The sequence below is a fragment of the Manihot esculenta genome, chromosome 5, assembly GCF_001659605.2.
Source record: "Manihot esculenta cultivar AM560-2 chromosome 5, M.esculenta_v8, whole genome shotgun sequence".
NCBI lineage: Eukaryota > Viridiplantae > Streptophyta > Magnoliopsida > Malpighiales > Euphorbiaceae > Manihot > Manihot esculenta.
The window spans coordinates 5,388,798-5,459,135 of NC_035165.2; the positions used below are offsets into that span (position 1 = coordinate 5,388,798).

General features: G+C 35.9%; 5 protein-coding genes across 6 annotated transcripts; 4 read left to right on the plus strand and 1 right to left on the minus strand.

Annotated features, from left to right (window-relative positions):
- The first annotated feature begins 6,830 nt into the window (after positions 1–6,830).
- LOC110616141 (cytochrome P450 71A1) lies at positions 6,831–8,604 on the plus strand. Its single transcript, XM_021758470.2, has 2 exons — positions 6,831–7,808; positions 7,878–8,604. Exons 1-2 carry the CDS (start codon positions 6,903–6,905, stop codon positions 8,481–8,483), a joined length of 1,512 nt encoding a protein of 503 aa, XP_021614162.1. The 5' UTR covers positions 6,831–6,902; the 3' UTR covers positions 8,484–8,604.
- A 10,122-nt stretch (positions 8,605–18,726) lies between these two features.
- On the plus strand, positions 18,727–22,895 carry LOC110615001 (wee1-like protein kinase). Its single transcript, XM_021756705.2, has 10 exons — positions 18,727–19,116; positions 19,780–19,840; positions 19,928–19,994; positions 20,182–20,448; positions 20,593–20,660; positions 20,753–20,862; positions 20,943–20,983; positions 21,082–21,230; positions 21,987–22,340; positions 22,483–22,895. The coding sequence occupies exons 1-10, from the start codon at positions 18,824–18,826 to the stop codon at positions 22,579–22,581; spliced, it is 1,509 nt and encodes a 502-aa protein (XP_021612397.1). The 5' UTR covers positions 18,727–18,823; the 3' UTR covers positions 22,582–22,895.
- Positions 22,896–29,653: 6,758 nt separating this feature from the next.
- LOC110614792 (potassium transporter 5) lies at positions 29,654–35,825 on the plus strand. Its single transcript, XM_043957160.1, has 8 exons — positions 29,654–29,979; positions 30,082–30,307; positions 31,571–31,819; positions 32,112–32,162; positions 33,658–33,918; positions 34,006–34,173; positions 34,273–34,527; positions 34,616–35,825. The coding sequence occupies exons 1-8, from the start codon at positions 29,815–29,817 to the stop codon at positions 35,554–35,556; spliced, it is 2,316 nt and encodes a 771-aa protein (XP_043813095.1). The 5' UTR covers positions 29,654–29,814; the 3' UTR covers positions 35,557–35,825.
- A 1,084-nt stretch (positions 35,826–36,909) lies between these two features.
- Positions 36,910–37,780, minus strand: LOC110615139 (nuclear transcription factor Y subunit B-5). The gene has a single exon (XM_021756861.2). It carries the CDS (start codon positions 37,709–37,711, stop codon positions 37,226–37,228), a length of 486 nt encoding a protein of 161 aa, XP_021612553.1. The 5' UTR covers positions 37,712–37,780; the 3' UTR covers positions 36,910–37,225.
- A 14,936-nt stretch (positions 37,781–52,716) lies between these two features.
- Positions 52,717–59,419, plus strand: LOC110614824. 2 transcript variants are annotated; one of them, XM_021756500.2, is made up of 4 exons: positions 52,717–52,884; positions 54,469–55,300; positions 57,200–58,957; positions 59,064–59,419. In XM_021756500.2, exons 1-4 carry the CDS (start codon positions 52,859–52,861, stop codon positions 59,100–59,102), a joined length of 2,655 nt encoding a protein of 884 aa, XP_021612192.1. In that variant the 5' UTR covers positions 52,717–52,858; the 3' UTR covers positions 59,103–59,419. The 2 variants fall into 2 exon arrangements, with proteins under 2 accessions (XP_021612192.1, XP_021612193.1); XM_021756501.2 differs by having other exon boundaries at positions 52,757–52,884; positions 54,391–55,300.
- The last annotated feature ends 10,919 nt before the right edge of the window (positions 59,420–70,338 follow it).

Sequence of the window (70,338 nt, forward strand, 5' to 3'; positions counted from 1 at the left end):
AGATCGGTCTGGTTCCAGGCATTAACTAAATTTCAAACTCTATCTCCCTAGTAGGTAGTAAACCTGGCAACTCGTCTGGGAAGACATCTAAAAACTCTCTGACCACGGACATTGAGGTGGGCTCTCTGACATGACTATCCAGCTCTCTCACATGAGCTAGAAAACCCTGACAACCCCTGTAACGACCCGAAAATCGGACCGCTACCGGCGCTAGGATCCAGGTCGGCTTAAGGCCGCCGGGACCCGTAGCAAGCCTAACATGTAACCTGTAAACCTGTTTAATCCCATACATGATCAACAGAAAACATAAAATTTAAAACTTTTCTTTCATACATTTTGCATATACCAAACTCAACCTGTGCATGCTCTGAACATAATCATAACTATAAACATTACTTCCTCTGTGGGATCTCAACAATGCCCTCAATGGGCGACATAACATGCATTGAGTTGGTCAAACATAGCCATCCATAAACATTAAGATCATGTATCAAAAAGGGATTACAATAATCTATGATCAAGCACATTTCTAACCTCAATATCATTACATTGCAAATCTATATGTATCATAATACAATTTTGTCATGTCCACATTCTAGCTATTACATACTTATGACTTCAATACTCTTGCTGACCTCCTGGTCTACCCTGTACCTGCAAGCCTGGGGGTGAAGGGAGAGGGGTGAGCTACTAGAGCCCAGTGAGCAGAATAATAAAACATTTAAAATCTCATGCCATCATGTAATGCAACACATCACAACAAATCACATCTCGGATGGTATTGTCACCAATAGTCCTCTACATAATCCAACAGTGCCGGGACGTAGAATGGGTACAACCGGTCTTTCTCTTAACATAACATAACATAACATAGCATTCCAATGTGCCAGGGACGTAGAATGGGTACAACCTGGACTTTCTCTTACATAGTGCCAGGGACGTAGAATGGGTACAACCTGGACTTCCATACTATACCATGCCGTAACATCACCATATCATATGAAGACTAAAGGGTCATCCAATAACCAATCCACATCAACATCATAAATGCAATGCGATATATTCGTGAATTCTAATGCAAACAACCTATTTCATCACATGGCATTCATGATGCATAAACATGCTGAAAACTTTATAATTTATTTGCTTTAAATCGTAAAGGTTTATTCTACTCACCTCTGGCTGAAGCTCTACTAACTCAGAAGCAGCTGAACTCACTGCTGGGGTCTTTGGTCCCTCATGTCCTGAGCAGCTTACGAGCCTGTAGGGCTGATATCAAACCTCTAGGTGTACCCCTCCTGTCTCCTTTGAAGACAACCTCTGACCTATCCTGACCTCTGAACCTGACTACCTTGTCTCTGCAGTCCAAGGTAGCACCATGGGTAGATAGCCAATCCATCCCTAGAATGACGTCAAAATCTGTCAAATCTAGAACCACAAGGTCGGCTGAAAGGCATCTCCCCTTAACAAAAACTGGACTACACTGGCAGACTGACTCTGCCACTGACGGGTCACACTTGGGTCCACTGACCCATAGGGAACACTCTAACCCTGAGACCATCAAACCCAACCTCTCGACGGCCCTCGGAGCAATGAAAGAATGAGATGCACCAGGGTCCATTAAGGCATAAACATCTGAACAACCAATGATGAGATTACCTGACACCACGGTATTAGATGTGTTCGCCTCCTGCTAAGTCATCGTGAAGATCCGTGCTGGAGCTGATTGACCTTCACCCTGAAACCCGCTGAAGAAGAGGCTGCCCCTCTCCCTCTGCCTCTGCTACTGGCCTGCGTCGCGGCTGGAGCTACTGGCTGAGCCATACTACCAGAAGCTGTCTGCTGAGACTGTGCCACAAAAGCTACTCTAGGACACTCCCGTGCCATGTGTCCCTCCTGCCCACATCTGAAGTAGGCTGTCGTCCCAAACCGACATACTCTCTTGTGCGGCTTCCCACACTTCATGCATACTGCATTATCTGCATCTGAGCTCGAGCCACTTCCTAATCCCAGACCCGACTTGATCTTGTTCCAGAACTTGTTCTTCTTGGACTTCCTGTGGCCTCTGTCCCACTTCTTACTGCCTGAAGCTGCTAAACTCAAGGAAGAATGATCCAACTTTCCCCCACCTGGGGTCTTGGAACCAGAAGGCTGTGCCACTGACTGTTTAACTTTTTCCTCGATTATTGCACTAGCCTCCATCCTCCGGGCCATATCCACTATGGCATGGAAACTCTCCCTTTCTGCTGACTGGATCAAGGAGGAATACCTGGAATGAAACTTCATGATATACCTCCTTGACTTCTTCTGATCTGTGTCAATATTCTGCCCAGCAAACGGCAACAGCTCCAAGAACCTGTCTGTGTACTCATCCACACTCATCTCCTCTGTCTGCCTCAACTGCTCAAATTCAATCATCTTCAACTCTCTTGAACTGTTAGGGAAAGCCCATCCAGCAAATTCATTAGCAAACTCCTCCCATGAAAGACCATCCACCCTCGGGCTCACATAATTTTTAAACCACTCTCGGGCCTTCTTGCACTTCAGTGTGAACCCAGCCATCTGAATGGCTCTATTGTCATCAGCTCCTATCTCATCTGTAATCATCTTGACCCTTTCAAGGTACACAAACGGGTCATCACCTATTTCATACTGGGGAGCACCCAGCTTCATGTAATTGGTCATATTGACCTTGCTCCCTCCAGATGAGCTAGGTTTAGGTACTTGGGTTTCTGGGACAGTCGGTTCTACTGGTGGTGGAGGAGGTGTAGCATCCCCTAGGTTAGGGTTTGTTGTACCTGGGTAGAAAGATGGGGGTGGGTACATAGGGTACTGTGGGTATGGCATGTGAGAAGGGTAAGGATTAAAGCTGGGGTAATCCGATGTACCTCCCATCGAATACCCGAGATTTTGTGAAAAAGGTGGGTACTGGGGTGGCTGAACAAATCCCGAGGCCTGAGTGCCTCCTTGAGACTCTCCCATACCCTCTTCCGACATTCCACCTTGCACTGTTCCCCTTCTGCTCATATCAAAAGACCTTCTAGGGTCCCTTGATGTTCTCTCCCTGCTAGACCTGCAGGACATTGCCCTAGGCAATGCTGGAGGACGGGCATCTGTGCCCTCGTTCTGGGGTGGTACTCCAGTCAATCGTGCAGATCGACGAGTTCCTCTTATCTTGCTTACTGAAAAACAACACACATCACATAAAACATTAGCATCAAATGGTTTATGTTCAAACACATGAACCGCATCACATACATAGCATATCATCAATGCACATGCATATAATCATGGCATTTCACATCAACATTCAAGACAGGACTCTACATCCTATCCTAATGGACATGATTTTCCTATTGTGCTTGACCTTCTAGAACATCTATGAGCCCGACACTCTAGGTCCGACCATATGAACCTAGGGCTCTGATACCAATCTGTAATGACCTGGAAATTGGACCGCTACCGGTGCTAGGATCCAGATCGGCTTAAGGCCGCCGGGACCTGTAGCAAGCCTAACATACAACCTGTACATCTGTTTAATCCCATACATGATCAACATATGCATAAAAATTTTGAACTTTTCTCATTCATTTACTAAACTCAACCTGTGCATGCACAACTCATAGGCATAGCCACCAACCCCACATTGGAGTTCTCATCAATGCTCCAATGGGATGACATAACATAATAAAAGTTTGGTTAAACTTAAACATCATAAAAAAAAACATTTCATAGATCATGTATCAAAGGGGATAACCATACACATAGGGTCAAGCACAATTCTAATCCTCAATATCATTATTACATGACTACTCAATACTTTACAATTCATCATGTCCACATCTAACTATTACATAAAACATAACTTTACTCTTCTTGACCTCCTGACCTATCCCGTACCTGCATACCTGGGGGATTAGGGAAATGGGGTAAGCTATTAGAGCCCAGTGAGCAGAATAGTAAAACATTATATTTAAAATTCATGCTTTCATGGAATGCATCACATTACAGACAAATCACATCAAGAATGAACTTGTCACCATTTAGCCCTCTATACAGTCTAATCATGCCAGGGGCGTAATGCAAGCACGCCTGGACTTCCATATCATATCATACATATCCAATCGTGCCGGGGGCGTAGTGCTGGCACGCCCGGACTTTCTCTTACATAGTGCTAGGGGCGTAGTGCAGGCACGCCTGGACTTCCATATCATATCATAACATATGAGGGCTAATGGATCATTCAACATTCATCCACATCAACAACTTAATCTGCAATGCAACATATTCGTGAGTTCTAATGCAAGCACCCTAATATATCTCATGTCATTCATGATGCGTGAATCATGCTAAAACTCTCATTATTTACTATGAAACATAAAGAGTCATTCTACTCACCTTAGGCTAGCTCTGACAAGACTCTGAAGTAGCTGACTCACTGCTGGGGTCCTCGGTTCCTCGGGTCTGAACCTACACAGGTGGACTCAAATGAGGGACCAAACATACATGAATAAGACTCTAAAATGCTCCCCAAAAACCCCCTAAAACACCTTAAAATAATCATAAAAATCATGCAAAAGAAGGCTGAACATGGCACTTTCGGCGGCAGGTTCGACGACCGAAGGTTCCTTCCAGAGACGAAACTCATGCATGTTCGGCGGCACCTTCGGCGGCACCTTCGGCGGCCGAAACTCCCTTCCAGAGCCGAAAGTCCACTTTCGGGGGCAGGGTTCGGCAGCCAAAGGCTTGCCTCCACCTTCGGCTGCTGAACCTGAGTTCTTCCAAAGGGCAGAACTCAGCCTCCAACATGCACATTTGCCTCCCAAACCATTCAATCATGCATTTACCTATTCTATAACAAGTAAACTCAAGCCAACAAGCATATAGGGGTCTCAAACTAACCTAAACCCCAACCAAAACACATCAAATATACATAAACAACCCACATTGCTCAAAAACTCAACATAAACCCATAAACTCAAAAATAACCTAAATATGCATTTCTACCCCATAAACTTTCATAAAATTTGTTTAAAACATAGAATGAGCTAAAGATCTACTCTTACCTCTTGAAAATCAAGAGGAGAAGCGATCTAACTCGGAGATGAGAGAAATCTAACTCCTTGGGTCTCCAAGCTTCAAAACTTGCTCTTTTTGCTCAAATATCTTCAAACCAAGAGAAAACTTGTTAAAACTCGAAAGATTGGAGGAAAATATCAAAAGTCAACCGTGGGAGAGCATGGACTCACCGTTGGCCGAAAAGGGGGGAGAAAACTTGCCCGTTTCAGCCATGGAGCCCTTTTATAGGAGCTGGCCAGACCACCTTTCGGCAGCCTAAAGTGCTTCCAAAACTCATGCAAGTTCGATGGCTGAACATGACGTTCGGCGGCCGAACCTGAGCCACTTTCGGAAGCCTAACTTGTCCCCCTAAACTATCCAATGTTCGGCGGCCGAACTTGAGGTTCAGCGGCCGAACTTGGAAATGCCTCCATGGTCTTTTTCATTCAAAACTCAACTTAAAATCATAAAACACATCAAAACATTTTATGAAAACATGATTTTACCCTTCTAGAGGTTTCCGACATCCGAGGTTCCACCGGACGGTATGAATTCCGATACCGGAGTCTAGCCGGGTATTACAACACCCCTGCGAATGTTAATTTGACAGGCAACAGTGAAGCTGCTCATCCCGTCAAATGTCGGAATAGCCGAAATCAATGATCGTCCTGTGTTGGAACTGCCGAGGATTCGGCAATCCTCGGTCAGTTAATGCATTGAAGGATTTGGTCACTAGTTACAAGTTGGATATTTTATTTTTGATGGAAACAAAAACTTTTAGTTTTCATATGGAATTTTTTTCATAATTTTTTACATTTTGATGGTTGCTTCTCAATCAATAAACAAGGATTAGGAGGAGACATTTCGTTAATATGAAAGAGTCATGTGTCCGTTTCTGAGATTGGCTTTCCTTCAAATTTTATTGATTCAGTTGTTTCAGAAGGTAATGTTCAATGGAGGTTTACTGGTTATTATGGATTTCCGGAATCGCAATGATGACGTTAGTCTTAAAACCTTTTTCGGGCTTTATCTCGTAGGAATTCTCTTTCGTGACTTTATTCGGGAGACTTTAATGATTTATGCTCGAGAGATGAGAAAGAAGGAGGAACATCTTTGCCAAATTATCTTATGCAAGGGTTTAGACAGACACTTGAGAAGTATTTTTGCCAAATTATCTTACGCAGGATTTGATTTTAAATGAGTGTAAATCTTTGTTAGATTCTAGAACCGTTAGATGGGTTCGTCGCAATACTACTCTAACTGCTCATACTTTGGTTAGAGAATTTATTAGGTATAATTGTCTCTCTGTTTCGAATGATATCTCTCTTTATTTACCAAATTATCTTATGCAGAGTTTGATTTTAAATAAGTATAAATCTTTGTTTGACTCTAAAACTGATAATTCTGTTAGATGGGTTCGTCGCAATACTACTCTAACTGCTTATACTTTGGTTAAAAAATGTATCAGATATAATCATTTCTGTTTCGAATGATATAATTTTTTATTTGATGAAATTTTATTAATATAAACAGTAATTTTGCTTAAAAAAAAATGCGAGGTCTCAGCCACGCTTTTAACTTGGAAAGGCAAAATTTCCTGACGATGATCGAGCAAGTAGAAGATAAAAACTTCTATCTAGTATAAAGTTATAATTGTCATTTAAATCGACCCAATTATTAATTAATTGCATTTTAAATATGTTCTGACCTGCTAATTAATATTGTTAAGTTCAAGTGCACTAAATAATAATTCACCATTTTTAATGTAGCAGGTATGTTTCATTATCATTTCATAGCCGCCCTTTCTTCTCTAAAGATCAAGCTTCTACACCTGAAAAGAGAAAATGGATTCCCTGAATTTTCTCCAGGAATGGTGTCAAGGAAAAACAATCATCCTCTATTTTCTTGTCTTATTTTCTCTTCTGCTGCTATTCCAGCGCACAAGAAGCAGCAAACTCAATCTACCACCATCACCACCAAAGCTACCCATAATCGGAAACCTTCACCAGCTAAGTACACTCCCATATGAGTCCTTCAGAAACCTTTCGAACAAGTACGGCCCTCTGATGCTCCTGCACCTAGGCAGTGTTCCAACTCTCGTGGTTTCATCCTTAGAGACGGCTGAAGAAATCACCAAAAAACATGATATTATTTTTGCAGACAGACCTTCCTTGACTAGTGTAGCTATCGTGTTCAAGGATTGCCTTGACATGGCATTTGGCCCATACTGCGAGTACTGGAGGGGAGCAAGGAAGCTGTGTGCTCTTCAACTCTTGAGCCAGAGAAGGGTCCAAGCGTTTCACTTCGTAAGGGAAGAAGAAGTTGCGAAGATGGTTGAGAAGATCCGGCTTTTGAGCATCAATGGAGCTGCAATTAACATCAGTGATCATTTCATGTCTCTATCACATAACGTATTATCAAAATCAGCTTTTGGTTGCCTATATGATGGCGAAGGTGGCAAGTATAAGAGTTTCGGAGAAATGGCGAGGAGGACAATGGACCTTCTAGCATCCTTCTGCTTCCGTGATTTGTTTCCATACTTGAGTTGGATCGATCATTTAACCGGCTTGGTTGGGAATTTGGAGGAAATCTCCAGAGAATTAAACGATTTCTTCGATCGAGTGATCAGAGAACGCCAGGCGTTAATGAATGATGATAATGAGCAGTACTTGGTCGATATTCTTCTACGTCTACGAATGGAGGGGACTGAGCTTGATCTGTCTCGGAACAACGTTAAAGCAATTCTAATGGTAATGATTTTAATTTCCATCTACCATTTTGAGTACAGATGCTAAGTTTAAGATTGATGTTAATTTCAGGACATGTTCATTGTGGGGACAGACACTACAGCGGCAACCATGGATTGGATGATGTCGGAGCTGATGAAAAATCCAAGAATAATGAATAAAGCTCAAGAAGAGGTAAGAAGAGTGGTCAGAAACAAATCAAACATAACTGAATCTGATATAAACCAGATGGAATACTTGAAATGTGTTATGAAAGAGACTGTGAGATTTCATGCTTCAGCAATGATGCGCCGACAAACATCAGCAAGTATTAAGCTCCAAGGCTATGATATTCCGAAGAAAACAAGGGTGTTCATAAATACATGGGCAATTCAGAGGGACTCCAAATTGTGGGACAGGCCAGAGGAGTTTCTTCCGGAGAGATTTCTCAACTGTTCACAAGATTCTAAGGAACACAAACAGCTCTTGTTTTCATTTGGTACTGGGAGAAGATTTTGCCCTGGAATGTCTTATGCGTATGCAGAAACAGAATATGCAATAGCTAACTTGCTGTACTGGTTTGATTGGGAGTTGCCTCATGGGACAAGAGCAGAGGATCTGGACATGAGCGACAAATATACACTTATTATTCGCAGGAAGACACCCCTTTGTGTTGTGGCACATGCACATAGTCCATAGGCCGGGAGGAAACTATTATAAAAGTTGTCTGAAAGAAAAATCTTTGCTTGTTTAATGTGATGTGTGTGATTATATCTAATTTCTTATTTCTAGTATGCAAATCACTGGATCTTGTCCTTCATTATGAGTAGTTTTTTTTTCTACCTAAGACGACAGGCATTGAGGAGAAAATGAACAAATAAACATAAAAAAGAAAAGAAAAGACTAGTGTGAGCTTGTGAGAAAGGAATCATTCATGTCCTCTAAGTTTACATTGATAAATTGTATTACTATATTATTGAAAGATGAGGCCTACTTTAACCTATATGAGTATGACAGGCCAGGAAAAAAAGCTAGAAAACAAAATGGCAGTTTATTGATAATTAAATTAAATTCAGACCAAATCAATTATCATATTGGGTTTTATTTTTAAAATTTTTAAACCCTTTAAGTAAGCTAATACAATACTAATCTTCATTGAATTTTAGCAGCCACGAACTGTTGCGTCTTCATCAGCAGAAAATTCATGGAAAAATGTAATGATAACTTTCAGATCTTTCCTAGCCCAGGAATAAGGTCGGGTCTAAAAAAAGGCCACAGGTCCAAAACTCATCAGATCATACACTCGAGAGGCGGCTCGACTTCACGAGCCTGGGCCGACAACCCAAGATGATCCGAATCAGATATGAGCACAAGCCCCATAAGGGAGTAGGCTCAATCACTCACCAGCCCTACCCGCATGCGCTCTGGAGAGCATTAAATGGCCGTTACGCATGGAGCAGGTGCCTGACACATCCGTACGTACGGGCCTGAGTGACAAGGGGGTCTTCTCTTGCAAGGGGGTATCTTCTTCTTTTTTCTCTCCTGCCTGGACTCCATTTTTATATTCTCCGCAACTCTTGCCTGAATACACTCTTCTAATTCATGAAACCTGACTTCAACATCGGAGGGTCTCCACCGGGGCATCCCCGGTAGACCCCTGACTTTCTCCCCTTATTTTGCAGGTCCTTTCATCAAATAGAACATGGAGACCCATTTGATAGACCCATCAGGGAGCCCAAAAAGGAATCAAATCCAGATACCAGGGGACGAGGGAGAACCAGATCTATCAAATAGGGAGCCCAGGGAGATTCAGAGTTATCAAGTGGAGCCGTCTGTGGGAACGAAGTAGATCTTTTCGTCACTGGAGTTCTTAAATCCACCCATTGAGATCCACATAGAGATATGAAAGCTTATGCGAAAAGAAAGCTGGAGATTTACAATAACCCAGCTGAACAGCCTAGCTGAAAAGAAAGACCCAGCTGGCTCAAGAATATCTTGACAGTCTTTTAATCTTCATTTTCCTGCCCTCGTTGTTTATTTTAACATTTATTAAATTTTATTATTACTAACCTTTTCTTTGAGATCTGATGAGATGAAACTTCAGATCAAAATGTTTGTCTATGAGTACAGATTTTAATCTTTTCTATAAAAAGAAAAAAAAAAAAGAATCAATGATATATATATTTTGTGAGTTGGCTGTGTATATATTGTCAAGGTGAGAGGAGCAGATCGACTGTGAAATCTCAGGTTAGGTTAGAAAGAAGATTAATAAATAAAAAATAGGCGAGGTCGAACTAATATTTCAGGTCGAATAAAAATGATCGTTGCGTCCAGTCGCCACTCTCTATTGTGGTTCGCGTAAAGCCGTCGGTCTTAGCAAATCCATCGTTGCTGGTTTTCTGCGTTTAAACTAAAGAAGCACTAAGGCGGGCCTCAAATCCCCCACCACCGATCTCTACGATGGTACCGTCATGCACCGCTGGGTCCCCAAAATTCACAAAATTCAATCTCTATGTCCCTGACCTCCTCTTCTTCGGCGATTCCCATACGACCCGACCCGAGCGGATCGAAGCGTTTCAGGCCCACTGTGTCATGGCTCTTATGGATGCACTTAATGCTAGGAATATGGATCTTGTCGCCTACAGTATGGTGACGCAATTCAAGGAGCACGTCGAGCGAAGTGGTGCTGGAACGCACGGGAGTGTGCTTCTGTCTCGTTTCCTAAACGATTTTATCGAGGTCAAATTAATTCATTTGACCACCTAAATTGCCTGTTATTTTAAAATTGATTTCTTGTGTGATTGGACAAATAACCCTTTTTATGATAGTTTTTATTAGGCAGAATAAAATATCTTGCATTCAATTGCAATTAATGCCTTCATATTAATTATCGAAAAATAAATTTGCGACCATTTAAAACATGAAACTAAATGGCATGTGTGACATATTATTTATTAATGAATTGAATTAACAACGAGCATCTTCGTTATATACGCTCTGTGCAAGTTCTTATTTTGCAGAAAAATCCTGAATCCTTTAGAAGACCCTGAGCCATAGATACCTCAGAGGTAAAAGACCGGGATCCCCTAGAACTCCCGGGAAAATAAAATAAAAACGGCCGGTGAGGATCTTAAAAGACCTCCCGGAGCACGAAGACCGGGATCCCCTAGAACTCCCGGAAAAACAAAGAAGACCGGGATCCCCTAGAACTCCTGGGAAAACAAAATAAAAACGGCCGGTGAGGATCTTAAAACACCTCCCGGAGCATGAAGACCGGAATCTCATAGAACTCCCGGAAAAATAAAATAAAAACGGCCGGTGAGAATCTTAAAAGACCTCCCGGAGTACGAAGACCGGGATCCCCTAGAACTCTCAGGAAAACAAAATAAAAACGGTCGGTGAGGATCTTAAAAGACCTCCCGGAGCACGAAGAACGGGATCCCCTAGAACTCCCGGAAAAACAAAATAAAAATGGCCAGTGAGGATCTTAAAAGACCTCCCGGAGCACGAAGACCGGGATCCCCTAGAACTCCCGGAAAAACAAAGAAGACTGGGATCCCCTAGAACTCCCGGAAAAACAAAACAAAAACGGCCGGCGAAGATCTCCAAGATCTCCTGGAGCAACAAAGACCAGGATCCCCAAGATCTCCTGGCAAAAGAAGACCTCAGTGAGGTCCTGGCAAAAAAAGACCTCACTGAGCCATAGAAGACCTCAGTGATGATACGGATCCAATAGGACAAATTTCTAACTATGGTGTGGAGCAAACTTATATCATTCCAATGGATCCAAGAGTAGTTCAAAATCATATTCATATAATCCATATATATTTGGGGCGTGCTTTAATTCATATGGGACAGATTTGGTGCAACACTTGCAATCATAGGCTGAGGGAGCCTAATCAAACCTATGGGCTAAAACTACATAAAGGAAAGCCTAAAGTGAAGATCAAGTAAGGGTTTTGTGAAGATTCAACTTTGTTAGGATGGGCTTGCTAGTTTTATTATTTAAACACTTGTTTTATTTTAGTTTTGTTTGGGCTTGTATTCTGGCCATATTTTATCTTTTAAGTTTTAGAGTGTTGGGCCATGTTTTGGGCTTATGTTTTAATACTTATGTGTTATTTTAGTATATGATTGGGCTTGGGCCTTATGTGTTTAAGTCAGGCCCAAGAAGAGTGTCTTAGGGTTTTAATTGTTTTTCTCCTTACTATATAAGGATAAGAAACAATTGTAAGAGACAGCTTTTGAAATCAAATTATCAGAATTATTTTCATGCCTTTGGCGTGTATTGCTTTGAGTGAGAGTGAGGATTTGCTTTCATCAATTGCACCAGGAATCTCGATTAACTTATCAACTATTTGTTGTGGCGTTTGTCAGATTCTCATCTAAATCCTTCAATCATTGGTGTTTCAGCTTCTCTAAGTGTGGGGTGCCATAGGAGGTGGGTTTATCAGATCTTTGGATTCCATATCTACTTGTGCGTGTGGGTTTGAGGCTTGTGCCATAGGGTTCCGCGTCAGTTGGTATCAGAGCCAAAGTGAGGTAAATTCTTATTTATCTCAGGATCTAGAGTTTTTTTTCTGAGTTTTCCTTTTCTTCGTTATTGATTTCTGTGAGTTTCCTTTCCTTCGTTATTGAGTTTTCCTTTTTTTCTGAGTTTTTTTTTTCTGAGTTTTCCTTTTCTTCGTGCATCACAAAAAAAAAATCACAATACAAAAAAAAAAAAAAAAAACGAAAAAAAAAAATCCCTTTGCCTTATCTTGTTCTGGCAGAAATTGTGATTGTATCTATATTTCCGTACCTATCTCAATTGATTGCTGTAGTTTGTGGGAATCAATTTGGAAATTTGAAATTTGAATTGGGTTGAATCCAGATTAGAGACAAAAGAAATCTGCCTATTGAATTTTATTTGATTTTTTTTTCTGTCTCTATTTGTGGGTCTTGATACTTGCCTTTTTGGGTAGATTTTAATAGATCCATATTTAATTTACTTTGAAGTGAATTAAATTCAAAATTTTCCAGATTCGTTTTTATTTGAATTCTAAGTTTCCTTTTTGGTTTAAGCTTGTTTTATTTCCTTGACATTGCTGGAGTATTATTTGCTTGTGTCTATACTCTAGGTGATATTTTCAAGTAGCACAAAACCTAGTTCGTGTGTTACTTTCCAAATTGTCAGTGTCTTCTTTCTAGTTTTTGCGCTCTTCGTTCTTTCTTTAGGTTTTCTTTTTTTTGTTTCATTAAACGCACCTTGTGGTTAGTTGGTTGACCTTAGTTTCTGAAGTGCAATTGAAGAATCAGCAAAAGAGTGGTAAGTGTGCAAACACTTGAGTTCTTTCTTTTCTAACACAATATTTGCTAGTTCTCTTTGTTCTTTGTTGATTAAAGGTAGGATGAGTAAAGATCAGAATGTCTCACCAGCGTCCACTTCTACAAGAATACCTCAAAGAACTCATAATTGCAATAATGACTGTGATGATTCGGATGTGTTTGTTAATAATGTGTTGCTTGCTGCACATTGTGAGATGCTTGTTGCTAGGCGTGCTCTGAATATGCAGGTTAAGGAAGAAAGCCTGAAACAGCGGGAAAACATATTTCACACTAGGTGTTTGGTTAATGGAAAAGTGTGTACTGTCATTATTGATGGAGGTAGTTGTGCAAATGTGGCTAGTGTGTATATGGTGGAGAAATTGGGCTTGACTTCTATTAAACACCCTAAGCCATACAGATTGCAATGGTTGAACGACTGTGGTGAGGTCAAAGTTACACGCCAGGTGGTTATACCATTTTCTATTGGTAGGTATAAGGATGAGATCTTGTGCGATGTGGTACCTATGCAGGCAAGCCATATATTGTTGGGTAGGCCGTGGCAATATGATAGAAAGGTGCAACATGATGGGCTCAATAACAAGTACTCCTTCACTCATGAAGGACAGAAGCTTATACTCGCTCCTTTATCACCTCAAGAGGTATATGCCGATCACATAAAAATGCTGGAGAGGGAGAGGGAGGCTTCGGCCTTGGCTACAAAGGTGAGTGAGAGCTTGAGTTCTGTGGAAAAAATGAGAGAAAAGAGTGAGTTTGAGGGTAACGAGGCTGGAAAAGAATCAAGACTAGTTCAAGGAGGGAAGATAGAGAAAGAAAAGGAGAAAGAAGAGGCTAAAGTTGCAATGTCAACTTCCATACAGATTCAAATTGAAGAGGAAGTTGTAATGCAATCATCTAATGTAGTTGTTCTTGAAAATTCCATTAATGAGCTTATAGAAGAGGTTGTGAATGATGGTGGACATGGGGAGCACAGGATTGATGAGGTGGAGGAGGTGAATAAGACTGTTTTGGAAGTTGTAGAGGAGAATGGGTCACATCCACATGATATTTCTATGACTAATATTTTTATGTCTAGTTCATTTGTTCTTGATGTGCAGGTTGTTGATGAAAACATCCATGATGAAAGTTTTATACTATTTCCACCTATTCAAAAGGAGGTCTTTGAAGATACATGGGTGCCTAAAGCTTTCCTTCTTGACATAAATATCAGCAAGATTCGAGGACGAATCTTTTCTAAAGAAAGAGGGAATGATACGGATCCAATAGGACAAATTTCTAACTATGGTGTGGAGCAAACTTATATCATTCCAATGGATCCAAGAGTAGTTCAAAATCATATTCATATAATCCATATATATTTGGGGCGTGCTTTAATTCATATGGGACAGATTTGGTGCAACACTTGCAATCATAGGCTGAGGGAGCCTAATCAAACCTATGGGCTAAAACTACATAAAGGAAAGCCTAAAGTGAAGATCAAGTAAGGGTTTTGTGAAGATTCAACTTTGTTAGGATGGGCTTGCTAGTTTTATTATTTAAACACTTGTTTTATTTTAGTTTTGTTTGGGCTTGTATTCTGGCCATATTTTATCTTTTAAGTTTTAGAGTGTTGGGCCATGTTTTGGGCTTATGTTTTAATACTTATGTGTTATTTTAGTATATGATTGGGCTTGGGCCTTATGTGTTTAAGTCAGGCCCAAGAAGAGTGTCTTAGGGTTTTAATTGTTTTTCTCCTTACTATATAAGGATAAGAAACAATTGTAAGAGACAGCTTTTGAAATCAAATTATCAGAATTATTTTCATGCCTTTGGCGTGTATTGCTTTGAGTGAGAGTGAGGATTTGCTTTCATCAATTGCACCAGGAATCTCGATTAACTTATCAACTATTTGTTGTGGCGTTTGTCAGATTCTCATCTAAATCCTTCAATCATTGGTGTTTCAGCTTCTCTAAGTGTGGGGTGCCATAGGAGGTGGGTTTATCAGATCTTTGGATTCCATATCTACTTGTGCGTGTGGGTTTGAGGCTTGTGCCATAGGGTTCCGCGTCAAGTGAGGTCCTGACAAAAGAAGACCTCACTGAGCCATAGAAGACCTCAGTGAGGTCCTGACAAAAGAAGACCTCACTGAGCCATAGAAGACCTCACTGAGTCATAGAAGACCTCACTGAGGTCCTGGCAAAAGAAGACCTCACTGAGCCATAAAAGACCTCAGTGAGGTCCTGGCAAAAAAAGACCTCACCGAGACATAGAAGACCTCAGTGAGGTCCTGGCAAAAGAAGACCTCACTGAGCCATAGAAGACCTCAGTGAGGTCCTGGCAAAAGAAGACCTCACTGAGACATAGAAGACCTCAGTAAGGTCCTGACAAAAAAAGACCTCAGTGAGGTCCTGGCAAAAGAAGACCTCACTGAGCCATAGAAGACCTCAGTAAGGTCCTAGCAAAAGAAGACCTCACTGAGCCATAGAAGACAACAATGAGGTCCTGGCAAAAGAAGACCTCAATGAGGTCCTGGCAAAAGAAGACCTCACTGAGCTATAGAAGACCTCAGTGAGGTCCTGGCAAAAGAAGACCTCATTGAGCCATAGAAGACCTCAGTGAGGTCCTGGCAAAAGAAGACCTCACTGAGACATAGAAGACCTCACTGCAAAAGAAGACCTCACTGAGACATAGAAGACCTCACTGCAAAAGAAGACCTCACTGAGACATAGAAGACCTCAGTGAGGTCCTGGCAAAAGAAGACCTCACTGAGCCATAGAAGACCTTAACTGCATACCAAAATACAAAGCCAAACAGAGAATCAGGGGCAATCATAAGAGGCACCGACCTCGAGAATTGACTGCTAGCACTAAACCAACTCAGCTGGCCTAGAGAGAGGTCCAGGTAACAAAGAGCCCGTAAAACGCTCGAGAGCAGACAGCCCATAAATACTCGGGGGCAAAAAACATACACGAGAGTCCAACGCTCAGATAAAAAATCAAGAAGGCAAGACGGTCAAATCCAAAACAGATAGTTCGACCTCTGCAATCCAGGGTCGATCTCCCCAGAAGCTTGGAGGGGCTCTAGGTCTGCACCAACAGGGCTGTAAGCCTATAAAAGAAAAAGTTAAAGCCGAACAAACAAGCAGTCAGACTGAAACACAGCCCGTATAAGGCTCGACAAGAAAGCAAGAAATCAAGTCTGACTTTACAAAAGAGCTCGGGGCATCAAATGTGTGGAAGGCAAAATTTTGAACTCCTGAGCCCGTAGCACAGGCAGTATCACAAGTTATAGGCGTAAATGCCTAAGCAAAGAACAAAAATCCGAGCTCCTTAATCCGCAGTATGAACGGACTCACAATAAGTTAACAGCCAAGCTGAATAAAGCTGAATATAGAAGACATACCAGAGAGCCGAGCACCCTACGTGAAAAGGCCTGCAAATACAGAAAAAACACAAAAGGATAAACGAAAACAAGAGACCCTGCTCACAGCTCGGATTAGCTCACAGTAAACAAATACTTAGCAAAGATGCCCCTGGGAGAGGAAGACGACAAAAGGCCGAGCTCCATATCCTAGTGGAGCACACAGCTCAGACCGCACTAATCGCCAAAAGTTTACATCCAGAGGGATAAGACGTCCGAGCTCATATAAGTAAAGTTGACAAAATCAGAAGACAGTGTGAGTAGAAAATAATGATGAGACATAGGCCGAGGTGAAATATCATTCATCATCAAATACACATCTCCAGATCGCCATACATTTAAACACCAAAGTAAAGAGAAAAAAATAATAAGGCAAGCAAAGGACGTTTTGACAAGAGCCGTTCTCGAGCTGCACGGTCATTGGTGGAGCCTAAGTATTTACCCCCTCACCAGTCATGGAATAACTGCTGAGGAGGTAAATGGGCAATTGATAACCTCCAGATCTTTCCTAGCCCAGCAAATAAGGTCGGGTCCAAAAGAAGGCCACAGGTCCAAAGCAAGGCCACAGGTCCAAAGCCCATCAAATCATACACTCGAGAGGCGGCTCGACTTCACGAGCCTGGGCCGGCAACCCAGGATGATCCGGATCAGATATGAGCACAAGCCCCATAAGGGAGTAGGCCCAATCACTCACCAGCCCTACCCGCATGCGCTCTGGAGAGCATTAAATGGCCGTTACGCATGGAGCAGGTGCCTGACACGCCCGTACGTACGGGTCTGAGTGACAAGGACAGGAAGCACTATATACCGGGGGGTCTTCTCTTGCAAGGGGGGTATCTTCTTCTTTTTCCTCTCCTGCCTGGACTCCATTTTTATATTCTCCGCAACTCTTGCCTGAATACACTCTTCCAATTCATGAAACCTGACTTGAACGTCGGAGGGTCTCCGCCGGGGCATCCCCGGTAGACCCCTGACTGTCTCCCCTTATTTTGCAGGTCCTTTCATCAAATAGAACATGGAGACCCATTTGATAGACCCATCAGGGAGTCCAAAAAGGCATCAGATCCAGATACCAGGGGACGAGGGAGAACCAGATCTATCAAATAGGGAGTCCAGGGAGACTCAGAGTTATCAGGTAAAATTTAACTTTCATTAAAAGTCAAAACAATTATTCATTTACTAAATAAAATAAAAAATTATAAGCATTATGAAATTCAAATTTCTCTACTTTACAAGCTTAGCTTTAAACAAGAGAGTTGTGAGATTTATTAGATTTATTCTTTATTTAAAAGTCATTAAAAAGTGATAACTATTTTTACCACAAAGCTTACTATTTTGCGTCCAGCCCACATGACGCAATGCTAAGACCCAAAGAAAAGAACCCTAAAACCCTAAAACGCAATATATTTTATTCTAATACAAAATATATAATTTAATCGAATTCACAAAATTTTATGAATTGAAATTCAACCATTACTCCGTTGAGTTGTCTATGAAAATGAAATAAAAAACAATAGAGATTAAAGTAATCCTTAACTATAAAAATTCAAAATCACAGTAAGAAAAAGGGCATCGTAAACACCTGATCGCCAACTCGTATGAAAGCTGGCTACTCGCAAGGGGCAAGTGCAATAACAAGAAAACTTAAAAAGCTCTGTTTTTAGATTTAAAATCCAAAATAGTGCTTCAACAGGTAGTCATGGTTATCAAAGAGCCTAAACTTCAACGAAAACCAAAATATAATGAAGAATTTCGCCGTAAACGAATTCTGCTGCCACATTTGGTATCCCTGCACCGCAAGCGCGGCCGCCGAGGAACCCGAAAAAATCCACGAAACAAACCGATTGTCTTTTTATATTCTTTTGGGCCTCTGTGCCTTCCACGATCGTTAGGCCACGGCCCATTTAGTTTACTGCACAACAACCAAGAATATTCTGAAAAGGCGCGCCTTTTGTGTCCGCCACCACCAGAGAGAAGAAAGCTCACATAGTACTCGGTACATATTAGCCTATCATACATCGGTTTGATGCACCACAGTGATTGGCTAAATCAACGTGGTTGAGTACTGTACGGAGAGGATTTGATGTTAGAGTAGGGTTCACGGTAGTCAATGTATCCATGATTCTTGCTAAAGAAGATTTGCGAACCCGCGTAATTTTGAATTGTAAAAAAAGAAATTAAAAAAATTGTTATAAATAATTATGCTATACAGAGAAGAAGACGAAGAGTTATAAATAAATAGATTATATAATAAGAAGAGGAAAAATAGTGGGTGTGGTGTTGTCTGGCGCTCGCTAGGGTGGTGCTGGTGATTGATGAAGAGGAAAACGCTGAAGGGAAGCAAAAGGAAGAGGAGAGAGAGCAGTAAAATGAAGAGCACATTAGCAAGGCACTTGCAGGTTCAGCTGGGACAAATCTCTGTGATTCCTCTCCAGTACCAGCAATCGTCTTCTTCCACCGCGCTAGTGTCTAATTCATCTTCTCGCTTCCAGAACCTTCTCGATTCTGAAGCGTTCGACTCACAGCTCTTTTCCTCAACGGAAAACCCGAGCATTGGCGATGTCGATGTTGATGAGAAAGACTTCATTCTTAGTCAGGACTTCTTCTGGTTAGTCATTCTTAATTTTATATAAGATTTCATTACGTTTTTTTTTTTTTTTTGGTTTAAATTTCGGTGCTTTACCTGATTTTTGATAATATGAATCGGTATTCAATTATATATTTTATAGGATTGATTAACTTTGCTCCCTGAGTTGGGGAACCAGATGTAATTGATTGCTAAGTTTCATCAGACCCTTACTCCTGATGCTCCAATCCCCGAATTCAATTGCAAAGCAGAGATTTATGTTAAGATCTATTCAATGCAATCAAATCAAACCTAACTATGTTTAACGATGCTGTTACTGTTGATTTTTCAAATCAAAGGTTACGATGCTGCTACTGTTGATTTTTCAAATCAAAGGTTATCTTTTATCAACCTAATAATCTAACTATGTTTAACGATGCTGCTACTGTTGATTTTTCAAATCAAATGTGATCTTTTATAAACCTAATACTGCTAATGCTCGTTGATAAGCATGCATAAGCTTGAAATCAGAAATTAGTTTGCTTATTTGGAAAAAAGATGTGCCTCACTTTGTCTTTGTGGGTAGACATATTATTCCAACTAAAGTCCATGTACATTGATTGCAACACGGAATATAATGATGCGTTTTGGATTTTGAATTTTTAATCTCCTTTTTCCCCTTTCCCTATATGTTTTGCAATGCAGCACTCCAGATTACATAACACCAGTGGATCAAAATTTACTGAACAGCTCCGATTACAACAAGGTGATGTTAATAATGGATGGAACATTATACAGAGTTTGATATATGCAAAAGTACCAAAACTGAATGTCTCCACTTTGATTGTCACAGGAGAACATGTTGTGCCCTGAATCCCCAGAGAAGCTAAACACTACTAAAACCAAAAAACTTCGACAGGGTAAGATTGGTTGCTCCGTTGAGCTTGTCTTTTTATCCATTCCTTGATGAACATAAATGCTTTATGCTTTTTAGATTACAAAATTGTACTCACATGATCTCATTTATTCATAATTTACCAAACATTGCTAAGTTCTCTCTTCATACTACCTTCTCTTTTTCATATTAAATATATAAACTGCTCCCAGATGTTATCTTAGCCAATCCTCTCAGCCCTACCTTGTCTGACCAGCAACAAATTTTGGAGATTGGCAAAGCTACTTTTGATACAGATGAAGGAAATATCGAGAAAACAACTGTAACTGGCACTCAAAGGTGCCATAATTATGTATCACAATCTGCTGTTGCCTTGCGCTGTCGGGTTATGCCCCCTCCTTGCATTAAGAACCCATATTTAATGGATGCCTCAGAAGTAGATGTAGATCCATATGGCAATCAAAGGTCAAAATGTGCAGGTACGGTTGTCAATAAAAAGTTGCTGTGCTTGCAAGGTTCTTACAATATCTTTCCATTTAGTTCTTTCTTCCTTGAATGGCAAAGTTGTTGCACCATGCAGGTTCTGGAGATTTGTTTTAATTAATCAATGCTTCAATCTACAGGTTTTTTCTCTGCAATCGGTTGTGGAGATGGCCTTTCACGCTATCAAACAGATTTTCATGAGATGCAGGTACCTCTCCTGGATCTAAGAATTCTCAACTCCTTCCAAATCATCATCTTTTGGTGGTTGTGTAAATTATTGAACTTTGTGCACCTTTCTAGCAAATTGGCACTGGAAACTTCAGCCGTGTTTTCAAAGTATTAAAGAGAATTGATGGTTACTTGTATGCTGTGAAACATAGCACAAGGCAGTTATATCAAGATGCAGAGAAGTAGCTTCTATATGCCTTTTTAGATACTTCCATTGCTTATTCAATCAACTAGCTTGGACTGAACTATTTGCATTTGTCAGGAGGAAAGCTTTGATGGAAGTTCAGGCATTGGCAGCTTTAGGTTTGTATATCATTATTATAATAAATTTGCTTATTTTGCTTCATATATTTGACACCAAAGCCATTTTTTCTCAATTGGTTTTACAATGATCTCTGTAGGATGTCATGAAAATATTGTTGGATATTACTCCTCTTGGTTTGAAAATGAGCAACTCTACATTCAGATGGAGCTCTGTGATTGCAGCTTATCCATAAATAAATCTTCCAAATCATTCACAGAGAACAAAGTGTTGGAAGTCTTATATCAGGTTAACATTTCTTAGAGCATTTTTCAACTTATAAATGCTTTTTTATGAACCTTTGAATTCTCATTCATAGAACACATATAGGAGATCGATGCATTTCTTCTGAGAATATCTAATATGAAGGAACTTATTCTGTATAAGATTTTTATTTTTCAATTTATTTCTTTTTGATGCACAGCATTGCAAAAGGTGATCTTCATATTGCCTTCCCTTCTAATGTAATATCTGGAGTGCTTGGAAAAAGACTGAGTGCTCAGACTTACACGCAAGACTTTAAATTTTTATTTGACAATTTAGGCGTCTTGAATAACTTTTAGGAGAAGACATACATACTTATATATATAAAATTTTATTTAGTGGAATTGAGAATTGTGGTTATTTTGATTTAATTTTAAATGGAATTATGTCTTCTTGTAGTATATGTGTGATTATTGGTATTAAAGGACTCTACTAATAAAAATGGGAGGGATAAGACACGCATGATACTGTTTTCGTTCATGTTCCATTGCCTTTACAATTAGGCATGTAGTCTTCTGTTTTTAAGCTTGTTTTGTTAAATTTTACTTCTTCAACTATGGAGTCCCGCATTGTTAACACGTTTTAAATTAGAATCCCCCCACAAACCATTTGACAGAAATATTTTACATGATTTAAAAACCAGCTTAACTTTTATATTGTTCGAACCAATTTCAAAATGCTCTTAACTCTTCATATTTCATGTTTATCTAGTTCGTTCTTTTGACATTGGATTTCTTACAGATTGCAAAGGCATTACGTTTTATCCATGGACGAGGAATTGCTCACTTAGATGTAAAACCTGATAATATTTATGTGAAGAATGGTGTTTATAAACTTGGTGATTTTGGATGTGCAACTCTCCTTAATCAGAGCTTGCCAATTGAAGAGGGTGATGCACGTTATATGCCTCAAGAAATCTTGAATGAGAATTATGATCACCTTGACAAAGTTGATATATTTTCCTTGGGGGCTGCTATGTATGAGCTTGTGAGAGGTTCCACTTTGCCACAATCAGGATCTCAGTTTTTCAACCTTAGGGAGGGAAAAATGCCACTTCTTCCTGGCCATTCGTTGCATTTTCAAAACTTACTCAAGGTATCATGCATATTTTTAATACTCTAGTGCAATTATTGGAAACAAGGAAGTTGAACCTTTCTAGACGTGCTAACAGCAGCATATTTTGGAGAGATTGCAACTTTGTTGTTTATGGAATCTGATGATTTGGTAATTTGATCAGGTAATGCTAGATCCAGATCCAGTTCAAAGGCCTTCGGCTAAAGAATTACTTGAAAATCCAATATTTAACAAGCGTCAAAGAAATCTCAGTGAGGCCTAGTTGGATTGTTAGGACAGGAATTTTTGTATATGTGGCCAATAATTGATCAGCTACCCTTTACCGCGAGACGATTGGTGACATACAGAATGGCCATTTTTGCAACTACAGTTCCTTCAGTGCATATACCAGTTTTCCCCCCCAGCAAAGCGCAGGTATTGTAAAGATAGGGGGAAGGCTGTCCACAAAAGAAAATCTATATTATGGAATGGAGGTATGCAACTCAAATGAAAATGCCCTATTCATTTTTAGTAAGCAAAAATATGGAAATGGAATGTGAATCAGACTGCCATCAATATCAAATTAAAATTGTTCTAGATGGCCATTGGGTTACAACAGAATCTCAGTTCTCCGACTTTGATAAATTCTCGAGTGTAATGTGCAAAACCGTAAAAAGCTTTTTGATCAATCTAAACATGTTCAAGGTAAAAAATCAAATTCTTGCGATTAAGCATTCATTTAATTCTAACAGTCATTATTGATGGGGAGAAATGGAAAGGAAAAAATATTTAATTATAATATGAAAGAAAGTATGTTTAACTTATGCAGGGTAAAAAAATTATTTCTTGGGTCATTATTGCCAATAAAAAAATTAGGAAGAGACTATGGGTGATCTCTTTGTTGTATTTGAGGTATGTGTCACAATGAGCATCTTCCAGAGCATTATGCTAAATTCTTAAACTACGACATAAAGAGAAAAAAAATTAAGTAAAGTTTTTTGATATTAGGAAAGGATGGTGCGTGGATTGATGTAAATCCACGACTTCCTTTATCCTTACGTGGATTGGACGGAGGCAACCATTGCCAGCCGATCAATATGGTCACTCCTTCATCCAAAGTTCCCATTGCCATTGCCATAGCCATATCGTATCTTTTGTCATGATCATCAGTATGGCAATTCTATCTTTATCTTATGGCCCACAATCTGTGTGGGTTTGTTGAATTAGGTGTTAATTAAGTGATAATGAGAATTATTATTATTATTTTACAATTCAATAAATTCTTTGATTGCAATTTAATATAAATTATTAATAAGTTTTATTAAAATTAAGTTTAAATATTTTTAACCTGATAATTGATCAGAATCAAATCCTTATCATCAATTTAATATTATTGATTATTGTTTATAAAGCACATATTAGAGATGGGATACTGTAAGCATTGAAATTATTTCTTAAAAAATGACTCTTGTTTTCTTTTTTATTTTTTAATGCAATTCTACATGATGCTTGCCTTATCTGCATTTTGCGATACAAAGAGAGAGGAGGTGTACTTAGGGTTAGGGATTATTAATTTGTTATGAGGGAAAATTACAAAAAGTCAGAGATTCGGAGTATATAATGGAAATTTTACCTAAAATAGTTTCACTATACTTAATTTGATAAAACCATAAATTAACCTTTGTTGAGACTGATAGACTCTTTAAATTGTTGTATTTCAACAAGTTTAAAATTAGAAATTAGAATTGATCGGGTCAGCTGTTGATGCTTCAAGATAAAGGAAAAATTAATGTCATATAAAATTTTATTTATTATTTTCTAGATATCAAAATCTTATTTATTGTTATAAAAAATAATTTATGAGAAATAGGTAAAAGAATCCGAGTGTCTGTCTATATACAAACACACACTGGGCATTGTGGTTATTAATTAGATTTCTGTTGCGACCAAATTTAGAACTAAATCTAGCTGAGATACGTTTAATAGCGTTCTTTTACAGTGGACCAATTTTGCAAAAATTCTTCTGGGGGAAATCTATTCAATTGATTAGAGAAGTTATTGCCTTCAAAATTATTATTTTAATTTTTTTGATATGTACATTTATTAATATAATAAATTTAAGAAACTAAATTGACAAATAAAATTTTTAATTGAACATTAAACTTAATTATCCCAACTTCAATTTGAGAACATTTGTTTTATAAATTTAAATATTTATTTATATAATTAAAAATTATCAAAATTCATCATATTTATTTATTTTAAAAAATCTACCAACATTAGTTTAGCCTCCCCAAGATGTGAATCTATGACAAAATTAGAAGAAGCACAAAGCTTTTCCCATTTAATCATCATAAAAGATTAAGATTAGATAACACCTCCCTATGTTTGGATTTGTAATTAAGATTAGAGGTTAAATTAAATTGGTTTGAACTAATACGTGTCTTTGTTTTAGCCTTAATGATGAAAACAAAGGATAAAAGACGACTATCCTTAATTGTTGATCATAAAAGAATATGAAAGGCTGTCCCAAATTTCCAAATTTGGAATTCCACCAATATCAATTTCGATAATAGGATACCCATCAATATAATTTTAATTGATTATTAACCAAATTTTGATTTATTTTTTTAAATTAATTCTAATTAGGGTTCAAAGTCGAGATTCGTAATTTATAATAGTAAATTTTAAAATAATAAAAAAACAATAAACAAAATTATAAAGAACGAGTGAATCATTGTTTACAAAAACTTACTTTTTCCTTAAAAAATCAATGTGATGGATGGAAATAAAAATTAGGTTAGGGTGAGATGGCAGAGCAGCTGTGCAGAATAATTATTGCAATGACTTTGGTGATGAGTAGAGAAATAGAAATTAATTTAATTAATGTTGGTTTTGCCGGTTGTTACTAAACAACAACCCACAAAGCTACACCCCTTCAGAATATTCCATCGATTCCGAGCAACTGCCTCACAACCAATATTAATATATATTATAATTCACATGCTTACATGGATTCTCCTCAATTTTTATTACTATGCCTCAATTATGTTGACAAAACCTCCAAAATTCCAAATTTCTTTGACTTTTTTTTTTATATATTCTTTTCCATTCAATCATTTACCATCAAATAAATATCTCTTATGCAATTTGTCCCTGGGAGGATGGGAGAGTGAAAGAATTTAAGATTCATTGAATCCCAGGAGGAGTAGCTGGCAACAAGCGTTGAGAGAGGGAGGTGTCTTCTGATGATACTGATGGGTGGCTGAGGAGACACTTTTGACTATGCTCATTGTGGGCTCCATACCTTATTTTGTAAGACTTTATGTGAACCCATAGGTTTCTAAATAATTTATGAATCCTGTTTTTCTTTCAACACATAACTCATGCACACGCCGCAACACGTGACAATTTGTTCAGTTCAACTATTGCTTTTCTGTGCTCGTCTCTCTCAAATCACTTCGCTGTTAGCAATTATTCTGGGAGTTCTATTCTTTTAATCTGTCGATAACTATTTTAGTTCATATCATACCAAATTAACCTGAGGGCGAGGGTGTGGGTGTACGGACTTCTGTACATCTCGCCGTGTCTTTAGCATATCCGCATGGTTACAAAACCGCACGAGGTGTGCTGATGAGGATCGTCATTTTAGCTAGGGCTATGCAATCGGTCGGTTCGGTTTCGAATCGAACCGAATCGAACCGATAAAATTGAAAATTAAAATGTTAAAATTTTAAAAACTGAAAAAATCGATTATGAAGATATAATCGAATCGAATCGAATCGATAAAAATCAGTTTGGCTCGATTCAGTTCGGTTCAAATCGAAATCTGCTGGGTTGGGCTTGGGGCCGAAGGGATGGAGGGGTTGGGGTGCTGGGTTTGGGTACGAGAGGCCAGAGGGAGGGCTTGGGCTCGGGCTTGGACTTAGACCTATCCACTAAATCGGTTTTTCGGTTTGATCGGTTATTTAACATATTTAAATCGAACCGAACCGAACTGAAAACTGAATAATTTTAAATATAATAACCGAACCAAACCGATTATTCCGAAAAACCAAACTGAAAAACTGAAATCAATCAGTTCGATTCGATTTTTTGATTTAGACCGAAATATGCTCTCGCCTAATTTTAGCATTTTAGTTTTAAGTTTATAAGTATAATAATATATACAATATTTTTTGAGGAAATAAATAATATTTTATTAATAAATTTAAAAAGTTGCTTGAGAGAATACACAAAGAAATAAACAATACAGTTGATTAACTCATTACTAAGTTTATGAAATAAGCAAAGGTTTTTTTTTTTTTTTTTTTTTTTTTTTTTTTTTTTTTTTTTCTAACTACTAAGCTTGCATTACAATTGTTGATGTGATGATCGATGAGTAGGAGTTTTTGTCAATTTGGTGACTAGAGAAAAAGGTTTTGATAATTTAAATTTTTAAAAAAATTTAATTATTAATTTAAAATTTAATCGTTTACGCAGTGATCACACTCTACACTTAATTAGCTTAGTTTAGCACTTTTGTTAAAAGTGTTGGAAATTTTTTTTCTTTTAATAGAAAAACATGTCAAAGGACGGACAAATTTCTGCCTGTCGATATTAAAATTTTTTTTTATTATAAATTTTGGTCTGGCGCATTTGTGATTGGTGCCAGATCAAAACATTTACTTTTATTTTTTATTTTTTTAAATATTAATATAGTATAATAATATTATTTATATTATAAATTTTTATAATAATAAAAAAATATTTTTTATAATTTTTAATATATTGATATATTTATTATTAATATTTAAATAAAAATTATTATTACTATATAGTTTCAGTATTATACAATTAATATTATATTGCATTTAGATATATATATCTGAATAATATAATAAAATATAAATATAATTTTTATAATTTTAAATATTTATATTAATTAATTAATTTTTTTTAATAAATTATAAATAACTCATTAAATTTATATAAATCTAATTATATAAATTTAATTGCAGTATAATATAATTTTATAACTCTAGATATTAATATATTTAATTTGTTAATATTTATTAAATTTTATTATTAATATTTAAATAAAAAATATTTTTAACACTATATAATTTCAATACTATAAAATTATATTATTTTACAATTAAATGTGTATGATTACGAAAACAACTTAAATAAAATATAAATTTAATTATTGTAATATTAAACATTAAAACAATTAATTAATTATTTTATTTATTTATCCTTAATGAATTATAAATAATTTAATAATTTTATATAAATTTAATTACAGAGTAATATTATAATTCTAAATATTTTTATATATAATTTTTTATGTTCTTTTTTATGGTATTTTTATATATTAAAAATAATAAAATATAATAATTACATATTAATAAATTTATAACTGACACTATATAATTACAATATTATTATAATAATACATTAAAAATAGTATTATTATAATTGGTACTATTTAAATCAATAATTATTTTTAATGGTATTATTCAATAAATTTGATTTTTTAAAAATAAATTGTTTTTTATTTTATTTTTTATTATTATATTATAATAATATTTTTATATTATATTAATTTGATAGCATTATTTATAATATAATTTTTTATTATAAAAAATATTTTTAATTATTTTTATAATATATTTTATTTTTAACATATTAATATAATAATACAGTAATTAAATAATATAATTATAAATTTATCAAAAAACAGTTATCATATTTTTTAAATTATAGTACTATAAAATTAATATTATATTATGATTAGAGTTGTATGACTGTACATGAGAGTAGTCTAATAAAAATTAAGCTTAATTTTTATAATATTAAATATTTATATTAATTTATTTATTTATTTATTTTTAATAAATTATAAATAAAATATATTAAATATAATAATTATATATCAATAAATTTATAACTGATACTATCTTAAATTACAGTATCACTACACTAATATATTAAAAATAATATTAAAATATTTATTATTATAAAGAATATATTATAAATAATATTAAAATATTCAGATATAAATCTTGTAAATTTAAATATTCATATAAATTATTTAATTAATTAAAAGTTATTTATTATTATAAAAAATATATTATAAAAATATTAAAATATTTAAACTTAATTCTTATAACTTTAAATATTTATATTAATTAATTAATTATTTTATAAATTATAAACAAACCTTCAATCTAATTACATGATAATATATTTTATAAAAACAATCTAGTGATATTATATAGGTCTACTAAGGGATAATTTTTTTTAATTATTTTTAATATATTAATATTGTAATATTATAATTTAATAATATTAATAATTTCATATATATTTAATTATACAATAATATCATTTAATGATTTTAAATATTTTTAGCACGGATTTTTTTATTATTGACTTTCATAATATATTTTATTATTTTAATATATTAATATAATAATATTATAATTAAATAATACCAATAATTTGATACACGTTTAATTATAGAATAAAATCATTTCATGTTTCTAACTATTTTGAGCGCAATTTTTTTATTATTAATTTTTATAACACTTCTATATATTAAATATAATAAAATATATTAAATATAATAATTGTGTATTAATATACTTATAATTGATATTATTTTTAATTATAGTATCACTATATTAATATATTAAAAATAATATTAAAATATTTATTATTATAAATAATATTATTAAATTAATATTATAATATATTAATTAAAAAATAAAAAAATAAAAAATTTTATTAGATTTTAAAATTGATATTTCTGTTCATGCCACTCTAACTAATTAAATTAATTAATTATATTTTAATTAGAGAATCTATTAAATATGATTATTTTTATTTTTAAATAATATCTTTTTTATTTGATAAAATTTTATTAATATAATTAATAATTTTACTCTAAAAATAATATTTTATTTTAAAATAAAAAATTCTCTTTGACGCTTTTATCAAAAACGCTATGCTCCCGGCGCTTTACAACATTTTCCTGCTACAAATAAAAATAATTACCTTTAGTATTATTTAAAAAATATAATAAAAATTTAAAACTTAAGTTTCCATCCAACCACCCCCATCCTCAAACAAATTGGAACTCCACGTTGACAAGGGAAAAGCGTGCACAAACCGCGTATTTACTCTTCAAGTCATCCAAACAGTTAACAGCCTGACAGTAATAAATGGTGAATTGGGTAAAAACAAAAGGGTGGCCATAGGGAAAAGGCAAGGAAATTCACGCCAGAGAGATCTTTTAACAAGGGACCACCCATCCAAGTCCATGCCTCGTAGGTCCCGTGACCTCTCTATCCTCATTTTCTTAAAGCTGTTCTTCTCTTTTGGCCAATTCTCACGTTCGTATTCACACTTCTCCTCTATAAATATCCGCCTTCTCCCTCGCCTCTAGGAGCCCCAGGCCCCATACTCTCCGCTTGCCTCTTGGATCTCACTTCATCTTCTAACCGAAGGGAAAAGCTAGAGGTAGGAGAAAATGTCTGAAAATAATATAGTTCAGAGCGTCACCATTGAAGACAGTTCTGATCAGTTCTCTAAGCCCCTCAGTGCAAAGAAACTTTCCTCCCAAAAATTGCGCCGGAATGACTCTCTGGAAATTGAATCTCGCAAGTTTCCTGGAAGTCAACTCCACGGCTCTAAGGTCTGCCTTTACTTGCACCTTCATTTATTGTCTCTAATTAAATACAGCTGTTTATTGAGGCACTGTGCTTGATGTGTTTCTTTTTTTTATCCATCGCTCAAGGCCGTGAGCTGGTCGGTGATCTTGCACTTGGCATTCCAAAGCATTGGGATTGTATATGGAGATATCGGTACATCACCACTGTATGTGTACTCGAGTACTTTCACCGATGGTATTCGCCACAACGATGATATCTTGGGTGTACTTGCTTTGATTTTGTATACCATCACTCTCATTCCTCTAGTCAAGTACGTCTTAATCGTCTTGCGTGCCAACGATAATGGCGATGGTATATAATCTCTTCGATTACCAACTTCTTTAGTTCTTTATATTCGCTCTCTTTCTAATCTCAGTTTCGAAAACTTTTTGAAATTTTATTCCACCGATTTAAATTTCCTAATTTTATTTTTGTAATCATGATTTGGAAATATCGTTTTTATTTCCCAAACTTTGTTTGTCATAATTTCATAATTAGAATTTTTAATTATAGGTAATTTATTAATTAAGCTCTTCATGGACATTTTTAAAAAATGAAATGAAGCATCCTGCATGCCTTGAAGTCTATTTCAACTTTCACATGATTGCAAATTTTCTATGCTGCGAGCGAGCGAAATTGAAGCTGACTGGTTGCTCATCATCATGATGTTGACTTTGGATTGGCCACCAAAAGAGCTTTCCTTTTTTTTAAAATGATTCTAGATGGGATCTTAGCTAGTGTAAAGACTACGTATAATCACATGTGACATGCATATGTTTTTTTTTTTAGTCTAGCAATTTTGTCTACCAGAAAATTATTTTTTAGAAAAATAATTTCTATATTTTCTAATAGTCAGTGTATTTAAAAAAATAATGAATAAAAATATTTTTCCATTTAACCAATTTTCTAGATTTTAAAAAATTTAATTAATACCATTAGTCTTTCTATACATGAATCTTATTAACAATATCTTTTTTTTTTAATTATAATCACATAATATAAAGTATATCTCATACAGTCATTTTTCACGAGATAAAATGAAGTCTTAGTATATATATATATATATTTAAAATTTTTTACAACCTTTACAATTTACTTATTTGTATTTTAAGACCCTATATTTTTAAAATATTTTTCTTTCTAATTTTTTATAATATTGCACTATTATAATTTAATAATCAAGTATCTAATCATGTAGTATAAGAAAATCAATTAAATTCTTAAGATTTCGAGCTTAAAAAAATTAAAATGTATAAAAAATGTTTTGTTTTAATATAATAAAAAACAATATTGGCTGAATGATGCCGTGCTTCATTTGGTGTGAAAGTATGGTGAATGAGTAATAATGTCGTCGAGGTGAATAGTATGGTCCATGGGTAATAATTTCGAGGGTAACTTAGTAAAATAAGTGCAGAAGAGGCTAATATTATGATAAACATTCAATTGAAAGTTGTTCCAGAAGGAAAAAAAAAAAAAAAAAATTCTATTGACTAATTTGGCAATTAGTTACAAATAAATCTCAATAACTCATAAAATTAAATAAATATAATATAACGTGGGTATTGCATTTTGCAGGAGGGACGTTTGCTTTGTACTCGCTGATATGCCGATATGCTAAAGTGGGTCTTATCCCAAGCGAACAAGCCGAGGACCACGATGTATCCAATTTCCAGCTAGAGTTGCCTAGCAAGAGCATGCGGAGGGCAACCAAGCTGAAATCTAAGCTGGAAAATAGCCAATTCGCCAAGTTCTTCCTTCTCTTCGCCACCATGCTTGGCACTTCCATGGTCATCGGAGATGGCGTTCTTACTCCTTGCATTTCAGGTTCGCTTTAACAGTCTTCTTTTTCTTTAAAAAATATTAAATACACTTTTTAACGAAGGGAGTAAAAGAAAGGTCTTAGTCATAGTGACTCCAGCAATGATATCAACCTTTTTAGTAAAAGCGATTTTAAAAGCGTGGTCCACATACCTTCTGCTAGATATTCATGTAAGGTGTGCTGGGTGGTTCTTTTCCTTTAAATTCCTAGCAACTTGGAAAAGGACACACTCTGAATTTTATCTCCTACACCGACACTTTTGACTAACCAATTTTATCTGTTTCTTGCAATTTGCAGTTTTATCAGCTGTGGGAGGGATCAAGCAAGCCACTACTAAAATGACCGACGGTGCGTTCACGATATAATTCTACGCATTATTAATTCACATTTTTTAATTTTTTTTATTTAATATATTATTAGTTTTTTTTTTAATGATTGTTGTTTATTTCTAAATGAGCAGATAGTTGTTATATATAAAAAGAGAATATACAGTACATAAACAAGAAGAAAATTAGCGTTGGACTCGACAAATAAGGGAAAAGTTTTTAGGCTTGATCTTAATTATGCCTTCCTCGCTCTTAATTAATTAATGGTGGATCCTTTGATTTGTAATGTGAAATTAAACAATGGAGGAGTTTGAAATTTAGGATCTTGATAAATTTCAATTTAGATAGTAAAATTGTGTTTTTGTGAGTTAAAGAAATATATATACCGAATATATATAATTATTAATTAGGAAAATAAGTTAATCACGTAACTTTACTTTCATTTAAAGGTCAAATAAATTTAATTTAAAATTTTAATTAATCTAAAATTTTAAATTAAACTTATTTTATCTTTATATAAAAATATAAAAATTTAATTGAATTTATATCCAATAATTTATCAATTTGATGAGCTCTTATTATTACAGTAAATTTATCGAAAATTAACAAATTTTCTCTTCCTTGAGGGCATTTAATGCCTCACGTTTTTCTCCTTTCCTCGTACTTGGTCAAAATGGAGCTGCTGGCCCTTGGAATCGATTGACCTTTTGAGCTAGCTTACGTTAAGATGATAATTTTTGCAATAATTGAGGCAGAGAATCTTTATTTTTCAAAGATTAAAAAATAATATATTACTTTCTTTTCATCATAATTTTTATTTATTTATTTTTTAATTATTTTAAAATTATTATTTATTTTTCTTTACAGTAATATATAAATTAATTATTATAATTTTATTTTATTTTTAATTTTTAAAATTTTTTTAATATTTAATAAAATTTAATTTATTTAATGATTATAATTAAAAAAATATATTTTTAATATATATAAAAAATAAAATAAATAAAAATTATAAAACAGAATAAATATAATTGATTGAGTATATCTATTATATTGGTGAGAAATTATCTTTGAAGCCTTCCATATTTTTAATTGTTATATCTTTGAAGCCTTAGTTTGAAATCATTTTAAAAATATAAAATTTTAAAAGTATCTCGAATAAGGAAAATTTTTATCCACATGTTTATACACGGTCATTATTTTAAATTAACTGGGTATACACGCTTGAATGCATAGAAAATTTAAACTGAATGTTCAATAAAAACTTAATAAACTCGAACGCTTATGGCTAGGTAGATTATTATTTTTCTCTTTTAAAGAAAAAAAAAAACTTATAATACATTGAACATTAGCGGCAACGATTTATTTACAAATTATGTAGAGTAAATAATTTAAGAAAATTATAGTTTATTGATAGAAATATTTCACGCAAAGGAAAATCTCTATGTAAAAATTAAAGATTGCACATTACTACAGGATCAATGGAGATTCATTTCTTTTTAACTGTGTGAATACAGATATGATTGTTTGGATATCAGTAGCTATCTTGATCTGCCTGTTCATGGTCCAAAGGTTCGGGACTGATAAAGTGGGATACACTTTTGCTCCAATAATTTGTGTCTGGTTTACGATGATTGGTTGTATTGGCGTTTACAATTTCTTCAAGTATGACCCTTCCGTTATCAAAGGCTTAAATCCAAAGTACATAGTAGATTATTTCAAGAGGAACAAGGACAAAGCATGGATTTCACTTGGTGGGGTTGTCCTTGCCATAACAGGTTTGCTCTTCATCCTCGTCCTCCTGCTCCTGCTCCTTCTTCTTCTTTGATGACTCTCATGCATGTCTATTGTTTGGGAAAATGCAGGAACGGAGGCCCTATTTGCAGATGTTGGCCATTTCACAGTTCGATCCATACAAATAAGTATGTGCACTGTGACCTACCCAGCTCTTATATGTGCATACACTGGCCAAGCTGCTTTCCTTAGAAAGCACAATGATCTTGTCCCCGATACCTTTTATAAGTCTATACCAGGTTTGTGTCCATTGCATATATGATACGTTTTCTCTTCATTCTTTTATGAGTTTGTCATCTTTCTGCAAGTTCTCAACCATTTGGAATTAATCAATGCAGACCCTCTCTACTGGCCCATGTTTGTGGTGGCCGTTTTGGCTTCAATCATTGCTAGCCAAGCCATGATTTCTGGGACCTTTTCCATCATCCAGCAATCGCTCTCACTTGGATGCTTCCCTCGTGTGAAAATTGTGCACACATCCACTAAATATGAAGGACAAGTCTATATTCCTGAAATCAATTACCTTCTTATGCTTGCTTGTGTCGGAGTTACTCTTGGTTTTAGAAGTACTGCAAATATCGGCAATGCATATGGTAAGCCCCCATTTTAACATAATCAATTCCTTTGATTATTTCTCCAGTATATTCTGAAACTAATAGTGAACGAAACTGCTATTTACAGGGATTGCTGTGGTGTTTGTAATGACTCTCACATCAGCCTTGCTTGTATTGATCATGCTCATGATTTGGAAAACCAACGTTCTTTTTGTAATTGCCTATGTGCTAACCATTGGGGTGGTGGAGCTTGTTTATTTAAGTTCGGTCCTCTACAAATTTGATCAAGGAGGATATTTACCGTTAGCCTTTGCTGCAGTTCTGATGACTATAATGTTTGTCTGGAATGATGTGTACCGAAGAAAATACTATTATGAGCTCGAAAACAAGATTTCTCCAGATACGCTAAAGGAGATTGCTGCTGAGACCAATTTCAGTAGACTTCCTGGACTTGCCATGTTCTACTCTGAGCTTGTTCAGGGCATCCCTCCCATCTTCAAGCATTATGTGGAAAATGTGCCTGCACTTCACTCGGTACTTGTTTTTGTCTCCATTAAATCACTTCCCATTGGAAAGGTTCCGGCAGAAGAACGATTCCTTTTCCGCAAGGTAGAACCATCGGAGCTCAACGTGTTCCGTTGTGTAGCACGATATGGATACACGGATGTTCGCAATGAGAATGAGCCATTTGAGAGAATGTTGATTGAAAAATTGAAGGAGTTTATCAGAGATGATTACTGGTTAAGAAAAGCAAATCTGAAAAATGGTGAGGATGCCAATGATGAAGAATCACATGATGGACAATTTGACGAAAATAGAAACACAAAGCGAGAAGATTTACAGGACGTAGATAAGCAAATGGATATGATCGACAAAGCATGGCGTGCTGGAGTTGTTCACTTGATCGGAGAGAACGAGGTGGTTGCAGGCAAAGGAGCAAATATTGGGAAAAGAATTTTGATAGATTATGCATTCAATTTCTTGAAAAGAAACTTGAGACAAAGTGAGAAAGTGTTTGATATTCCTCAGAAACGCATGCTTAAAGTGGGTATGACTTATGAGCTTTAGGAAATGAAAGTAAAATCAAGGAGGGATATGGAGCAACATGAGAGCCCTGGATATGAAAAGATAGTTGGCTCAGTCGGAAGATTCCCCGTTCAGAGTTGAAACAGAATTCAATGAATGAAGCAATTATCATTGTAAAGAATAAAACAGAATGTTTTGTATGTAGAGAGTTTAGAATTTCTCATGCAGAGAATGATGCATAATTCTTTCTCTGCAATATATGTAAGTTAAATTTCAGCAATTAAGGATATATATAAATATTGTTACCATTATTTCATGTCTTAACATTTCGCCATAACTGATACAGCTAAACATATAGAAAGATAGATAGCATATATCCATGTTACTAATTAGCTCATCTACGTGTCCAAACACTATTAGTAAATTTATTTGTTTGCTTCATCAGTTTGATTAGCTCTATGCATATACATATGCATAATAAGATTCAGTTTCTTTTCTCCAAATTTGCTTTATGGTATCAGAGCATTTTCTTTTCAATCATCCTCTTCAATTGAAAAGCCTAACTATAGAGTTTGCCATGGCTAATCCTTTAAGCACAGTGAATCCATGTCAAGATCCATCAAGTTCTTATTAGATATGTTCAAACTTCACCTAGAGCTGGTATTTTTTTCTGCTGATTCTTCCCTTCAAATCAAATCCTTTTGATTTGGGTTGAATAGGTTGTATTGACACTCAGAAATCAATCACAGGCTTCTGTCTTTTTTTCTTAGGCTCATCATTGATTTGTTGGAAAGTCAAAAAAATCTGTATGTTTCTCGTTCGCAACCAATTTTCCTATATTGAGAGAACAAATATGGTCTTCAAAATGGAACAAATCTTACTTTCCAGGAGAAAACTAAACATCTAGAGATTGATTGCATCCTTTTGTAAGAAGCTTCAAGCAGGTCTAATCAAGTGTTTAGACTCATTTATTTTTGAAGCTTTATAAATTATACCTTTGATTTTATTTCTAAAATCAAATTATTAAAGGACTCCCATCTGCCCCCTAATTGAGATGATTTAAGACTCATAAAGAGTATGAGGAATGCAAATAAAATGAGAGTAAAATGAAAGATTATTATCAATTCTCATTATTTTTTAAAGAAAAGAAAAGAAAAGAAGAACATACAGATTTTTGGTGATATTGAGCATCTAAAGGCATACGCAAATACAAGATCAAGAACTTGTATCAACATGTTGAGCAAATTTTCACTGAATATATCCCATTTAACTCAATTAGATTCATATTAAAACAAAATCAAAATCATTGACGGAAGCAAAGACCAAGTTAGCTACCCAGAAAAAACAAAAAAAAAAAGAATCCTATTAAGAATCAAGCAATAGAAAACAGAGCAAAGGTGTGAAAGTTTATGAATAATTCCCAGCAGTCACATCACATGGTAATAAGATTTTAAGTCAATGGAAAATTCTGCATACAAGATTTTTTCCTTCACAGAATAATACAAACACACACAACTATTACTCTAATAACAGGCAGTCAAAAACAAACCAGAGAGATTTTAAGCCCTCACCAATCTAAAACAAGTAAAAATCCCTTAGTCCTTCTCATCCCCCCCACCAAAAGAACTGCATATTAGTCTCACTAGATCAATATATTTCATGCATGTAAGGCTGTAGATAGATTACAAGTGACCATACATACTTGATGAACTCAAGAAAATCGCCTGGAATTCACTGGAAAATTCAATGAAGCAATAGATTTCATCGACTGATCACCTCTATAATCGTCTTTTTCTTCAATATTGTTGCTTGCTCTATGGCTGCCTCTCTCTCCTTCCTGCTCCCTGTATCTATGCAAATACCTCTTGAGTGGCTCAGCATAATCATCAAACCCTAGAGTTGCTAGAGCCCAACAAATATCATCTCCATTTACTGTCTTGCGCTTTTCTTTGTGACATTTATCAGATGCTTCACCAGTGACGAAACTTATGAACTCTGATACGCATTCTTGCATGGTTTCTTTAGCTTCCTTGGAGATTTTCGCACTCGGAGGTAGAATCTGCTTCATGATCCTCCCGACATTAGCTATTGGAAGCAATCTATCTTGCTCCTTTATGATGCCATCTTCACTACTGGCTCCTGCAAAGCTATACTTTTGGCATGATCTTTCTGAATTATTGCCTATGTTATCAACCATATTTCCTGAACTACCACCTCTTAAACACAGACACGTCTCCCTTTTATATGTAATTCATTTTTTACAACCTACAGCAAATACACATAATTATATATATATATATATATGCATATTATATGTATCATTGTCATGTATGTTGAAGATGGTCATGGCATGTGGCGACATAGACCTGGTCAGCATTTGATGGGGAACACAATGACAGGCAAATTTCTATAGTTGGCATGAGTTAGGTCTTCTCTTTTTTCCTTAGAATAAGCATTATGGGGTCCATGGGAGAAATCTAAAAACCCTAATTGACAAAGAAAATGACTGAAAACTTATCAAAGGTAAACAAAAATGGTCCCCTTCTCCTCCCAGACTTAGTGTTTTTTTTTTTAAATTTTTTATTTATTTTTATATTCATAGATATTGTATTATTCATATCTGGTCAGTCCATTAAAAAATAATGTATTTTCAATGTATTTTTATACAATATATGAAAATTGAATAATCGATCTCAAATTGAATCCTCGATCTCATTTAAAAATAAAATAGTTGTGAATCACTCATTTTAATACTTATTAATTGCCATATTTAATATTTAGTCTATATATAATGATTTGAGATTCATAAAGAATAGGCTTTAGATGTGTATGAGTAAAATTAATCTAAATTGGTTATACTCCCTTCTTTTATTCATTTTTCTTTATTCTCTAGTGACACATAATTGTATATATACGGGTTTACCTGTCTGCCCATTATCGTCAGGCGGCCATTTAATTCCCTTGATAGGGTCGCGGTATAACTGAACTTGTTTTTCTATTCTCCGATACGTCAAATAAACTGAATTCCTTTCTGATGAATCCAAGCTGAAATCAATTTGGCTGATTTTAACCGCGGATTGGATTGTGTGCTAATGAATTTGTTTACATAATGAGTTCAAATGGATTTTGAGCCTGATTCTCCTATCAAAATTGGATTCATTAGTTTACGTAATGAGTTGGAATGGATTTTGAATCTAATTCTCCTATCAAAATTGGATTTTGGCCTGATTGTCAATGCACGAGTGGTTATTGATATAATGTTCCCAATTAGGCTGAAACAAGAAATGTATAAATAATAATGTGCATTGAACTTGTGGTATATGGATGGTGCACGTGTGTTTCTTAATATATAAGTACAACCAAATTAAGACCTAAAAAGAATAGATTAATTATAATTCAGAAACCCTACATAGTGGATTACCTACTCTCATTAGGGTTTATTTTATTTTTTTAATAATATGGGATTATGTCATTCTAGACGACAAGCAAATCATTTTACTATAGAAGCTAAATTTGGAGAGTTGATGATGATGCTGATCTCCATATCTTCTCCAGGAAATCTGCATCAATGTATCCGAAAGCTTGGAGAATTATAGCAAAAAGTTCAAGTTATAGGTAGCATTTCATGCCGTGTGGCGATCATTGATTAATCGATGTGGATCTAGTTTGGATGAGGCAAACTTCTTTTTTTTTTTTTTTCCATTAATAAATATTAATTCATGTGGTGCAGATTCATTTACAGGTCATCATCTTCATCATTATGCTTTCTTAAACCATATCCTTGCATTATTCCTCATGTACTGTGAGAATGACTCATTTCCATATTTTAATTCATTAGATCATCTATAGATTTAAGTTGAAGGTTTGCACTTTTTTTTCAAGTAATTACACGAATTGCTTAAATATTATATATATTTACCGTATTGAGATTCATCAATTTTAATAAAAAATAAAAGTATAAACCCTTGCTTTATCTTTTTTAAATAAAAAAAAAATCTAATAGATCAGGAATACTAGCTAGCTATATTTTTATTCATAAACCCTAATCGAAGTAACTGATAAGCATTGTAAAATCGAAGATCTAAGGACCTATGAACGACAAAACATGTGCAGTAAACGACAAGAATTAGTAAGAAAGAGGGTTTCAAGTTTAGAAAGCTGTGCAATAACAGTATATTTTATGATGAATGCTTCGACAATTGCTGTTAGGTAAATTCATAATAAAAAAATATAAACAGCTGCATGCAAGAACTGAAAATCAGATTAAACCTGCCAGTTATATAACTTCAGCTTAATTAAGGCTGTAATAAATGAAATTTGAAGGAATGAAATGATGTAGAATAATAAGGAATTAAAGAAAACTTGAGACGTGACTAAATAAGGAAAAAAAATCAAAGAAAATTCTGGTTCAGGCATATGCCATATTTTAAAAATATTCTGAGAAATGATTTACGTAGTTAATTAGGAATATATCCCATTGTTATTTTCATATAATTAATTAACATATCTTGAGATATATTCCATTGCTTAATCTGGCAGAGATTTGTGCACATAACTGTAGCTTCGTGCGTGAATCCACTGTTCACAGAACATGATTTGTGGTCCATATTTAGTAAACAATTACAAAGGTTGCTTCGATCATTAGACACACAGCTGAAGGAAAAGCAGAACTAAAAACAATAAGAAAGAGAAAGACAGAGGTCACTTTAAAACCCTTTTCTACTTTAAGTTGATATTTGGACAAATTAACAGAACCCCAGAAGGAAGCTAGCCAGCTATTTAGGTTTTGAGAGGGGATTATATATATATATATATGTATATATTTTTTTTCAAGAGGCCACATTCCCACTTTAGTTGAGATTCCTCCCTGCTATTCCCACTTCTCAGCAGTAGTGGGCAACTGGGCATCTTTAATTAAGCTGATATAATCAAAGATTTTGTGGATCTAAAGCTTTTGTTTCAGTGGGTTTTGGACCAATCCTATGAAGTCTATGCAGAATGGCCTCCACTTCAATGTTCTTTGCTTCAGTTTGTATAGATTTTCTTTTAACCCAACTTAGTATGATGGATTCTATAGGAGCATTAACTAGATTTTGTGATCATGTGTCAATAATGTTGCCACTTCAACTTTCTTTATTTGATGCTTTCTCCCCTCTTAATCTTATTTCTTCTTTTTCGTTTAGCAGTCTTATCTCATATAATTAGCTTCAAAATCTTTATTTCCAGTATTTTCTAATCCACTCTAACAAGATTTAATAAGTAAAATTGTGTAATTTGAAATCTATACTTTATTAATAAAATATACTAAAACTAAATCCAAAATCTGAATTTTAGTATCCAAACATCACTTAAATTTTTTATTGCAAATTTAAATTAAATAATTAATTTTTAATTTATAATATAAAAATAAAATCTTAAACTTCGTTCTCCTTGCCAAAATCAAATCTAAAAAATATTAATTTCTTTGAAATATAGATATAATCTTTTTTTTTTAGTTTGTAATTTTTAACAACTCCTTAATTTTTGACTCATTTATCTTTATATTTGTAATGAAAAAATATAAAATATATTAAATTAATATTAATTATATTAAATTTCACATCAATTTAAAATATATCATAAAAAAATTTAAAAACTTCTTTCTTTAAATTAATTTTCTAAGTGAATTAATTGGTCCAAATTTAATACGATATTAGAGTATTTCCATCCATATTTACTCTCGTTATATTTCTGAATATAAAAAAATTTTACATTAGATTTAAACACTCTTTTGAGAGCAGGAATGTGCATGCATGATCCATGAAACTGTGGCGCAATACAATAACATTATGCAAAGAAGGATTGTGGCTGTAGTGCAAATTGATGTTTGCTAACTTCGGGCTTCGTATTCATCTAATTGCATTTGGGCTTTTTATTTCCTTTCCCAATCCAACTTTTCCTTTTCTTCCACCACCCTATTAATGCAATTCAATTATAAAATCATAATATAAATATACAGCGAGTCTACTTAATATATATTTTTTAAAAAAATATAAAATTCTATACATAATTTATTTAAAATAATTTTTATTATTTTATTTAATACTTTAAATATTAATTCAATTGAATTTCATATTATATAATTTTATAATTGGAAGTTACTTGCTATTATTTTCTAAAATGATATTAGGAGTAAAATTAAAATTTTTAATTTTATACCATATCAAATAATTTTATATATATGCTTAATAGACGCATTTATAAAAATTTAACATTCATTAATGATTTATTAATAAATAAATAAAATGTTATAGGCTATAGGAAATAAATATATTAATATAGAAAGTAAATATTGATAGATGGATCAGTTTTTTAATCTTAGGATTGTATAATCATAGATTTGATTTTTCTTTCTGATTAGATACTGTCTCTCGTATATAAATAGGTTGTAATCTCTATTGTAAAATATAACAAAAATATTATATTTTTACATGGTATTAGAGTCATCCTGGGTCAGACAAATTGTGCAGAGCTAGTGGGCCTGCGAGGAAAGGGTTACCCGTGTGAAACGAGGTAGAGTCATGTGAGACGAGGTGGAACCGTCCAAGGTACCAGCGAACCACAATACCCGATGGTCCGGTCTTGGTTTAGCAAATGTATTTGATTCAGTTGCGACGAGTATGTTGCAAATTTAGCAAGGGAGAGTGTGACATTTATCTGCTAACTTGTGGATTCCGTCTAACATTTGGATACTTAGGACTCTGAGTTACTCATAAAGGGTAACATTTGGAGACTTAGGGTTCTGTTCATGGGGTTACCCATAAAGGGTAACATTTTGAGATTTAGAGCTCTGTTTATTTGGATTACCCACAAAGGGTAACATTTGGAGATTTAGTACTATGTTCATCGGGGTTACCCATAAATGTTAACATTTGGAGATTTAGAACTCTATTTATTTGGGTTATCCCTAAAGGGTAACATTTGAAAATTTAGAACTCTGTTCATTTTGAGTTACCCATAAAGGGTAACATTTGGAGACTTAGAACTCTATTCATTTGGATTACTCATAAAAGGTAACATTTAGAGACTTAGTGCTCTATTCATTTCCACAAAGGTAACATTTGGAAATTTAGGACTATGTTTATTTTGGTTATCCATAAAGAGTAACATTTGAAAATTTAGAATTATATTTATTTTGGGTTACCCATAAAGGGTAACATTTAGAAACTTAAGGCTATATTCATTATTCATTTGGGTTACCCATAAAGGATAATATTTGGAGACTTAGGCCTCTATTCATTTGGGTTACCCATAAAGGGTAACATTTGGAGACATCGGGCACGGTTCATCGAGTACTGTTCACAATGTTGTTTACGGATACTGTTCATCGGTTATTGTTCACGAGTACTGTTCACAGGTTCTATTCTTCTGATCCTTTGTTTATTTTGATTGTTTTGGATTAGTTGTCTTATAGCTGAAATTGATTATATACTTAACAAGTTGGGTATAATTAACATTTATATTCCAACTTGAATGGGAGAGCTATAGATCATAAGAAGTAAATATATTAATATAGGAAGCAAATATTGATAGATGGATCAGTTGCTTAATTTTAGGATTGTATAATCATATATTTGATTTTTCTTCCTATTTAGATACCGTCTTTCATATATAGATAGATTGTAATTTTTATTGTGAAGTACAATAACAAATATTATATTTCTAAAAAAATAAACTTACATGTCTCAAAATAAGATTTATATAACAAAGTAAATAGTGTAATTAGTAGGAACATAATAAGTTTGGATATAATAATTAAATAAAAATATTAATGTATAATTCATATAATTCCTTAGATTCTCAAATTTGTTATATTAATTTTACTTAAATTTTAATATCAATATTTAATTTATTAATTATTAAATTCGTTTTCATATAAAATTAAGTGTGTATTAAATATTTTTTAAAAATATAAAAATTATTTCATTCATCCTATGAAAATATGTCTTCAAGGGTGAACCCATAGTCAGCCTCCCTTCCCCGCCCCTAAATTTTTATTTTAAAAAATATGAATATTTATTATAATTTTAAAATTTTAAAATTTTAAGAATATAGCTAAGTAACTATTTTATATTTATTTAAAATATTAAAAATATTTAATAACTATTTTATTAATTTTTTCCTAAACATTTCCTTCAATTTAGTAACTATTTATATATTAGAGTTATTATTTATTTTTAAATTATGAATTAAGGGTGTAGATTTTTTAAGGTTTTTATTATTTGAAAGTAATATAAATATAATTTATAAAAAAATAAATTAATATTAATTTTATTATTGGATAAAAGTACAATTTATAAATTTTTATCAATTATTTAATCTATATGTTTTTTACATTTGGGCTCCTCTATGCAATTAACCTATGTCCTGCATTATTTTACATAAATTAATAAAATATAATTATTTCAAAAAATTAATACAATTAAAATTTTATTTTTATAATATATATATATATTTAAATATATAATAAAAAATTAATAAATAAATGATCTTTTGAAAAATAAAATAGTTTATGAAATGTAGAAAACAAAGAACAAATCTTTTTTTAAGGGGAGTTCTAGTGAATGAATATGTGCTGTGGGAAGCTCACAAGAGATGGGCCCACGTAAAGCTAGTGGTCAAGTGCGCTTGAACCCACTAGGTTATTAATGTTTTGCCCAATCAAATAGCCACGTCACGATTCCGTCCCGGAAAAAGAAACGTCTCTGCAATCAGCGTAACCAATAAAAAAATCTTCTACAAAAAAAAAAAAAATTCGAGTGTTTAAAAAATCTTATGTGATTCCGCGCTTTTGCGATTTTTTAAAGCAAACTGCGTATTTTAATATTTAAAGTATACATTAAAAAGTAATATAAAATTTTAAATTATATTGGTATAAATGAACTTCTCATTTATTAAAATATATTAAATAAAATATTTCAATTAAAAAATAATAGATTTTATGAGAAAAAAATTACAATATGACATATAAACCTTTTAAAATTTAAAAATAAATGAAATAAACCCTTAGTTAAAAAAATATCAAATAAATCACTTAATTTCCAATATATATATATATATATTACCTCGTATTTCTATGAGTAATCATTTTTTTAATGATGTCGTTTACCAATTTCAAAATAAAATAATCAAATTTATGTTTTATTAAATTATAATTAAATTTGTAAAAAATAATTATAAAAAAGGTAAAATGATAAATAAGCCTTCAAAACTATTTGATAAATAATAATTTATCTAGTTACTTTTAAAATGCAGTATCTATGATGATACTAGATACTAGATACGTAATATAATTGAGAATTTATATACAAAAATATATTTGTTGCAAATTTAAATTAAAATAGTCAAAGTCTAATATCTTTTGATATGTTTTAAAAATTAATTAATTAATTAATTTATTATATTTTCAAATTTAAATGACTTATATGTTTCTTAATGATTTAAAAATAAAAAAACAATTTAATTTAATTTAGTAGTTGATGTTGCTAAAAATAAAATGACGACGTGACTGGAACAGAACTATATTATGATTAGTTAAACCTGCAAGAAAGAAAATGTGAGATAGCGGTGGGTGTTCAAGACAGTCATAGAGAAATTGAGAGAATACAATGAATAACTTCAAACTTGAGTAGTATTCCAAAATAATGTATTTTTACCTCTATGATTGTTCTCATTTTATACTCTAAGAAGTTAGATATAAATATAGTATTTCCTGATAATCCGACAATGATGTGACAGACTTATTGATAAATGATCTTCACCGGCTAATTCATAAAGGAGTTTTACCGGCTAATTGATAAAGGAGTTTTACCGGCTAATTGATTAGGAATCCAATTATCACAGACGTGAAGAGAATCTGCTAGACTATAGTCGTTAATGGTAACTTTCTTATGGAGTCATGAAGTTATGAGGGCGGGTCTTGTCCGACCTGCAGCCGACCTATTTTGAAACGCCTGGGTCTCCTTCTTTGGATTTGAGCACGATGGTCATCCGGATCTTTTTTTCTATGGATGAGATCACGTATTAGTTTCTCAAATTCTTTCTGCGTGACCCAATCTTATGGTGATAGCTCACTGTCTATTTTGAGTGAGTCTTATGTAGCATCAAAGGTCCCCCGCTGGTCTTCAATTCTTTATATTCGAAGGTGACAGTTGTTTTCATAATCTGAGTCATGTTACTTATTTGTCTGGTCTGAGCGCATGATATCCTTACTTTCTTCTTGCTTGTCTTGCCGATCAGTCAGGTTTAAGATCTTGTCTTGGCAAAAAAATGATCCGAGTGATATAATAATGCCTTGATAAGTTTTCAGGCATTTTTCAGCCCTTGCGAGCTCTTGGGCCTTTTGTAGCCTTGTTGTGCTTCCGGCTATTTTCCAATCCCAGCATGGCTTTCTCTAGCCCTGACAACCTTTCTGGCATCAAATTTCTTTGCAAGTTTCTGAGCATTTTTCTAGCCCTGGCGTGCTCTGGACTTTCTCTAGTTTTAACGAGTTTTCATGCATCAAATTCTTTTGTGAGCTTCCAAGGCATTTTCTAACTCTTACAAGCTCCTTGGCCTTTTCTAGCCCTTATGAGCATTTTTCTAGCCTTGATCCTAGCCCTGACATACCTCTGGGCTTTATAGCATCAAATGCTTTTACGAGATTCTAGACATTTTCTACCCTTGACGAGCTTTATGGCATCAAATCCTTTGCGAGCTTCCGAATATTTTTCTAACCCTTACGATCTCCTTGGCCTTTTTTAACCTTATTGAGCTTTCGAGCATTTTCTTGCTTTGACTAGCCTTGATGAGCTTTTGGTCATTCTCCTCCTTGCAAAAAGTTTTAGATTTCCAAGAGTAATTGTAAGAGTAGCGACACATGCCTGTAATTCTCTTTGTGAGATGGGTTTAATGCTCTCGGTCGCGTGGCCTGGTGTATATCCACCTTGCGCCCTGACATTAATTGCCTTAGAAGCTTCTCGTGAAGTGGGAATAACTTCCGGTTGATCGGTTTGATGTATTCCCATATTGAGGCCTACCATGAAATGCTTTAGAAACACCTTATGAAGCGAGGCTAACATCTGGTCTTCTGGCCTGATGGGCTCTCAACTTATGGCCTTATTTTACTGGGACTAACATCCAGCCTTTTGGCCTAACGGACTTTCAACTTATGGCTTGACATAAAATGCCTTATAAACTTTTTGGGATTAACTCTCGGTAAGTTGGTTTGGCGTATACTAGCCTTGCGGTCTGATATCAAATGCCTTAGAAAATTCTCGTGAAGTGGGACTAACACCCAGTAGGTCGGCTTGACTTATTCCCGCCCTGAGACTTGGCATTAAATGTCTTAAAAACTTATTGTGAAGTGGGACTAACACTCGGTAGATTGGCCTGGCGTATACCTGCCTTTAGATTTGACATTAAATGCCTTAGAAATTTATCGGGACTAACAACCGGTAGATCGGTTTGGTATATACCCACCTTCAAGTCTGGCATTAAATGCCTTAGAAACTCTTCGGGACTAACACTTGGTAGGTCGGCTTGGCGTATACTCGCTTTGAGACCTGGCATGAAAGAAACTTCTCGGGATTAACGCCCAGTCTTCTAGCCTGGCGTATACTCGTCTTGCGGCCTTGGCATGAAATGCCTTAGAAACTTCTTGAGACTAACACCTAGTCTTCTGGCCCGGCGTATACCCACCTAGCGGACTTAGCATGAAATGCCTTAGAAACTTTTTAGGACTAATATACAGTCTTCTGGCCTAGCGTATACCTGTCTTGTGGCCTGACATGAAAATACCTTATTGTTCGGGGCCCATGCTCGGATGACCATGTGGTCGTTTTATGAATATATTTCTGCGGACCAACGCCCAGAGTTTGGCCTGGCGTTTGCCTTGTGGCCTGGTAGAAGATGCCTTATTATGCGGGACTCATGGCCGGATGGCAGATCAACGCTTGGAGTTTGGCTTGGTGATTATCTTGTGGCCTGCATAAGATGCCTTGTTATGTGAGACCCATGCTCAGATGGCCTTGTGGCCTTTTATGAATTTGTTTCGGCAGACCAACGCCTAAATTATGTACGGGACCCATGCCTGGAGTATATGCGGGACCCATGTTCGGATGGCTATGTGGTCATTTTATGAATGTGTTTCTACGGACCAATGCCTATATTTTAGTGTGGAGATTGCCTTGTGGTCTACCATGAGATACCTTGTTATGCGGGACCCGTAACCAGATAGCATTGTGGTCCTTTATGAATTTATTTTCGCGGACCAACGCCCGGATTTTGGCCTGGTAATTGCCTTATTGTCTATTTTATTGTCTCTATGCTTTCATACAATGATTATGATTTTCCTATAAAAAAGAAACTTGAAGAATCCATCTTGATTTTATAATATTATCATAAATCACAAATATTTCTCTAAGGATAAAATAAAAGACTCGGTCATCTGACTTGACCATTTTCAAAACTTGAAATTGGACTTAGGAGTTGGACATCTGTGATATTCTCCTTATTGTCATCTCTATCAATGCTTGGTCCTCCTGCAAATATATGAGTAACGCCCATAGGTTCGTTAGGTGATTTCAGAAATTATTACCTCATGCTCAAGTCTCATATCTTTTTTACTCTTTCTGATGAACTTTCAAAGAGTGCCGTTTTTTAATAACCTCTCGACCTCGTCTTTTAGATGCCGGCATTCCTTCATTGTATGTCCATGGTTTTCATGAAAACAATAGTGCTTGGTCTTATCTGATTTTCGGCTCTCTATCATTCAATGGGGTATATTCCTTATACTTATCTCGGCCATTCCTTCCTTGGGAGACCAAGTAGCATTTGTGGTTTCCCTTGTATCCTTGCTTCTCCTGCTTTTGGCCTTGCTTCTGACCCATTTTTTTGTTCTCTTCCCATCCTTCTTGACATCTTTGGGCAGCCCATACTAGCCTCCAGCCCGCATCCTTAGGAACATCATCTGATGGATCCTCTTCCTCGAACTTATCATTTCCTTTGGACTGAGTCTGGATTGTCTTTGTCCAAGTCTTTGAGGTCTCTATAGAAACTTCATCTCTCTCTCTGGAGCCATAAGTGACGCCTCTTTTCGACCTTTGTATTGCTTGAAAATAACCTACAACTTTTTGACGTACTAAAGTATTTGCTCGATATTCAAATTGTTGAAATTTGCCTCATTAACAATATGGGGTATATTTTGTCCACTACCAGGAGTAAAAGAAATGGTAATATCCTTATTGGTAATAATCTTAGCAGCAGCTCATAAACTGTCAGCCATTGCTAAAGATAAGAGAGAGATTTCTTTTTAAGATAAAAGGGATAAGAGACCAGTTTTAATCTAAATGAACATAAAGAATTCAATAAATTTTCTAGTAATGAAACTAAATAATATTGTTGAAAATAAAATAATGACATGGGCGGAACATAGCTGTATTGTGATTGGTTAAACCTATAAGGAAGAGAATGTGAGGTGGTGCTGGGTGCTTACGGTGGCCACTCCGACGCTCAAGTCAATATACTGAAAAATCGAGAGAATGCAATAAATTGCTTAGAACTTGAGTAGTGTTCTAGAATAACATACATTTGACTTTGTGATTGTTCTCCTTTTATACTATAAGAAAGTGAGTATAAATATAATATTTCATGATAATCCGGCAATGATATGACTGGTTCGTTGGTAAAGGATTTTCACTGTCAAATTGGTCGGGAATCCCGTGATTGCAAGCGTGAAGAAGATCTGATAGATTGTAGTTGTTAATGGTAACTTTCTTATAGAGTTCTGAAATTATGAGAGTGGGTCTTGTTCGACCTGAGCCTAATCTGTTCTAAAGCATTCGGATCTCCTTTTTTGGATTCTGATACTATGATCGTCCAGACTTTTTTCTCTACGAGTAGAACCATATATTGATTTATCAAATTTTTACCACGTAATCCAATTTTATAATAATAATTAACTGTCTACTTTGAGCGAGTCTCGTATAATATCAATAATTTAAGTTTTTCTTTGAATTAAAAAAAAAATTCAAATGTTATATGACTACTCATCTCTAGGGTGAGCATTCGGTCGGTTTGGTTTTAAACCGAACCGAATCGAATAAACCGAAAATCAAAATTTTAGTATTTATAAAAATTGAACCGAATCGATTTTGATCAGAAATCGAATTGAAATGAACCGGTCTGATTCAATTCAATTCGGTTCAGTTTGATCGATTTCGATTTTTAATAAATTTTTTATTTTTACACTTTATTTTTAATATTTTAAAATTTAATTAAAATATTTTAATTTTAATATAATTTAATTTTTCTATATTATTGAAAATAACATATTATTATTACTAATCGGTTCGGTTCGATTTTTTCAATTTTTTTCTGATTAAAACCAAATCGAACCGAAATAACTGAAATTTTTAAAATTAAAAATCGAATCGAATCGAATTGAATAAAAAATCAAACCGAATTTTAAAATTAATTCGATTCGGTCGATTTTTTCAATTTAAACCGAATACTGCGTATCCTACTCATCTCTAATATTTGACTTTTTCATTATTATTGTTATTATTAAATTAAAGTTAGATATCATCTTAAATATAAGGTAAATATTAATTGTTATCTAGTTATTTTATTAATTTAAAAATATTTCTTTTAGAATTCTCTTGTAATGTATAATATATAATGAAATTTACAGAATCAATTTAAAAAATATGAATTAAACTAAAATTATTTAATTAAAAAAGTAAACGTGTCTGCAATCTGCATGGCCAATAAAAAAATTCTCCACAAAGGGACAAAAATTAAAAAAAAAAAAAGATAAAAAGAAAAATCGACTTTTTAAGATCTTAAGATAAGCATGAGTCCCCGCCATTTGCAGATTTTTTTTTATTATATAATTAATATATTTATTATTAAATTAATTTTAAAAACGATTTTAAACCAATATATAAAAATATTATCATTATTATATATTCTATTAATTGAAAATATTTTTTTAAGACTCTCACTATGTTATAAAATAACTATACTTATGTACTTAAATACCATACACTCAATGAATTAAAAATTAAAAAAATAATTTATATGTGAATTCTATATAGATAATTATATTTTAGGGAGATTTATAATTTAATCTTTGGGTATTGCCATTATTAACAAGTCAGTTCCTATATTTTTAGAAATCTATTAAAACGTTCTTATGTTTTATTTCCGTCAACGAAATAGTCTTTTCGTCCTATTTTCCGTTAAAATTAGATAAAGGAGGAGAGAGAAAATTTTTAAAATTCAATTTTACCCTCAAATAAAACCATTTATTTAGTCCTTGTATATTATAATTATTAACAAATTAGTTCTTACATTTTCAAAAATCTATTAAAATATTTTTATCTTTTTTCATATCTATTAAAACGTTCTTATCGTTTTTTTCCGTCAATGAAATAGTCCCTATCTTTTCTCATATCTATTAAAATATCCTTATCGTTACTTTATGTCAACGAAATAGTCCCTCCTCATCGTTTCTTTCTCTCAACGAAATCATCCCTCTCTATATTTTTAGAAATCTATTAAAATGTCCTTATTGTTTATTTTTATCAACGAAATAGTCCTTATCTTTTCTCAGATCTATTAAAACGTCCTTATTGTTTTTTTTTTCAACGAAATAGTCCCTATATTTTCTTTTCTCCTCCTCCTCCTCCTCCTCCTCCTCCTCCTCCTCCTCCTCCTCCTCCTCAGAAGAAGAAGAAGAAGAAGAAGAAGAAGAAGAAGAAGAAGAAGAAGGAGCAGAAGGAGAAGAAGAAGAAGAGAAAGAAGAAAAAGAAAAAGAAGAAGAAGAAGCAGAAGAAGAAGAAGAAGAAGAGAAAGAAGAAAAAGAAGAAGAAGAAGAAGAATGAGAAGAAGAACAAGAGAAAGAAGAAAAAGAAGAAAAAGAAGCAAAAGAAGAAAAAGAATAAGAAGGAGAAGAAGCAGAAGCAGAAGAAGAAGAAGCAGAAGGAAGAAGAATCGATGAAGAAGAAAAGGAAGGAGGAGGAGGAGGAGAAAAATAATGGGGGTAATTTAGTCTTTTACTCTATTTTTAATGGCAAAAATAGACGGAAGGACTATTTCGTTGACAGAGAGAAAACATAAGAACGTTTTAATAGGTTTCTAAAAATACAGGGACTGACTTATTAATAATGACAATACACAGGGACTAAATTATAAATCTCCCTATATTTTATTTTATATATATATATAATGTTTAAAAAATTATTTTAATTAATGGTGTGGAAAAGTCGCGAGACTATATATACTTGTCAATTTGTTATGCAGATACGAATTGAGTTGATTTTTATTTTTTTTACACACTTTTGCTAGCATAAATAAAAATATTACATATAAATTAATTAATATAATATATAATTTTTTTTGCTATTATAATAATAGAAATATATAATTAATGTGTCGAATAATTTCTCAATTAAAAATATAATACATTCCGAATATATGCAATGATTTACATTAAATATTAAAATTTTAATTTTTAGACAATAAATTCACATTTTTAATCAAATAAATATCTAAATTAGAATTAATTTAACTTATAATATAATTTAAAATTTTGTTTGATTAACAAAATAATCACTTAATTTAAATAAATAAATATTTTTTTTATTATAATAAATATATTTTATACAATACATATTTGTTATAATTAATGTCTACTATAATAAATATAATATTTTTCTATTAATACTTACAAATATTAAAATCAATTTTAAAGTATAAAAGATGCCTCATTTCCCTATTATAAAGAAGAAAGGATTAGAAAACATTTAATATATAAAAATATTTAATATTATATTTTTTCATATAACAACTATAAAATCATTATACTATATTTCTCATATGAGAAATACAAAATATATATTTTTAATTATAAAATTTAAAATTTTGGAAGTATTTTATTAAATAAAACTTTAACTATTATATTATAATTTATTATTAATTTTTAAACTAATTTAATATTAGTTGATTTTTTAATTTTATTATTAAAATTTAAAATTTTAATTACAAATATGACTGAACGTAAATATTTAGATTCCGACAAAAAAACGTAAATATTTAGAATTTTAGCGAAAGAAATATATAAAATATATGAATTAAAAAAAAAAAAAAGGGAAAGAAACGAACGCGTGGTCTCACTCTCACAAATCAAACCGAACAAGCGTTAATCTTTTTTTTCTCTCTCTCTCTCTCCGTGAAAATACAATAACAGAAGCGAAAGAATTTTCTTTTTGGTCTATATTCCTGAATTACCTGGCTTCTCCTCAACAATTCAACCTTCCTGGCCATGACATCTCTGCTTTCTCCTACTAGGTAACTAAACAAATCTTCTCTTTTACCTTCCATTTTCTTTTATTCCAGCTTAAACACGTCTGGTTTCTTTCATTTTCCTTTTCTTATTCTTATTTGTAAAGAAGAACAAGTTGACAATCGAAGTTAATAGATGCATAACTGAAAAACCCATTTGCCTAGGTTTTCTCTTCTTCGTGGGTTTTAATGTTCAACTTCTTTCATGTAGGTTAGCTATATGTTCTCGTCTTCCTTTCTTTATTTGTATATAAACATGGACCTTTTTCTTAGCTTATACAGTTGCTTATTTCTCTAGCGCTTGAATATAATGCGGTTGTAAAAATTAAGAATTTTCACGAAACAATGGACTGTCCATTTGTTTCACTAGAATGCTGGTTTTGGGTATTGAGAGTCGTTTAGTTATTGGATTTCTTTGATTTGGTGTTATTGTTACTTTTATCAAGTTTAATCGGTAAATGAACTTATATGGCAGCTTTTTGGTTTTGCTCTCGATCATGGACCTCATCTTGTTTTTCCAATGCTAAATATTTCAAAGAATGTCCTGCTATATGATAATACTGTTGAATGCGAAAGCTTGTGCACATCAATTCTGATTTTTACTATGTGCAGTTTATAAGTTCTACATGGTTAATTAGTTGTACGGATCTTAATCAAACAATGGTGCTTATAGATCAAAATGATACCAAAGGGGCATGTTCATTCATAAATCCTACTGTCATTTTAGCAGGGTAATTAGTTGTTATTTTTGTTGTTTTCTATGATGAATATGTACACTATTTCATGCTTTCCGGTTTTCCATAATGGTTAGGGGATTTTGGTCCTTGCATAGTAGGCCCTGTCCTTAGTTTTTCTTTTAAATCCACAATTGATTTAGTTTACTTTAATGATTTGGGGGTTGGGTTGCAATTCTTGGATTCTGATACTTGCAATTAAATCAGTACTGTTGAATGACCTTAATGTTCTTCCAAAATATGCAATTATTCTTTAGCCTTTCAATATGCTTATAGAGCAGCAATTCTCGTCATGCAGTGTTCTGTTGTAATTAGCTCTGGCTATATTTCTTTTCTAGTTTTATTAAGGTCATGTTTATAATTGGAATGAGTTTGTAAAGTTCCTTTCTTCTCTTCCACAAAATAGGGTTGTAATGCAACTTACTTATATCCATAACCTAGGGTTATAATATACCTAAAATATATGTACTTCATTCTCAAGCATCCAGCTAATTGTATCTAAGTGAATGGATTATCTAATTCAGGCATCTGCAAACGCCAGAAGTCTAGAACTATAGTAACTAAAATTGGCAGCTGTATGCATCATAAATAATGATTGACTTTTAAAATGATATCTTGGTGATTAATGCTGTACTCCCACTTTTTCATTCCGAACTGAAGGCCAAGAGATTTGTGTTGAAGATTATCTTTTAATCTTTGAGTTCCATATGTATGCATTGGCTTCATTGTTTTCCATCAAACAAAATGTATAATCATTACATATTGGATTACTTGACAGGGCTAATGAATTGTAATTGTGGTGAAAATAAGAGTCTTGCACATTCTGATTACTGAGTTCAATTTCTCCTGCATATAGGCAGGTTGATTCTCTTTGCCTGCATAGTGACATGGAAGATACTCGAGATGAATATGCTAAGCAATCATCTTCTTCATCCCCTTGTGAAATGGAAGAGAGTTTTGGAGATCCAATGGTGCTTCCTCGTGTAGGAGATGAATATCAAGCAGAAATTCCTCTTCTAATTGCAGAATATGATCATTTACAGCTTATAAAGATATCAAGAAATTCAGATATGATGGTAAATATTCACAAGTCTTTTCTACTGGGATTACCCATCCCACTTATGTGGTCACAAACTGGAGTTGAAAACATTAATGGAACGGTAGAATTGGAAAATAGTGAGAGCCAGGTTACTTCTAACAATGAATTTCCAGAAGTTAAAGTTGAACCATTGGACACAATATCAGGCTATGGAAAAATCTTAGGAGTTCATTCAAACATTCAACAGACTGCTGGAAATGATAACATGGAACTGGACTCAGTCCTGCTGCAGGAATCTGAAACTAAAACAGATCTGGTAGAAAGAGGTTTCTGTCCTCTGCCTGGCTCATTGTGTGAATCATGGACAGATGTTGAATGTGATAGTTTTCTTCTTGGCCTGTACGTATTTGGGAAGAATCTTGTTGCTGTGAAGAAGTTTGTCAATAGTAAAGAGATGGGCGATATACTTGCTTTCTATTACGGAAAGTTTTACAGGTCTGATGGATATCGCAGGTGGTCAGAGTGTCGGAAACTAAGAAGTAGGCGAAGTATCCATGGACAAAAGATATTTACAGGGTGGAGGCAACAGGAACTATTATCTCGATTACTTTCTCATGTTTCACAGGAATGTCAGAGTGTGTTGCTCGAGGTATCTTCTTAATGTTATAATTATATAAAAAACACTGGTTATATCATATGTCATTCTTTTACAAACTAAATTTCATTTCAAATTTATGAGATGATTTTTTTCTTTTGGTTGATAAGCAGCAGAATTTTATTATAATTGGTCTTACTGAGTATCACATCCCTGTTAATTTTGTTGATTGATCCATTATCACAATATCATCTGAAGTTGTAGGAGCACCACTATTCTCAGAAAATATCATTTGGGAATGATATTCTTCTTGCTGTTATTATGCATGTGGTAGCATATCCTTTGTTTATGAGGTAGGATGATCTTTCTCAATAAATTTTGAATGTCCAATCATTATTCACATGGCACCAGGGGGTGATAGAACATTCACTAGGCTGAGAGTAGCGCATGATAGCAGGTTACTAGTTAAAGATCATGCCGCAATGCTGTAATTATAACTACTACGAATGCCTCATATATACTTTGCATACCATTCCAATTGTAGGCTTCCATTAATCTTGTGCTGACTATTATTGAGTTTGTACTTGAAAGTGTAGTTACTTCATTATGATTGGATGTTAATCTTCCCATTTTTCATTGTTGGTCTTTTTTCTTGTTTGATTATTATGATTGGTAGTCAAGAATCTTAAGATTTTTCTTTGAAGTCCCACCCTTTTTTTCCAAACTATCAACAAAGACCCTTTGATGTCGGAAACAAAAGAATGTTTTGCTCTTTGGTTTGCCTAACCCTTCTTTATTACTCTATCCTGAACTTCTCTTGCTGTTTCTGTATACATATAGGTTTGCACACATCTATCATAAATGTAGTTCTTTGATGAATATAAGCTATAAAGCATTACCAGTATTAGTGTCCTTTATAGAGCATATTTAGGCTCTGTTCTGGTGGTGCAGTTTGCTCTCCTTACTGTTGTTCACCTACTTTAAATAAGAACATCAAATTGTAGGTTTGTTCTCTTAGTTGTTCTTCCTACTATCAAAAATTTATTTAAGATGCAAATTTTCTCTTTTTGGATGAAGTTTTGGCGGCCTATATTCAAGTATTTAGGTTCTATTATCCAACAGATTAAGAGTAATAAATAGGAATGCAAGTCTTAGGATCAAAACATGATGGATCATGAAGTGGAAGAGTGCCTTAGGTGTTCTATACAACCGTAAGATATCTGATAAAGTAAAAGTTATAGAACTGAAGTCAAGCTAGTTATATTGTGTGGAATTGAATTTTGGGCATCTAAAGTACAACACATCCATAAAATGATGGATGTCTGGTATGATAAATGGATAAAATTAAGAATGGCTACATGAATCAATAAGTGCATGTAGATCATTGAGGATAAAATGAGGCGTGTTGATTAAGATGGTTTGTAATGTCAAACATAGAAAACCAAATATGCATATGGTAGGAGTGAGGAAGTAAAGGGGAAGACCTAAAATGATGTGGAGGAAAGTAGCACTATAAGATTTACAATTTTGAATATTGAAGCGGAACTAGTGCCAAACATAGTTGAACTCTAAAAAGGATCCATATAGCTTACGTAACTAGTTTGGGTTAAAACTTAGTTGTTATTTATATGTATTTTTCATCTTTTTATTTTAATTTTTCATAGCTGTTGAACTTACTAGTTCAGATCCAATTTGCAACTTTTTGCTCCACACTCGTTGCCTTTTTCATTTCTCTCTCTCTCTCTCTCTCTAAAATTTTTAACTTAACTAAGTATAAGTGAGCATCATTGGCACTTCTGTTCTTTCTCTCTTTCTTTCTTTTAAAATAAAGAGCCAGTTGATTCCAATGGTTCATTCAACTCAAAGACCACATTGGCATAGTAGTTGCCTTTATGTTCTTCCTTTATTCTGACAATTAGGCTTGCCCCATTACTAATGATAATTATGCTGCAGCTATGTAGGACATTTACAGAGGGGAAGATTTCATTTGAAGAATACGTTTTCACCCTAAAAGGTGCAGTTGGCATCAATATGCTCATAGAAGCAGTAGGCATTGGCAAAGGGAGGCATGATCTAACTGGCATTGCCATGGAGCCAGTAAAGCCCAATAATACAATTTCGTTTCGTCCTGAAATACCAACTGGAAAGGCCTGCTCCTCTCTTACATCTTCAGACATTATCAAGTTTCTGACAGGAAATTTTAGGTTAAGTAAAGCCCGATCCGGTGATCTATTCTGGGAAGCTGTTTGGCCCAGGCTTTTAGCAAGAGGATGGCACTCTGAGCAGCCTAAGGATGATGGCTTTTCTGGTTCTAAGCATTCTTTGGTATTTCTCATTCCTGGAGTTAAAAAATTTTCAAGGAGAAGACTTGTCAAAGGTAACCACTATTTTGATTCTGTTAGTGATGTCTTGAACAAAGTTGCATTAGACCCAGGACTACTTGAGCTTGACATTGAGGCAGCCAAAGGTGGCCAACATAAGGAAGAATGTGGATGGGACCCACCCTTGAAACAGGACCAAGATGATGTGTCAAATAAACAATGCCATCGTTACCTCCAGCCTCGTACCGCTAATTACAATCGCCATGTACAGAAATTTACAGTTGTGGACACCAGTTTGGCTCATGGAGCAGAACGACCTAAGGTGAGAGAGCTTAGAAGTTTACCTGCTGAAACTGTTAGTATATCTACCTCCTCTAGTCTTTCTACTGAAACTGAAGAAGATACGTCAGAAGACTCACAAGAGGAAGCAGAAAAAACTCACACCTCAAATCCAGAGGAGGATGTGACTGAGAGAAAAACTTGCGTCGACTCATCATATGTTTCAAATAGTGTTCTAAATATTGGCACACATATTAACCCTGATCCCAGCATTGCAGCTGAGGAAAATCATGAAAATATAAAAAGGAGTCTAATTAATGCCAAGGAGGAAAGGAAGACAATGAAGTTTCAATTCAGCCGGAAGGTGAAGTCAGGTTGCTCAAAATATTTGGTTCCTATTGCAAAGCAGCAGGGTCCCATTGCTTGTGACGTTGGACGGTCGAACTGGAGCACTAAAAATATGTCTGCAGACAGGAAGTTAAATAAAGATGAGTCACACTACATGTCAAACTCTCCTGATGCATGTGAGGGCCGGATTCTCCAGGTGGGCCCAACCCAAATTTTGTCATCTGCCAGTTCTTTGGCTAAAGACAGTCCAGATGATATCAGTGAAGGAGTTGGTGAGAATTGCCCAGTTAGAGAAGCATCTCCAGAGAAATCTCAATCCCCCAAGTTAATTGACTTGAATGTCCCCCGTGTATCACCGGATTTTGTGGTTGAATCTGTCCTGACAGACATGGTAAATAATGACAGCTCGTCCTTTCTATCTGGAACAGGCCAGCAACCTGAGCCTTTCACGCTCTGTAACAATGGGGCTGATCCACAGCAGCAATCTTTAGCTAGTAACCGGAGGCAAAGTACAAGGAACCGGCCATTGACCACAAAGGCATTGGAAGCCTTAGAATTAGGATTTTTCAGCACAAAGAAAAAGAGAAAAGGTGCAGACATATCTGAAAGTAATTTGGTATCAAGGCCTTCTAGACGAGTTCGCGGAAGGACTGGAATTAAAGCAACTCCCAAGGAAGGTCCTATGAATAAGGTCACGGACTCCACAACAGGAGAGCTTTTGGATGGTTTCCATGATAATATAAACATGATCAATGAGTCACAGGTTTAATGGTGGAAAAAAGCCTTTGTTTTTCGAAAAGACATGATTAATCCTGGTCTTCTGTAGGTTCTGTCACTAGTTAAAAATTTCCCAACGCTTCTCTAAGCAGACTAGAAGAAGAGCAGGAACGCCTACAGAAGTCAGATGAGTCTTAGAGGGAACATTGCCTTAACATCTTGGTGTAAAAGGCAGTTCCTTTTCAAGGGAGGTTCTGCTTGAGATATCCATCCCCAACCTTGTTGGAGGAGCTGGAAATTGTGATAATGATCTAGCTCGTTGATCCTCATCATACACAGGTAAATATACATATGTATGTAACATATTTTTTGAAATTTGTAAAACTTGAAATGGAATAATGGTTTGACATATGTATATATGGTCCGAGTTCTTTGCCCCAGGGCAACCCACACCCGGGGAAAGGAAAAAATAAAGAAAGATGAGGAAAACCTTCTGTCTGCTGATCAATGTTCCTCTTTTCTGATTCCTTAAGCATTTCTTAATAATGATTAATGACAGTATTTGATCTGTCAGCTCTATTAAGCTTTAACATGCCGATATATGAATTATTTTTAAAGCTGTGAGGCTTCGAGTTCACGTCCCAATTAAAAGCCAAATCAACCTGATGATCTGAGATCCAGAAAATGGGGTTTTACAAAGGTTCTGTAAAACTGAAAAAAGCTTAGGCCTAGAGGAGAACATTTCTCCTTTTATATGTTTTCTTTTGTCCGCTAGTGACGTGTAACAGAACGTGTGTCATTGGGCCACATGTTCCTGTCACGTTGATATGGACGTACGAGGAAATCAGATCCCTGTTCCATGCGTAACGGCCTCCGATTCTCTCAGACGCGCGTGCGGATGGGCCCACCAGGCGAGTGGGCTGGTTGCCTTCCTTCCTCTGGGCTAGGCTGAAATCGGGGATTAGAGCCGGGCCTAGAGAGGATATGATCACCAGGCCATAAAGGCTGGGCTGGCCTGATTGTGGAGTCGGGATAGAGCCCGGTCTCAAGGCTGAGCGGGCTGGCGGGCTGGGCCTGGATCATAAGGGAGACTTGAGGGCCTCTAAGTAATGGGCTGATATCGTGGGCTTGGCCCTAGACCGGGATAGAGAAATCCAGCAGTCATCAATTGCCCTTTTACCTCCTCGTCAGTTATTGTCTGGCTGACGAGGGGGTAAATACCGAGAGTAATAATGACCGCGCCGCCTAAAGTACAAGTCTACTCAGAACATCTCCTCGTCTCATCACTGTTTCAAATTTCAAATTCTTTATGTCCTCTCAAAACCTTTGCTCTCTTCTGTCTTCTGCGCGATTTGCCTACATCGTCCTTTTGCCCCAGCCACTTTCAAGGTACGCTCTTCTCTTTATCCTCCCATGGATAGCCTAAAACTTCCCGACGTTCTTAGAGTAGAGTCTAATGTCACTCCGTCTGTCCTAAAAAATTTCTTCTCTAGGGAGTATTTAGATACCCCTCTCTTTCGTATTTGGGCCCCCTACCCGAACGAGAGGATCGTTCTTCCCGATCCTCCTCCCTCCGACCTAATCGATCCTCAAAAGGATCTTAGCCTGGTCTTTTTCGCTAAACAAAGGGAGTTTGGCTTAACCTTCCCCTTTTCTCCTTTCTTTACCGAGGTCTTCCGGTACTTCAAGATAACCCCTCGGATGCTAGTTCCCAATTCCATTCTGTTCATGTCCTCCTTTGAATCTGTATGCCTGAGCTGGGGGTTCACACCCACGGTGCATTTGTTTGTTTCTTTCTTCCGATTAGTTAGAGTAGTCCAGGGTTTTTATTATTTTTCCCCTCGAGGGGGACTTTCAATCTTTTCGGGTCATAAAGAATTAATAAAGGGCTGGATGGAGGGCTTTGCAGTAGTGGAGCTCAAGAAGGAGTCCGGGCTCATCTGGGACTTAGAACTCTTCTGGGAGGATGTTTCACTGAACTGCAATGACCTGCCCCAGCTCAGCCTTACCGAGCAGGTCGGGTATCTTCGACTGACTTCTGTTGAAAGGAAGTATGACGTCGAGAAATGTATATTTGTGTCTAATCTTCGTGATATTAGAGACGCGGGTACTTTACTATACTTAGCTGTGTCTTTCTGCCTTGGGGATCTGCGTGGCAGGTTAGCTTACTTTGTATTGATTTTGGACTTTTGCAGCTTCCAACATGAAGATGGACTAGATCAAGCCCCCGAAGAACCTTATACTGTCTCGCGAGAGCATGAACGCGGCTCTGGACGCTCTCCAGGCTGGGCAATCGGTGAAAGAGGCTACCCAGGAGGTGGCTAGGACTATTTCTGCCAGGACGGTTAGTAAGCCTCTTGCTCCACCCTCCTCTCGAGCTCCCAAACCGAGTACCCGGGGAGCCAGGTTTGCCAGGTCCCCCAGCAGCAGGTCGAGCTCGGCTATTCAGCCCTCTCGAGCTTCCCGGTCCCAACGAACTTCCGCTGAGGGAGCGAAGAAAGCTTTAAAAGACACCGCTATGTCATCCGCTAGCGCCGAGCTGGCGAGAGCGGACTCAACCTTACCTCCAACAGACGCCGCCAGGTCATCCGCGGGCGCCGAGCTGGAGAGAGTGGACTCAACTTTGCCTTCCGGGGAGGCCCCTGAGGGGAGAATCGAGACCCTCGTGACTGAAGAGACGGCTCCCGAAGGTGAAGCGAGGGTCATCCTTGTGGATGAGGATGTAGGGGAAGCTGCTGGTGAGGATGCTCTGGTTATTAGGGATATCCTTGCGAAGGCTGCCGAGACTAAGACGGCTGAGGATGCTCTTCCCCAAAAGGAATCCTCAGGTGTCCCTGAAGAGGTTTCTAGGAGGATGGCGAGCAAGCGTCCTCTCCACTCTGACGCTCCTGCCCCCGCTCCTAAGAAGTTTCGGGTTCCCAGACGCCCGGACCCTGCTTTGCCCCCACTCGAGAAGAAGAAGAACTCGGTGGTGCCCCTGCTGTCTGCTTCTAACAATGACATCTTGAATGCGGACGACATCACCCACCAGTCCCCAGCGAGCGTGGTCGCTGAGATTATTCGGGAACGAATGTTTGGTGGGATCACGGCAGCTTCGGATCCTCGCCTGCTGGCTCTTTTCGGCCTCCTGGCTAGCTCTACTCAAGAGCAGGTGGCCTTCCGAGCTCAGTCCAGATAGGATCTCGGGAATACTGCTAGGGAGCTGCTCTTGATGGTGAGTCACGCTCGTTCCTTTTCTGTTTCTAATTTGTTTATGCCTTTCCTCACCTTTTGGCTTTATTCGTCTTCCCTTCTATTAGGTCACAGGCATATTTATAGAGATGGATGCCCGGGATCGCGCTCTCAGGGAATCTGTGGACCGCCGTATGGAAGAGGCGCGCCTTGAGGAGAACTTATCCGCGACCAGCGATGCCCGGGGCAATCTCGCCGCTGTCCAGGAAGACTACAGGTCCCTTCAATTTGATTTGCACACGGCCTTGGAGGCCCGTAAGAAGGCTGAGGGGGAGACAGCTGAGGCGCAAAAGCATGCCCAGTCCTTGGAAGCTGAGTTGTCTCATGCCCGGAGGGTTTTCAAGGAATCTGACGAGAGGGCAACTGCAGCAGAGGTCCGTTGTGAGGAAGTTCTGAAGCAGCTGTCCTCCACAGTGGATGTTCTGCGTGAGAGGGACGAGGCCGTGAGCCAGAAGGAGGAGGTCCAGCGCCAGCATGAGCAGCTGAAGGTAAAATTTGATGCTGTGCTGGCTCAAAAGAGTGAAGCCGTAGCTCGGGTTGTGGTCCTGAAGCGGGAGCTGAGCAAGCAAGCTGATAGTGTTAAGGACTTGACTTTGGCGGCAGAGGAGTCCAAACTTCAGAATCAGCAACTCTGCCAACAAGTCAAATCCCTGGAGACGAGGTGCTCAGCCCTGTTTGAAGAGGTCAAATTGGCTGAGGATAGGGTCCAGCTGGAGGTTGAGAAGCGTCTAAGGGAGTATAAGGAGTCCCCCGAGCTGAAGAAGGAGATCCAGCAGGCCGGTGAAGCTTATCTCCAGGATTACAAGAATTCTTTGGAGCTAAAAACCGAGATAGTTGAGGCCTGCGAGAGGCGACTTGCGGAATATAAAGCTTCTGATGAGATGAAAACGGCCGTATGGAATAAAGGCTTCTGCATGTTCGTCTCCGGCTTCAACCGAGGTTTGAGGGAGGCCAGACAGGCTCCTTCCACTCCGCTAGCGAAGCTCCGAGCTGCTGAGGTGGACTCTGATGGCGAGGATGTTCTCTACGGAGAGGATGACCTGCCCTTGCCTAAGGGAACTTCTCACACTTCAGCTGGGCCCTCTGATAAGGACACTGAGCCAGGAGAAGAGGATGAAAAGGTTGCCGAAGATATCGGGCCTTCGGGGCTGGGGATTGTACTTTATACGGGTGATGGGAGATCTGAGCAAGAGGACGCCAAACCTTCTACAAGTAATAACGCAGATGCTAGTGTAGATAGTGAGATACCTAGAAATGTAAGTCCTTTGAGGACAGTCTTTCCTCCAATAATCTTAGATGATTAGATTGTGAATTTCCCTTCTCCTTTAATGAAATTTTATTTTTGTTTATTTGAATTCTTTTTTGTTTTCCATTTATGTTTGAGCTGTTCTTACCTCTACTTATCAAAATGAAACACTTAAACTATGTGCTTCGTAATTTTTCTAAGGAATCCATTGTACTGTCTTTCCTTTTTGCCTTCAAGCCCGTTAGAACTGAAATTCTATCAATTGACTGAACTTTTGACTTATAAATTTATCTATTTCACTAAGGCATTCTTACCCGTATGCTTTTTCCGAGCTGGACTAGCTGTACCTGTGAGCTCTGTTTTTATCAGTAGGCTGGACTCCGACCTTGAAAGGTGATGAGCAGGGCTGGCCTTTTTACTTTTAGTTTTGATTTGTTGGACTGAAGCTGGGGTCTCATTTGTTCACGCCATTGGATTTCTCCTCGGGTTGCCCCTTTACCTCCTCAGCATTTATTACATGAGTGGTGAAGGGGTAAATCCCTAGACTTTATTTGTAACTGCGCGGCTCCATTTTGGACCATTTGACCTTTCTTTCTGGTTATGAGCTCAGATGTCTGGTCCCTCTGGAAGTGACTCTTTGTCAGTGGATGCGGTTTGAGCTGCGTGCTCCACTGGGATAGAGAGCTCGGTCTTTTGTCGTTTTCCTCTTCCTGGGTTATCCTTGTTAAATGTTTGTTTATGTTGAGTTAACCCGAGCTGTGAGCACGGTCCTTTGCCTTCGTTTATCCTTTTATGTGTTTCTGCATTTGTGGGCCTTTTCATAGAGGGAGCTTGGTTCTCTGTTATTTCTTCTATACTTATCTTTTTTCATGTCGCGAGTTCATCTGAGCTGGGAGCTTGGTTTTTTGCTTTTTGCCTAGGCTTTTATGCCTGTAGCTGGTGACGCTGCCTGTATCGCGAGCTCAAGAGTTCAGAATTTCACTTTCTTCACTTTGGTGCCCCGAGCTCCTTTGTGAAGTCGGACTTTATTTCTTGTTTTCTTGTCGAGCCTTATGTAGGCTATGTTTCAGTCTGACTGCTTATTTGTTTGGCTTCAGCTTTTCTTTTATAAACTTGTAGCCTCGCCTTAATTCGGTCTGCCTATTGGATTTACCAGTACCGAGCTCAAAATTTGTTTTTTTTTTTGAGATCGGCATGGTGCTTTGGCGCTTTGGCTATTGTGTGAAATCAAAGTCTCTTTACCTCATGACTCGAGCTCTTTTGGGAGGTCGGAGTTTAGCTTTTTCATTTAGGGTCCCGTACCCCAATCTTTTATGTGAGGTCGGAACTATGTTCTTATGAGTTATTTTTGCGTGTTGTCATTGTATACCGTTGTTTGCTGTGAGCATACGACGCCGGAGAATTCTTTGGGGTTCCCGGCCTTTGTCGCTCCGGGAGATCTTTGAGATCTTCGCCGGCCGTTTTTGCTCCAGGAGATCTTATGGGATCCTGGCCGTTTTTGCTCCGGGGAGATCTTGGTGATCCCGCCGGCCGTTTTTGCTCCAGGAGATCTTACGGGATCCTGGCCGTTTTTGCTCTGGAGAGATCTTGGTGATCCCGCCGGCCGTTTTTGCTCTAGGAGATCTTACGGGATCCTGACCGTTTTTGCTCCGGGGAGATCTTGGTGATCCTGCCAGCCGTTTTTGCTCCAGGAGATCTTACGGGATCCTGACCGTTTTTGCTTCGGGGAGATCTTGGTGATCTCGCCGGCCGTTTTTGCTCCAGGAGATCTTACGGGATCCTGGCCGTTTTTACTCCGGAGAGATTTTGGTGATCCCGCCGGCCTTCTACCTCCAGGAGGTCTCTATGTCTCAAGGAGGTCTTCTGATATCTGTTCTTTTCTTTTTCTGAGAGAGTTAATATTCACAATAATAGAGATAATCATTGTATTGTTATCTGATGGTGTTATTCCATTTACTCATGTTTTCATAGTACAAGAATTTCTTTTCACAAATATTCTAAGGAAAGTATCTCTTTTGCTTCACCAGCTCATTCAACCTTTTGTTCCTCCAACGATCATGTTGATGGTTCCACTGGACCCATCATTCACTGGCCCTGCTCCCATTCTCCTGAGTGTCTGCGCTGCTGGGTTCGGCTGAGGCCTTTGTCCTTTCTGTTTCTTTATAAAGTTCTTGAGGTGTCCCCTCTTTATCAGTCTCTCGATCTCAGTAATCAACTGAAAGCAGTTATTGGTGTCGTGGCCGTGCGTGCGATGGTACTGACAATATTTATCAGGATCTCGCTGGTTTGCTTCCGTTTTCATAGGCCTGGGCCATTGGAGGAATTCCTTGTCCTGGACGGCCATGAGCACTTCGGCTCTAGAGGCATTGAGTGGGGTCGGCTTCTCTAGAACCCACGGAGGGAGTGGCCTTTGTTCTGAGACCCGAGGAGGGAGAGATCTTTGGTCCCTTCACTCCCAGGGTTGTCTGTAAGGCTCAGGCCTCTTGCCATGCTTTTTCTCGTGTCTTTCCGGCCTCCCTTCCTCCGGTGCTTTCCCCTTATCAGTTGCTCCCCTAGCGAACCTGCTTGTCACCAAGGCATCATCCTGCCCTATGTATTTTTCTGCACGTTTCATCAGCTCGGCCAGTGAGGTCGGAGGCTTCCTGCTCAATGAGCCAAAGAACTCGGCAGAGGTCGTCCCCTTTTGCATGGCCTCCACTGCCGTTCCCTCATCGAACTCGGGAATCTGCAGGGCCTCCGTGTTGAAACGAGCGACGTACTCCCTGAGCGATTCGTCTCTCCTCTGCCTGATCGTCTCTAGGTAACTCGTCTTCCTATTTGCGGGCACCCTGGCGATAAACCGGCTGATGAAGCGAGTGGCCAGATCTCCAAAGCTGCTGATACTTCCGGCCTCAAGGCTGTTGAACCACGCCTGTGCTGGCCCCGAGAGCGTCGTAGGGAATACCTTGCACATCAAGGTATTTGAAAGAGTTTGCAGCTCCATGAAGGTCTTATAGTTCAAGACGTGCTCCCGGGGGTTCCCAACTCCATCGTACGTGGCCGTAGGTGGCATCATAAATTTCTTGGGAATAGTCTCCTGCTGCACCCACTTCGAGAATGGTGAAGAGGTGGGCAGGAGAGTTTGGTTCTGATCCTTCGTTCCCAACTCGGCCAAGAGCTGCTCTCTCATTTTTTGCAGCTTTTGGTCTACACTTTCCTCCTCCTGCCTGGGTTTCTTCTCCAGGTGGTACTCTTCTTCTTCCATTTCGCTTCTCGTCCACCTGGTTGTTCCGGCAGAATAACTATCGACTTCATCATTCTCGATCAACTCCCTCGCCCTCCTTCCGTGAACCCTTGCTTCCGGTTCTTCTTCTTCCCCAGCTCTTCTCCCCCTTTCTCCGATTTCTTGACTAACTGTTTGGGGATGGTTGAGGGTAGGTTAAGGGTCATTGGTCTGGGGCTCCTCTACCATTGGCAATACGTTTGCTGGGGTGCTAAGGCTCCGTTGCTGCATTATCTACCCCAGCCAGTGGGCGGTGTTTTGTAGTTGGAGGGCGATGGTTTGGAGGTCCTGGTTAGACAAGGTAGCGGCGGAAGCATTCCCTGCCAAGCTTGGCGAGGGGTTGAAAGGAATTGGTGTTTGGTTGTTTGGTGTTGTGGGACTGGAAAAAGAGAACTGTTGTCCCTCCTGAGCGGAGCTCAGGTCATTAGGGGTATTGACAAGATTGTTTTCGTTGTGGTTAGCCATCGTGGATCTCAGTGGGTATTATCAGAGTGGAACTCCGGCGATGAAAAGATCTCCTTCGTTTCCCACAGACGGCGCCAATTGATGATCTGAGATCCAGAAAATGGGGTTTTACAAAGGTTCTGTAAAACTGGAAAAAGATTAGGCCTAGAGGAGAACATTTCTCCTTTTATATGTTTTCTTTTGTCCGCTAGTGACGTGTAACAGAACGTGTGTCATTGGGCCACCTGTTCCTGTCACGTTGATATGGACGTACTAGGAAATCAGATCCATGTTCCATGCGTAACGGCCTCCGATTCTCTCAGACGCGCGTGCGGATGGGCCCACCAGGCGAGTGGACTGGTTGCCTTCCTTCCTCTGGGCTAGGCTGAAAGAGGGGATTAGAGCCGGGCCTAGAGAGGATCTGATCGACGGGCCATAAAGGCTGGGCCGGCCTGATTGTGGAGTCGGGATAGAGCCCGGTCTTAAGGCTGAGCGGGCTGGCAGGCTGGACCTGGATCATAAGGGAGACTTAAGGGCCTCTAAGTAATGAACTGATATAGTGGGCTTGGCTCCAGACTGGAGTGGAGAAATCCAACGGTCATAACAACCAAAAGATAACTTTCTTTTGGTCTCATGCTAGACAGTTTGATCTTTCAATATTGGTTGAGTTCGTCATTCCTTTACAAACCCAGTTAAAACAATGTCTCGTCCATGAAGGCCTTGTAACGTCCTCATATGTACCATACTATGGAGCTGGATTCGATCCTGACGTGAAAGTTCTATTCGCATGCCTAGAATATGCCTTTTGTTACAAAGTTATTCAATATTCAGATTTTTGGGAGAGTTAGAAAAGAGTTGTAACACCTTATTTGTGTCACGGAATAAGTGATTCAATATTCAAATTAAATATAATCACTTACTTAAATTAAATAATTATATGTTTTTTTTAAGATTTTGAAAAACACATTGGTGTTATAATTTTTATGTTTTAACAACCTTATTTTACGTCAAGGGTTATAAAAATTTTATAACAGTAAAGGTTTTTTTAAAAAAATATATATATATTAGTAGCTCTATTTTTAATTTTAATCATGGTTCTATTCAATACAAAACTTTAAAAAGTGGATTAAGTGTTTATTATTATTATTAGTTTCTTTCATATTGCCTGCTTTTTATTTGAAACCAGTGAGGCACATGAAAAGCAAAACTTGCAAAACAAGAATGGAAAAGGAAAAAGGGGTTGGCTCTTGACTTTTGTGGTTTTGTATTTGGACAAATACTTGGTATGTTCAGGCACTAATATAAAAGTTTCAAACTTTAAGCTGGAAAAAATTGAAATTCTAAGTAGAAGAGTTAATTGCAAAAAGGAAAATAAAAATTCAAAAGTTCCAAAATTTAGAAGATTACAGTAGCAGCTGAATTAGTGATTGAAGATAGGAGACAAAAATGAAGAAGCAAGAAGAGAGATCATATTCATTTTCATTCTAAATTCACACTCAATTATTTATGAAAATGAAATAGCAGACAATCAGTCGGTTGTTAGACTAGCTATTTAATCTACACACACCATTATTATCTTCAATTCATCATTATCAATACCCATGTCAGAATCAGAAAATTGAGCAAACAAATCGCTAATGCCGTGATTGAACATAATGCTGGAAAACAATTTGACATGAAATTGACTAGGTTTCACACATGATGCACACCAAATTTAATTCTAAAATCCCATCCAACTTTTCTTTAATTTTTATTCTCTTTCCTAATCAAACCCAATTGAAAAAATGTCTGTATCTTCAAGAATAGAAATTCCTTTGTCTGCTTTTCTTTTATCAAACATCATTTTCACTGTGAAATTATATACTATTAATTAATCAAAAATAGGTATTTTTTTTCTATTGGTTTTATTCCTAAGGGTTCTTGCTTATGTCAATTAGTGACTTGCTTTAGTCGTTAATTATTAAGCATTTGCAACTAATTAATTCGGCTCAATTTGTCACAAACTAGAAATCAAGAGAATGAAAGAATACGTATATAACTAAAAGTTGGGAGTATTTATTGTCTGTACATTGTTGTGTTGATGTTAGCTTTCATTGATTACATCAATGAGAATTGCTTCATCGACGATAACTAAGCAATGAAGTTGTCGAGATCGTTAGTTGTCATGAAGAAGGAAGCATCTTCCTTCAACCTAGCTATTTCATTTTGACTAGACTTTTAGAACGTAGCCTATGTTTGATATTCTGACTCCTGTCTCCTTGTTGTTTCTCATCTGCTGAATTAATCTCTTAATTATTATTAACCCATATCTCTTTTATTTTCAAAATTTTGAAGAAAATATCTAAACTTACAATTTGGAGAGGAAATGAATAAGAAGTTGGCTGTGATGGGGTAGCTAGGGTTCTATGAAGAAATTAAGTGGGAGAATTGTGGGTGAAGCAAAGTATTTAATATAGAATAAATTGTAGCTATCAATGTAAGTAATTAAAAAAAAAACCTAGAAAACAAAGTAGAAATATTCTTTTATGTCATTAATTGATGTGTGTTTTGTTTAAATTAAGATGGAAAAAGACGTTCTTGGTTGCCTTCGACCGTTTGGTTGTAATAAGACAAAAAGGTTTCGGCAGGATTAAGAGTTTATGAGAGCTACATCCAATGACAAATTAATCTTGTTAATTTTCAGTAAACTAATATATCATGTCCTCTAAATAATTACAATTCTGTGTGAACTTCATTTCTTAACTTATAATATATGCATCATTAAGCAAGGTATTTGGTCACCCTAGGTTTCTTTGAAAAAGATTGCTACCTACTATTACAATTATATTAAAATTGCATATTGTTGATTTTTTAACAGTGATTTACGAATTATAAATATATGGTGTAGTTTTTAAAAATCAATTATTTAATATATGTATTTTTACTCCATTGAATGCATGTCCATTTATTCATATTTAAAAACAATTTTTTGATTTAATAAATTCAAATTATATGAATTGCACTATTAAATTTTAAAAGTTGAGTGGTGATGTAATTGAAATGGAGTTGAACAGTAATTGATTAATCTGCAAGAAGAAAAAATAAAAGTGAAGTGGTCGATAATTAGAGACCAATCATTCCGACGCTCAAATCATTTAAGTAAAATAGAGTAAGTATAATGACTTACTTAAAATTTAAGAATAATTGTATAAAAATATATATTAATTTATGTATTCATTAGCGTTTATACCGAAAAGAAGATAGA

Bases quoted from the DNA above. Each gene is read 5' to 3' on its own strand.
- LOC110616141 (XM_021758470.2), top strand. From the start codon at position 6,903: ATGGATTCCCTGAATTTTCTCCAGGAATGGTGTCAAGGAAAAACAATC. The intron at 7,809-7,877 runs GTAATGATTTTA...TGTTAATTTCAG, and splicing joins ACGTTAAAGCAATTCTAATG to GACATGTTCATTGTGGGGAC.
- LOC110615139 (XM_021756861.2), bottom strand. From the start codon at position 37,711: ATGGTTGATAACATAGGCAATAATTCAGAAAGATCATGCCAAAAGTAT.
- LOC110615001 (XM_021756705.2), top strand. From the start codon at position 18,824: ATGAAGAGGAAAACGCTGAAGGGAAGCAAAAGGAAGAGGAGAGAGAGC. The intron at 19,117-19,779 runs GTTAGTCATTCT...TTTGCAATGCAG, and splicing joins CTTAGTCAGGACTTCTTCTG to CACTCCAGATTACATAACAC. The intron at 22,341-22,482 runs GTATCATGCATA...TAATTTGATCAG, and splicing joins ATTTTCAAAACTTACTCAAG to GTAATGCTAGATCCAGATCC.
- LOC110614792 (XM_043957160.1), top strand. From the start codon at position 29,815: ATGTCTGAAAATAATATAGTTCAGAGCGTCACCATTGAAGACAGTTCT. The intron at 29,980-30,081 runs GTCTGCCTTTAC...CCATCGCTCAAG, and splicing joins GTCAACTCCACGGCTCTAAG to GCCGTGAGCTGGTCGGTGAT. The intron at 31,820-32,111 runs GTTCGCTTTAAC...TGCAATTTGCAG, and splicing joins TCTTACTCCTTGCATTTCAG to TTTTATCAGCTGTGGGAGGG.
- LOC110614824 (XM_021756500.2), top strand. From the start codon at position 52,859: ATGACATCTCTGCTTTCTCCTACTAG. The intron at 55,301-57,199 runs GTATCTTCTTAA...ATTATGCTGCAG, and splicing joins GTCAGAGTGTGTTGCTCGAG to CTATGTAGGACATTTACAGA. The intron at 58,958-59,063 runs GTTTAATGGTGG...TTCTCTAAGCAG, and splicing joins ACATGATCAATGAGTCACAG to ACTAGAAGAAGAGCAGGAAC.